This window comes from Drosophila gunungcola, unplaced genomic scaffold (genome assembly GCF_025200985.1).
Source record: "Drosophila gunungcola strain Sukarami unplaced genomic scaffold, Dgunungcola_SK_2 000028F, whole genome shotgun sequence".
In the NCBI taxonomy this organism is placed as follows: domain Eukaryota; kingdom Metazoa; phylum Arthropoda; class Insecta; order Diptera; family Drosophilidae; genus Drosophila; species Drosophila gunungcola.
Window position 1 is genome coordinate 392 of NW_026453206.1, and position 72,089 is coordinate 72,480.

A 72,089-nucleotide genomic window follows, 5' to 3' on the forward strand; every position below is an offset into this window, starting at 1 on the left:
TAACTTTAACTTTAACTTTAACTTTAACTTTAACTTTAACTTTAACTTTAACTTTAACTTTAACTTTAACTTTAACTTAACTTTAACTTTAACTTTAACTTTAACTTTAACTTTAACTTTAACTTTAACTTTAACTTTAACTTTAACTTTAACTTTAACTTTAACTTTAACTTTAACTTTAACTTTAACTTAACTTAACTTTAACTTTAACTTTAACTTTAACTTTAACTTTAACTTTAACTTTAACTTAACTTAACTTTACTTTAACTTTAACTTTAACTTAACTTTAACTTTAACTTTAACTTTACTTTAACTTTAACTTTAACTTTAACTTTAACTTTAACTTTAACTTTAACTTTAACTTTAACTTTAACTTTAACTTTAACTTTAACTTTAACTTTAACTTTAACTTTAACTTTACTTTAACTTTAACTTTAACTTTAACTTTAACTTTAACTTTAACTTTAACTTTAACTTTAACTTTAACTTTAACTTTAACTTTAACTTTAACTTTAACTTTAACTTAACTTTAACTTTAACTTTAACTTTAACTTTAACTTAACTTTAACTTTAACTTTACTTTAACTTTAACTTTAACTTTAACTTTAACTTTAACTTTAACTTTAACTTTAACTTTAACTTTAACTTTAACTTTAACTTTAACTTTAACTTTAACTTTAACTTTAACTTTAACTTTAACTTTAACTTTAACTTTAACTTTAACTTTAACTTTAACTTTAACTTTAACTTTAACTTTAACTTAACTTTAACTTTAACTTAACTTTAACTTTAACTTTAACTTTAACTTAACTTTAACTTTAACTTTAACTTTAACTTTAACTTTAACTTAACTTTAACTTTAACTTTAACTTTAACTTAACTTTAACTTTAACTTTAACTTAACTTTAACTTTAACTTTAACTTTAACTTTAACTTTAACTTTAACTTTAACTTTAACTTTAACTTTAACTTTAACTTTAACTTTAACTTTACGTCCATATTCTTAGGGTACTAAGTTTGACAATTGTTGATGCGCCGAAATGAAATAAACGCACACATGCTCCCGTGTATTGGAATACATACATACATACAAAGACCAATTCAAGCGCAGGGCAACCTTCTTCAAAAAGCGCCTCTTTGCGACTGAATGGCTGAACTCGTGCAGTGCAGTGCTGCCAGATTTTGAGAGATAAAATAAGCTAGATTGAAGAAAAAAATAAGCTAGAATGAGCTAAAAATTAAAAAATTAAGCTAAAAATAAGCTAACCATGGAAAACATTAAAATAGTTGATTTTTTAATTTTATTGATATTATATTTATATAGCTATTAGAGCAAAGAAATAATTTCATCGACTTCATCATTCGATTCCATATATTTAGCGGATGAGCTGACTAAAGCGAGGTATTTCGTTGGAATTATGTAGTCATGGCAACATTTGCCATGACGTCGCAGTCCATATCTATAACATAAAAAAAAAATACTTAGTATATTTTAAATAATTTAAAATTTCAAAAACAAACCTTATTCTTAAATTCATTTTGTTGCGCAACTTTGTTTTGACCATATTCATTTGGCTGAATACCCTCTCAACCGCAGCATTCGACCATGGCAGTGAAAGAATGTGCAAAGCAAATAACGCCAGTTGCTCGAAAGCTTTGTTTTGGCCAGCATCCTTATACATCAAAACTTCTGACCAAAACTATATAGTTATTTCCTTTTTTTTCCCAATTAATAAGGTGGATTTTTCCAAATTGGGATACTATTTCATCAATATTTTCATATTTGAAATGTTCCAACAACGAAATTTTTTGTTATAAATTTTTTTAAGCCGAAATTAGCTAAATAAAATTTGAAATAAGCCAGATTTTAAGCATTTCAAGTATTTTTCAAGCTATTTCATTTTAAAATATGCTAAATCTAGCTTGAAATAAGCTAAAATGGCAACAATGGTGCAGTGAGTGCGCGAGCATAAAAATGAGAATAAGAATGAGAGAGCAAAAAACCCGAATGCACACGAAGCGCCGGGGCCTGCTGCTGAGAGCACCGGGGGCCTGTCGATAAAAAGTTTTTGTGTCCAAATTCGTTGAATGAAATGTGTATGGTTAATGGTAGTATTAATTTATCTTTCCCTGGTTGGTGTCTAAGAGCAACGGAGCCATTTAACATACCTGTTTGTAAGTCAAACTATGGATGAAATGAACCTATGCCACAGTCGACGGTCTTGTATGCAGAAGGCGGCCATAATACTTCCAATAGAGATACCAGCTTGAAATTTTTTCTGCAGCTAAATAATTCCATATTGATGCTATATTTATAAAATTGGCACGTATATAAGCTTTATCTTCGCGCCAATTTAAAATACCAAATTAAAGCAGACTCCTAAGGTTATGCAACATTAGTTATTTCCAACATGAATTTACTAAACGCTTAACTTTTAAAAAGCAATTAATAATGCAATACAAAAAAATAAAAATGTTATATATTCGAATTTAATAAAACATCATTAAATAACAAAAGAATTATTAATTTAAACGACAATAACAATAGTTTAATGTAATATAATGTTAATTTAAAAAAAAAACTGTTAATTCAAACACTTAACCATTACTGAAATGATTTTTCTAAAATGGATTTTGTGCTTTTAAATATTTTTACCATGGTCAAATGCATAGCCGTTATTTTCGATGTATGATTGTAGTAAATTAAAATTTCTTTAAATGTTTTAGAGCTTGAACCCTTGCTAGCGCACCAAAATTGCAAAATATAACTGCTTGAAATCTGGCACTGATAAGATGTTCCTTGGCAAATAATAAGTATCATATTAAAAAAATAGAAAATAATAGAAAAAAAAAATATAACAATTATTAATTTCTTTGCATGTAGTGCTATTTAAGTCCAATAGATTTACAGAACACCATGTTTGAAAAGCATTAATGTCCGTTTGTACGTCTGAACAGAGGGAAATAGCGCTATGTTGCAGACATAACTTAACGTCATCCGACCGGCGACTTTGTCAAAACTAGAAGGTGATCGTAAATAAATAAGGTAAGCAGAAGTGGGCAAAGGTGGCTTCCTTGTGGGACGCCTGAAGTAACTTGGGTCATTTTAGAGACATCCAGGCCGATTATCCTTAACATAATCAAAGTTCCCTTGCTTGCTAACAAATTTCCTAGGGAAACAAGTATTTGGGGGGAAAAAAAACAGCTGACTGCCGCTACTGCTCTCAACAAAAGCCTCCTGCTGTTCCTAATATTTGTTCATTATTGGTGCACACATTAGTGTTAAAATCAGTAAAAAAATCAATGGAAACCTAAAATAACAAATTCTACTTATTTTAAAGGCAGTGTGGAACTTTTTTTTTTACGTTTTATAAGTTTTTTGAATCTTCTCTAGAAGAGACTTACAATAAATATTCAAATCTTAACCTATACTGTATTATAATTGTTAATTGGTTAATGGCCCTAAGTTGGGCAGGAGTGGGCGGTCGTTGCGCTGTAAGTGGTTACTGAGCCGCCTGAGCTGCCTGGCTAGTTGGTTTGGATGTATTGATAGTCTAGCTTCGTACTTCGAGACCTTACTATCAATTTCATCTGTGGATATTTGCGTTGCGAATATACCAGGGGCCCCAGTTATTGTTCGCAGTATCTTCGACTGTATTTGTTGGATGATTTCTATGTTGCTACTGCTTGCGTTTTCCCAGAGTTCAGACCCGTACATTCAGGTTGGCTTTAAACAAGAGTTGTAAATAACTACTTTGAGTTCCAGTGGCAGGGGTGAGCGGGAATTGATGAGCCAGTGGAAACTGTTGGCCTTGAGTTTTAGGGAAATCTTCTTCGCTTCAATGTGCTTTCTCCAGGTAAGTCTGTCTAAGTGGATGCCCAGGTATGTGACTTCGTCGGCTTGGGGGATTTGTTTGTTGTTTAGGGCCAGTGGTGGGCAGGTTGCCCGATTGAGTGTAACGTAATATGTTTGCATTTTTGTTCGTTGACTTGTATGCGCCAATCTGCTAGCCATTTATCTACGGCCCCCAGGTGGTTTTTTAAATACGCTGTTGCTGTTTTTGGACATTTTGAACGACTGGTTATAGCTGTGTCATCAGCAAAGGTGGATAGAGTTGTCTGACTGCTTGTGGGAATGTCAGCCGTGTACAAGATCAGTCCGAGCACACTTCCTTGAACTACTCCAGCTTCGATTTTGTGGTTGGCGGAGAAGAAATGTTTGCATCTGACAGCAAATACTCTGTCTTTAAGGTAAGATTCAAGTAATTTGTGGGTGTTTTGTGGTAGGACAGTCTTGACCGTCAATCCAAACGCGGTCGAAGGCTTGAGATACGTCTAGGAATAAGGCACTGCAGTATTCCCTGCATTCAAACGCTGTGCTTATTTCAGCTGTTATGCGATTTACCTGTTCGGTAGTTCCGTGATTTTCCCTGAAGCCAAACTGATGTAGGGGGATCGCTCTGTCATTTTGGAGGTGTGTTCTGAGGTGGCACAAAAGCAGTTTTTCAAATAGCGTTGATAGGGACGGAAGGAGGCTAATGGGCCTGTAGGACGAAGGTTGGGATTTGTCTTTGCCTGGTTTTGGTATCATTGTAATAACAGACTTTTTCCATTGTGTGGGAAAATAGACCCATTTAAGAATTGAGTTGAATATTGTGGTTATGCTTTTGACTGCGCATAGAGGCAATTCAATTATCATTTTAGGCGAAATCAAATCATGGCCAGGGACTCTTTTTGGATTCATCTGTTCTGCAATGGCTTTTATGATTGTGCTTGATTCAAGAATTATTGTGGAGCAAGGCTCCGCTGGTGAGATGTTTGGTAAAGTGAATTGGTTTGTCGGCGGATGAGGTTGGAAGACATTTTTTAAGTAAGAGGCGAATATGTTGGCCTTTTCCTCGTCACTACGGGCCTATCCGCCTGTTGGTGATCTAATTGGAAATCGGGTTCTATTGGTGGTTGAATGTTTGGGTGGAAATTTGTTGCTGAGGGCCAAAGGTGGGCTTTATAGGTACGTTGAGACTGATTCTTTTCAGTTAGTAAAGCTTTAGACAACTTCCGACAAGCTTCTTTAAACCTTTGTTTAGTGGCTGGGGAGCGGTGTGCCTGCCAGTCTCGGCGAAGTCGCCGCTTTTCTTGAAGGAGCGACTGGATCTGTGTAGTTGTACGTGTAGTTTTTGGGGGGGATGAGGCTGAAAGTTCGGGTGTAGAGTGTTTGGCAGCAGAGGACATTACATCCGTTATATGTTTAAGTGAGTCTTCAATATCAGCTTCACAGGAGATTTAAGGTTCGATTTTAAAGTGTGAGCTTATATACTTTTTATACTTTAGCCAATTTGTTTTATTGGATGTCAGAAATTGTGGTCGTTCTACAAACTGTGGATGTTCAGATAGACAGAGTAAAACCGGCGAGTGGTCAGATGACAGTTCCGCCAGGGTTTCAAGATGTATCAGCTAGAGGTGGAGAACTATCGATAGTCGGCGCCATCGATAGTGAGCGATTGTTTTTTTCAAACCATCGATAGTGTCGATAGTACCATCGATAGTCACCGATAATATCGTCCGAAATTAAAAATTTTTTTTTTAAGTTTTTAAGAAAAATGGTTTATTTTAACCAAAAGTTTTGATTCAAAAATAACAGGATGTTAATGTTTTTCTCTTTGAGCCGGGTGCGTCTCTCGGAAACAATTTGCCCTGCCTTGCTAAAAGCTCTTTCCGATTCTACGGATGTTGCGGGAATGCAAAGGTATTTGCAAAAGAGGCCCTTTATGCAGGGAAGATCAGTTTGATTAACCTGGAATAAAAGTAAAATACGTATGTAAATATTGATAACTTATAATTTGTTTTCGAATCATACCTTAATCCATAACAGTGGGTCCACATCGTGACTGACAATTGCCCTCTCCAGATATTGCCTTTTAATAAGTATAGCATCCACTCGTGCGTTTCCGATTTTGCTATCTGATCGTTCACCCAAAAAATCAAAAAATGTGTCCTGGGTACTTGTGTCCGCTGCGATGGTCAGATCCTTTCTGGACTCTTCGATTGACGAATGGGCCAGTTCGTTTTCAAAAAAGGTTGATGCTTGTTCAGCGTTTGAAGCGTCTTGAAAACCATTTTTTTTAAAACGTGGGTCCAATAATGTTGCCATCATACATACATTTCTTTGTTCATAAATTGAGAGTCGTTTCTTTATTGATTCCATTAATATATTTTGGATTGTTTTTCCTTGCATAGTTTCTGGCAAGAATTTTTCGATTTTCCGCAGAAGCCCATATGCCATGGGTATAATCAGAGATATGGTTACATATTTTCCACCAGAAACTTTTTCACTTGCTTGCTGGAAGAAAGACAATATTTTTTCCATATCTTTTAACACAAGTATTTCGTCAGCCGTAAATGGCTGAGGTGCATTTGTGGTTCCTAATAGGACTTTGGCAATGGCATCATTTGTTTTTAAAATTCTCTCAATCATGAAAAAGAAACTGTTCCATCTTGTTGGTACTTCTTGCAGCAAAGTATAAATCGTACCTTCTTGTGCTAATTTAAATTTTTCATTAGCAATCGGGCTTTGTTTGAAAAATCTAACTATTGATTTGCACTTGGTAAATAAATTTTTTATGACTGCGTCATCAACTCTTAATGCATCTTGCACAACTAAGTTGATTGTGTGCGCAAAGCATGGCAGATTTTGAATTTGCAATATTGCACATGCTTTAAGCATGGAGCTGGCATTATCAGTTACAATGCACACGGTCTTATTAAAAATGTTCCAATCAATTAGAATATTTCGCAAAGTATCTGCAATGTTTTGCGAACAGTGATTTGTTACATTAACAGTTTTTTTGTAGCCAAGGATGCTGTTTTTAGTTCATAGTTATGAACAAAATGACTCGTCACCGTCAAAAAACTGTCATTGGCACTCGATGTCCACAAATCACAAGTTATTGATACATCCGTCACTTCTTGAAATATCAATGACAATTTGGCAGAGGTTTCCTTGTACAGATTGGACATAAGCACATCACGCAAGTATGTCTTGCTTGGCAATTTATAACGAGGATCCAATACCTGACTGTATTTGATAAAACCTTCGTTTTCCACAATGTTGTATGGCTGTACATCTTTAGCGACCATTTCTGTCAATGCATTGTCGATGTCGGTCTTTCGCTTAGAATTCGACTCGTACAGGACAGCTCTTTTGAACAAGGAAGCCACAGAGTTCACACTCGATCTGCAACTGCTGCTTGTAGACGCAGTGTCGTTCCTTTTTACAGCTGTTGTGTTAGAGTCCGGTTCCAAGCTGGGATGAAACCTTTTTATATGGTCGCGCAAGTTTGATGTATTGCCGCTTGTTTTATATTCCTTGCCACAGTCAAGGCATTTGGCAAGTTTTTTGTCGTCGGACCTCTTAAAATACTTCCAAACAGTTGATATTTTACTCCTTTTAGAGTTCTTTTGGCTTTCGGGGAGAACATCTTTTTCAGAGTCCGTGCTGGTGCAATCACAGTCCTGTTTGTTTGGACTTGGCGCAGTAGGTGTTGCGGACCTCCGACGTGTACCTTAAATGCAACACATTATCCATCAAAATACTTATGCAAAATACATTAAACATACCTTTTTTTAAAAAGCGTTCCATTTTTAATAGTTTTTTTTATAATTCCCGTCAATTTTAACAATTTTTCAGTTGTTTGTGTGAAGTTGTGTGTGAAATGCGCGTTAAAGTATTTTAGCGATGTGAGACGCCCGCTATCGATGGCACTATCGATAGTGGACGGGCCGCTATCGAAGGTGTCTGCTGCTATCGATAGTGGCTCGATAGCGCCCAACCATCGATAGTGTCGATAGTGCCATCGATAGTTCTCCACCTCTAGTATCAGCCTGGACGGCACTCTCCTAGTTACAGCAAAATCGATAATGTCTGGTTTTTTGTTCGGATCTGCTGGCCAGTATGTGGGAGTACCTGGTGAAACAAAGTCTGGCTTATTACCGGGTTTGATAATAGCGTTGTATAATTGGCGTTCTTTGGGGTTAATAAGACGAGAGCCCCAGTAGTGGTGTTTCGCATTATAGTCACCGGCAGCTATAAAACAGGTACCGAATGAGTTGTAAAAGCCTAAAAATTCGTTCTCTGAAATATTAAATCGTGGGGGACAATACACAGCCATTAGGGTGACTGGACCGCTGGTTATGTTGATTCGTAGGGATGTGGCCTGTATGTGGTTGTAAGCAAACGCCTCCAGAGGGTGATGCCTAATGCGCTGTTTGATAAGGATTCCGGTCCCTCCGTGAGCTTTGCCGTCTGGGTTGTTGCTCGCATAGAAGATGTAGCCAGTGAGATAGAAATGGTTTTTATTGGTTATGTGCGTTTCTGAGAGGAGCATGATATCGATGTCCTGGTTGTTTAAGAACTGTAGAAGTTCAAGTCTATGCTGCGAAGCACCGTTAGCGTTCCAAAAGCATATTCTTAAGGGATCCATTTAAGTTGACTTTTGTTTGATTAGAAGTTTCATAAGGTTGTTCTGGTTTCGCACTAGTTCCTGGAGGGTACCTTGCATTGAAGCATGATGTTCGTGAGTGTAGCTAAAGTAGCTTCGATGCTGTTTTGTATGTGTGGAGTGTAAGTCTGGTTTTGTTGGTTATAAGGTTGAGTTGCTCTTTGAGCGTTTTGCTCTGGAAGCGGAGTATATTTCGGTTTTGGGATAGGCGGGTGGGGCTGTAATGCTTCGGGCTGAGCAGTTCTTGTAGGCGGCAATCCAGGGTATCGAAGTGCAGCCGCAAACGAAACTCCAGGAGTGGCTTGCGAAGGAATGTAAAGATTTGGCTGAGCAACCTGTTGGGCGGAGGATGGTTGTTGGCTGTGGTTTTCACCACAGTTGCTACACGGTTGACTCGATACCCTTTATTACAACTTGAAGTCCTTTGCTACTTTTGAGTTGGTAGGTGTATAATTAATACGCTCACCGTCCAGGAAGTTTGTTACAGAGCGGTAGTTGGCTTCATTGGTGATCTGGAGCTTGGTTTCAGATATATTACCTCTTTTTAAAATAGTAACATAAATGTTGTTTTGCCCAATTTTTTGGGTGGTTGACCGTCATCTTTTTCGAGCTCGCCAACTTTAACTTTAACTTTAACTTTAACTTTAACTTTAACTTTAACTTTAACTTTAACTTTAACTTTAACTTTAACTTAACTTTAACTTTAACTTTAACTTTAACTTTAACTTTAACTTTAACTTACTTTAACTTTAACTTTAACTTTAACTTTAACTTTAACTTTAACTTTAACTTTAACTTTAACTTTAACTTTAACTTTAACTTTAACTTTAACTTTAACTTTAACTTTAACTTTAACTTTAACTTTAACTTTAACTTTAACTTTACTTTAACTTTAACTTTAACTTTAACTTTAACTTTAACTTTAACTTTAACTTTAACTTTAACTTTAACTTTAACTTTAACTTTAACTTTAACTTTAACTTTAACTTTAACTTTAACTTTAACTTTAACTTTAACTTTAACTTTAACTTTAACTTTAACTTTAACTTTAACTTTAACTTTAACTTTAACTTTAACTTTAACTTTAACTTTAACTTAACTTTAACTTTAACTTTAACTTTAACTTAACTTAACTTTAACTTTAACTTTAACTTTAACTTTAACTTTAACTTTAACTTTAACTTTAACTTTAACTTAACTTTAACTTTAACTTTAACTTTAACTTTAACTTTAACTTTAACTTTAACTTTAACTTTAACTTTAACTTTAACTTTAACTTTAACTTTAACTTTAACTTTAACTTTAACTTTAACTTTAACTTTAACTTTAACTTAACTTTAACTTTAACTTTAACTTTAACTTTAACTTTAACTTTAACTTTAACTTAACTTTAACTTTAACTTTAACTTTAACTTTAACTTTAACTTTAACTTTAACTTTAACTTTAACTTTAACTTTAACTTTAACTTTAACTTTAACTTTAACTTTAACTTTAACTTTAACTTTAACTTTAACTTTAACTTTAACTTTAACTTTAACTTTAACTTTAACTTTAACTTTAACTTTAACTTTAACTTTAACTTTAACTTTAACTTTAACTTTAACTTTAACTTTAACTTTAACTTTAACTTTAACTTTAACTTTAACTTTAACTTTAACTTTAACTTTAACTTTAACTTTAACTTTAACTTTAACTTTAACTTTACGTCCATATTCTTAGGGTACTAAATTTGACAATTGTTGATGCGCCGAAATGAAATAAACGCACACATGCTCCCGTGTATTGGAATACATACATACATACAAAGACCAATTCAAGCGCAGGGCAACCTTCTTCAAAAAGCGCCTCTTTGCGACTGAATGGCTGAACTCGTGCAGTGCAGTGCTGCCAGATTTTGAGAGATAAAATAAGCTAGATTGAAGAAAAAAATAAGCTAGAATGAGCTAAAAATTAAAAAAATTAAGCTAAAAATAAGCTAACCATGGAAAACATTAAAATAGTTGATTTTTTAATTTTATTGATATTATATTTATATAGCTATTAGAGCAAAGAAATAATTTCATCGACTTCATCATTCGATTCCATATATTTAGCGGATGAGCTGACTAAAGCGAGGTATTTCGTTGGAAGTATGTAGTCATGGCAACATTTGCCATGACTTCGCAGTCCATATCTATAACATAAAAAAAAATACTTAGTATATTTTAAATAATTTAAAATTTCAAAAACAAACCTTATTCTTAAATTCATTTTGTTGCGCAACTTTGTTTTGACCATGTTCATTTGGCTGAATACCCTCTCAACCGCAGCATTCGACCATGGCAGTGAAAGAATGTGCAAAGCAAATAACGCCAGTTGCTCGAAAGCTTTGTTTTGGCCAGCATCCTTATACATCAAAACTTCTGACCAAAACTATATAGTTATTTCCTTTTTTTCCCAATTAATAAGGTGGATTTTTCCAAATTGGGATACTATTTCATCAATATTTTCATATTTGAAATGTTCCAACAACGAAATTTTTTGTTATAAATTTTTTTAAGCCGAAATTAGCTAAATAAAATTTGAAATAAGCCAGATTTTAAGCATTTCAAGTATTTTTCAAGCTATTTCATTTTAAAATATGCTAAATCTAGCTTGAAATAAGCTAAAATGGCAACAATGGTGCAGTGAGTGCGCGAGCATAAAAATGAGAATAAGAATGAGAGAGCAAAAAACCCGAATGCACACGAAGCGCCGGGGCCTGCTGCTGAGAGCACCGGGGGCCTGTCGATAAAAAGTTTTTGTGTCCAAATTCGTTGAATGAAATGTTGTATGGTTAATGGTAGTATTAATTTATCTTTCCCTGGTTGGTGTCTAAGAGCAACGGAGCCATTTAACATACCTGTTTGTAAGTCAAACTATGGATGAAATGAACCTATGCCACAGTCGACGGTCTTGTATGCAGAAGGCGGCCATAATACTTCCAATAGAGATACCAGCTTGAAATTTTTTCTGCAGCTAAATAATTCCATATTGATGCTATATTTATAAAATTGGCACGTATATATTTATCTTCGCGCCAATTTAAAATACCAAATTAAAGCTGACTCCTAAGGTTATGCAACATTAGTTATTTCCAACATGAATTTACTAAACGCTTAACTTTTAAAAAGCAATTAATAATGCAATACAAAAAAATAAAAATGTTATATATTCGAATTTAATAAAACATCATTAAATAACAAAAGAATTATTAATTTAAACGACAATAACAATAGTTTAATGTAATATAATGTTAATTTAAAAAAAAAACTGTTAATTCAAACACTGATCCATTACTGAAATGATTTTTCTAAAATGGATTTTGTGCTTTTACATATTTTTACCATGGTCAAATGCATAGCCGTTATTTTCGATGTATGATTGTAGTAAATTAAAAATTTCTTTAAATGTTTTAGAGCTTGAACCCTTGCTAGCGCACCAAAATTGCAAAATATAACTGCTTGAAATCTGGCACTGATAAGATGTTCCTTGGCAAATAATAAGTATCATATTAAAAAAATAGAAAATAATAGAAAAAAAAAATATAACAATTATTAATTTCTTTGCATGTAGTGCTATTTAAGTCCAATAGATTTACAGAACACCATGTTTGAAAAGCATTAATGTCCGTTTGTAACGTCTGAACAGAGGGAAATAGCGCTATGTTGCAGACATAACTTAACGTCATCCGACCGGCGACTTTGTCAAAACTAGAAGGTGATCGTAAATAAATAAGGTAACCAGAAGTGGGCAAAGGTGGCTTCCTTGTGGGACGCCTGAAGTAACTTGGGTCATTTTAGAGACATCCAGGCCGATTATCCTTAACATAATCAAAGTTCCCTTGCTTGCTAACAAATTTCCTAGGGAAACAAGTATTTGGGGGGAAAAAAACAGCTGACTGCCGCTACTGCTCTCAACAAAAGCCTTCTGCTGTTCCTAATATTTGTTCATTATTGGTGCACACATTAGTGTTAAAATCAGTAAAAAAAATCAATGGAAACCTAAAATAACAAATTCTACTTATTTTAAAGGCAGTGTGGAACTTTTTTTTTTACGTTTTATAAGTTTTTTGAATCTTCTCTAGAAGAGACTTACAATAAATATTCAAATCTTATCCTATACTGTATTATACTGTATTGGTTAATGGCCCTAAGTTGGGCAGGAGTGGGCGGTCGTTGCGCTGTAACCGAGAGTGGTTACTGAGCCGCCTGAGCTGCCTGGCTAGTTGATTTGGATGTATTGATAGTCTAGCTTCGTACTTCGAGACCTTACTATCAATTTCATCTGTGGATATTTGCGTTGCGAATATACCAGGGGCCCCAGTTATTGTTCGCAGTATCTTCGACTGTATTTGTTGGATGATTTCTATGTTGCTACTGCTTGCGTTTTCCCAGAGTTCAGACCCGTACATTCCGGTTGGCTTTAAACAAGAGTTGTAAATAACTACTTTGAGTTCCAGTGGCAGGGGTGAGCGGGAATTGATGAGCCAGTGGAAACTGTTGGCCTTGAGTTTTAGGGAAATCTTCTTCGCTTCAATGTGCTTTCTCCAGGTAAGTCTGTCTAAGTGGATGCCCAGGTATGTGACTTCGTCGGCTTGGGGGATTTGTTTGTTGTTTAGGGCCAGTGGTGGGCAGGTTGCCCGATTGAGTGTAAACGTAATATGTTTGCATTTTTGTTCGTTGACTTGTATGCGCCAATCTGCTAGCCATTTATCTACGGCCCTCAGGTGGTTTTTTAAATACGCTGTTGCTGTTTTTGGACATTTTGAACGACTGGTTATAGCTGTGTCATCAGCAAAGGTGGATAGAGTTGTCTGACTGCTTGTGGGAATGTCAGCCGTGTAAAGGACATACAAGATCAGTCCGAGCACACTTCCTTGGGGTACTCCAGCTTCGATTTTGTGGTTGGCGGAGAAGAAATGTTTGCATCTGACAGCAAATACTCTGTCTTTAAGGTAAGATTCAAGTAATTTGTGGGTGTTTTGTGGTAGGACAGTCTTGACCGTCAATCCAAACGCGGTCGAAGGCTTGAGATACGTCTAGGAATAAGGCACTGCAGTATTCCCTGCATTCAAACGCTGTGCTTATTTCAGCTGTTATGCGATTGACCTGTTCGGTAGTTCCGTGATTTTCCCTGAAGCCAAACTGATGTAGGGGGATCGCTCTGTCATTTTGGAGGTGTGTTCTGAGGTGGCACAAAAGCAGTTTTTCAAATAGCGTTGATAGGGACGGAAGGAGGCTAATGGGCCTGTAGGACGAAGGTTGGGATTTGTCTTTGCCTGGTTTTGGTATCATTGTAATAACAGACTTTTTCCATTGTGTGGGAAAATAGACCCATTTAAGAATTGAGTTGAATATTGTGGTTATGCTTTTGACTGCGCATAGAGGCAATTCAATTATCATTTTAGGCGAAATCAAATCATGGCCAGGGACTCTTTTTGGATTCATCTGTTCTGCAATGGCTTTTATGATTGTGCTTGATTCAAGAATTATTGTGGAGCAAGGCTCCGCTGGTGAGATGTTTGGTAAAGTGAATTGGTTTGTCGGCGGATGAGGTTGGAAGACATTTTTTAAGTAAGAGGCGAATATGTTGGCCTTTTCCTCGTCACTACGGGCCCATCTGCCTGTTGGTGATCTAATTGGAAATCGGGTTCTATTGGTGGTTGAATGTTTGGGTGGAAATTTGTTGCTGAGGGCCAAAGGTGGGCTATATAGGCACGTTGAGACTGATTCTTTTCAGTTAGTAAAGCTTTAGACAACTTCCGACAAGCTTCTTTAAACCTTTGTTTAGTGGCTGGGGAGCGGTGTGCCTGCCAGTCTCGGCGAAGTCGCCGCTTTTCTTGAAGGAGCGACTGGATCTGTGTAGTTGTACGTGTAGTTTTTGGGGGGGATGAGGCTGAAAGTTCGGGTGTAGAGTGTTTGGTAGCAGAGGACATTACATCCGTTATATGTTTAAGTGAGTCTTCAATATCAGCTTCACAGGAGATTTAAGGTTCGATTTTAAAGTGTGAGCTTATATACTTTTTATACTTTAGCCAATTTGTTTTATTGGATGTCAGAAATTGTGGTCGTTCTACAAACTGTGGATGTTCAGATAGACAGAGTAAAACCGGCGAGTGGTCAGATGACAGTTCCGCCAGGGTTTCAAGATGTATCAGCCTGGACGGCACTCTCCTAGTTACAGCAAAATCGATAATGTCTGGTTTTTTGTTCGGATCTGCTGGCCAGTATGTGGGAGTACCTGGTGAAACAAAGTCTGGCTTATTACCGGGTTTGATAATAGCGTTGTATAATTGGCGTCCTTTGGGGTTAATAAGACGAGAGCCCCAGTAGTGGTGTTTCGCATTATAGTCACCGGCAGCTATAAAACAGGTACCGAATGAGTTGTAAAAGCCTAAAAATTCGTTCTCTGAAATATTAAATCGTGTGGGACAATACACAGCCATTAGGGTGACTGGACCGCTGGTTATGTTGATTCGTAGGGATGTGGCCTGTATGTGGTTGTAAGCAAACGCCTCCAGAGGGTGATGCCTAATGCGCTGTTTGATAAGGATTCCGGTCTCTCCGTGAGCTTTGCCGTCTGGGTTGTTGCTCGCATAGAAGGTGTAGCCAGTGAGATAGAAATGGTTTTTATTGGTTATGTGCGTTTCTGAGAGGAGCATGATATCGATGTCCTGGTTGTTTAAGAACTGTAGAAGTTCAAGTCTATGCTGCGAAGCACCGTTAGCGTTCCAAAAGCATATTCTTAAGGGATCCATTTAAGTTGACTTTTGTTTGATTAGAAGTTTCATAAGGTTGTTCTGGTTTCGCACTAGTTCCTGGAGGGTACCTTGCATTGAAGCATGATGTTCGTGAGTGTAGCTAAAGTAGCTTCGATGCTGTTTTGTATGTGTGGAGTGTAAGTCTGGTTTTGTTGGTTATAAGGTTGAGTTGCTCTTTGAGCGTTTTGCTCTGGAAGCGGAGTATATTTTGGTTTTGGTATAGGCGGGTGGGGCTGTAATGCTTCGGGCTGAGCAGTTCTTGTAGGCGGCAATCCAGGGTATCGAAGTGCAGCCGCAAACGAAACTCCAGGAGTGGCTTGCGAAGGAATGTAAAGATTTGGCTGAGCAACCTGTTGGGCGGAGGAATGGTTGTTGGCTGTGGTTTTCACCACAGTTGCTACACGGTTGACTCGATACCCTTTATTACAACTTGAAGTCCTTTGCTACTTTTGAGTTGGTAGGTGTAATAATTAACACGCTCACCGTCCAGGAAGTTTGTTACAGAGCGGTAGTTGGCTTCATTGGTGATCTGGAGCTTGGTTTCAGATATATTACCTCTTTTTAAAATAGTAACATAAATGTTGTTTTGCCCAATTTTTTGGGTGGTTGACCGTCATCTTTTTCGAGCTCGCCGGGTATGGCGAATTTGTTTCCAGAAGTTGCCTTAGTGGTGTTGTTTGAAGTTTTCGTAAGTTTAGGCAAATTTGCTTTTTTAGGTTTTTTCGGACTAAGTTTTCTTTTTATTTGTACATACCGATCGATCCCAGTCTGTACAAGCGTAGATTGTGAGAGCTCTGCAGCAGAAGCTAGTATTGCTCGCGATGCAAAAATCGGCCACACGTTGGTCGATGTTGAAGTTGTTGAAGTTGTTGTTGTAGACGATACGACAGTTGTTATTGAGGGCATCGTATTAGTATTAGTATCGTATTAGTGAGCGCACAAGCTGATGTAGTCGGTGCGCCTATAGGTGGAAGGGGGAAAGGGCATTGCGAACTCCATGACTAAGTTGGACCAGCGCAGCTTGAGTTGGTAAATGGTGCTGGCGAAAGAGACCGAGCTCTCTCAGTAGCGGGCGGCGACATTGCACTTGTTGTTGTGTTATTTACTGTCTCCGATGAGTCAATTGCTAAGTATGCATTATTTTTTGAAGACGAAGACAGTTGAAGCGAAGACAGTCGATGCGCGTCTTGCTGTTGTTGTTGTTGTATACGACTTTGACTCACTGGCTTGCTGTTGGCACTTTTCAATAACGTACCCGCAGGCATTGTTATTTAGTTTAATTTATTTAAATCTTCGTATTTGTTATTAGATTTGTTAGGGAAGAAAGCCCTTGCTGTCAGCGTCTTTTCGCTATTTATTGGTGTAATTTTATTTTTTAAATAACTTAGTTTTCCCGTTCACTCGGCGGAGCGATTCTGTTGATTCTTCTGATGGAAACTGACCAACAAAAGTGTTGAACATCTCGTGTTAATTAGCTGCTTGGCACCAGTGTTGCTAAAGATGATGAAAAAGGTCTCGCTTTGCACAATTAGTACATTAAATTAAAGGGTAATAAGAACCAAAACAGCGTTATACTAAACTAAGATAATTTAAACTTCTAACCATATAAAAACAAACCGAAACGCGCTTGCTAAAAACAAGTCCCAAGAAAATAATTTCTTTTTTTGTACCATGACAACCTTTACTTTGTTTCTATCAATTTCGTTCAGGTGCGGCGGATTTGCAAAACTCAAGATAGTTAGACTTGAAGAGATTCTGAGGTGCCATCACAAAATTATTTTTAAAAAGTCAAAATATTAACCAAATCTATTTTGCAACAATGTTTTAAAAACATCAAAGAATAAGGTAAAAATATCATTTGCACTTTATTTTATCGCAAAGTATTTTAAAAGAATTAATTTCTGTTCTTGCGAGTCTGAATCCGTCAGCCAAATGCTTGGCGAAAAATTTCCGTGCGTTTTTTGCGGAAGTTAACAAAGAATTAACAGAGGGAACATAGATTCCGTGCGAATCTTTCGGAAGTAAAAATTGGAACAGGTCTGGGAAATTCGAATCCGTCTGAATCTTTCGGAAGTGATATCAGGAACTGGGCTGATAGCTTTTAAAGAGAACTCGTTGTGTCCTACCACTCAGATAACTAAAAATCCATGTTAGAAGATCATTTGAAAACCCTAATAAGTCTAATAGCCTAATTCCATTGCTTTTTTTTAAATGTGCCTGATTCCATTGGCGCATTAACATTTAGCTAATGCTACTCCGAGATGTGAGTGGCACGAGCAGCTGATCTGGGTTTGTTTACTTTTGCATTTTGGCAAATCCAAAAGAAATTAATCAAAATTAATGAACATGAGTGAGTTTACTAAACTCTGTAATGCTCAGCAGGACATCTATAATGCGACCGAGGCATTTGCCAACAAGAAATTAATCAAAATTAATGAACATGAGTGAGTTTACTAAACTCTGTAATGCTCAACAGGACATCTATAATGCGACCGAGGCATTTGCCAACAAGGAAGAGAAGCTGATGTTATGACGGGTTTGAAATGGAGACCACCACAGTTTCCAAAAAGGGCTAGGATCCCCGGAGATGTGGGAGTTATTTTATGCCAGAGATCCAGCAGTAATGCATTGTGGTACTGCGACCAGAATTTGCAGTGTGCGCTTTAGTTTTCAGTCATTTTTATACAAAATAGATTTTATATTCAAAAGACATCAAAAATTGCATATAGAAAACAGCTGTTGTAGTGGTGGCACGAACAAAATATCGTTCAATATCGGTATTTTCCGGTATTTTTTCTAAAAATGTTCGGGGCGAATGGTTTTTAATCGCATTTAAAAATCGCATTTATTTTAAATGCGGCATTTAGCCTTATGGGATTCCCTGTGTAAATAAATGCGCATTAGGCTAAATGCGTTTTAATGCGCCAATGGAATCAGGCTATAACTTCTGTACAAGGAGAAAGTGATTTACAGAATCAAACGCTTTAATTAAATCAGTGTAAGCAACGTCAGTCTGAAGGTTATTTCTGAAGCCATTTATATCGAAACACGTAAGTTTTAAGTGGTTTGATGTCGTAGGCCTGCGTTTATAAATCCGTGTTGGCACGGGGATATAACCGAAAAAAGTTAGAATAAGCGGACAACTCGGACAACCTTATATTTGCTTGTATTTGCTTGTATTTGATTTATTTCCCTTTTTATGAAGGATAAACTAAAGGTGGAGTCGGAGGTCTTATGGATAGGGTAAACCATTTATGGAGTGGTCTGCACTGGGTCTCTGCGCAGTACCTAAGAACACAACCGGGAACCCGGTGAGTAGACCTTAACCATTTGCAGATCAACGAGAATGGAGTTTTACTTAAATTAGATTAATTTATACTTGGACAGATTGATGTGTACTAAACGAAAGTGAATATGTCGTTTGGAAAAACTGCGAAAAAATATCGGCAATTGCCTATTCAGTGATTGCCTTGGAATTTTCAAACGATGGAGATGCTGGGTAGGAGCCGGATTTACGCTTAGTGCTAAAAAATTATTAAAACTATTTTGAATCTAATGCAAACTGGATCCGACAACGAATTAAGTAGCCATTATATTACTGGGCGTTTAGCGGGGTAAAATTCGACCGAGCACTTAAGTATCTGGTTTATTGGAGTTAGACGGATAGTGTAACGGAACACTCTGTTTAAAGAGGAGTTCAATCTATTAATGTCCTCAGCCATGTTAGTGCATGAATAAAGTTCAAAGCAGTCAAAGTGAGATAAACAAGTATTTAAGCGACCAATGCTTGTCTTACAAACGCAGTGCATTCAGTCTTCTCAAAATGTTCCTTTAGCGCTGATCCTGCATCAATAGTCATGTTTTAATTCGATGTCGTTCATTTTATTAAAAGTTAGTAACTCAGATCGATAAGGTTCGAGTCAACAGCAATTAAGACTTCAAGCCTATAAAGTGTGTACTTATGTACCTGGAAACACCTCGGAGCTGAGAATCGCCGGTTTTAACCAGGTTTCTGTGAACACAATAATAAATGAAAAACTATCAGAGTACAATTTAGTCAGCTTACTAAGTAAGCCTCTTGTATTTTAATAGGAAAGAAGAATTGAATAGGCCAGTTTTTTTTAATAGAAGAGGAAGACGATGGCGCTGGGGATGGCTCTTAAACGGTATTGCCCATTTCCCTTGAACTGTTTTTTTTTTCTCATTCACAAATATGCCTTCAGGCCAGAAATTCGCTGAGTTCAGGGTTTCAAAATGCGCACAAAGAATACCATTCTTAAACGATGATACATTCCTAGCATAAGAAAATTTTAACTGTTCGATTTTTGGATCATCCACTTTGACTTTGTTGGGGATATAAGCCGTAATATCAAGTCGTGAAATAAATATAGTGACATATCCATAATCCCATATAACTCTTATGCACATGTCCACACACCTACACACACATACACCCTTAGTACCCAAATCAGCCGATATCTAATTGCAAATGTACCCAAGCCTTAGACTAAACATCCAAAACGAATCAGCCGATATCTAATTGCAAATGTACCCAAGCCTTAGACTAAACATCCAGAACGAATCAAATTACGTTATCAGTTCGTTCCCACACTTTCGGATCCCAATGGAAAATTACCATGCGAGCAAAATCCCAAGATTCTAGACTAAACAATCGGATTGAGTGGCTGGTGCATTATCAATCAACAATCCAAAGGGCAATTAGAAAACTCACTCAATTAACGCCAAGTCCACTCTTAGAAAGCTCTAAAGCTCAAAACCGAGGTATGATCGTCAAAGAAGTTTAAATTAAGAAGCGAGTTCAGTTTGAGACCTAAAACAATTAGGACGTGTTCTTCCAAATAATAATAATTGTACAAGTTGATAAATAAAATTAAATAAAGTTTTTTTTTTATGTAAAACTTATAGTACGAATATTTAATTATATGTATTTTAATTGCACCGTATAAACACATGTAACCGTTTTTGGTACCACACTTGTGACAGTTTTTGGTAATGCAGTACTATTCTTTGCATTACCAGTGTCAACATGGGGTGTTGGGGCCACTATTTTATTTTGTTCAGACAAAGCGGATGTCCAAAGCGGCACTAAATCGCGACCCGCACATTTGGGTACCGAATTTATTTAAGCCCCTTATTTAAGTACCATTGTAGCGGCATTGTAGATTACCATCTGTGGTGCGGGCTGCGACTCGCGGGGAGGGGGTTCCACGGCGTTATCCGAAGGCTGCCCACCGACGGCAACATTTTTGCGGTTAGGGGAATGGGCTCCCATATCATAGGGCTAAAGAGCTGCGATTCGAGGGCCGAAAGTAGATTACTTCCGCAACCCAGCTTTTTGTGTTGCTATTGGATGGTTTTTGATGGCACTACAAACCATTTTCGCATCACTGTGCAAATATAGCGGACAAAAATCTTAAGCTCAAGAACTTTGAGAGAGAAAGGGACAAGAAACGCAACACCGATTAACGCCGATATTAGCACCACTAAACCAGAGGGACAGAGATAGTAACATGTCAAGAGCGAAGCAACGTTTAGATTTTGCCGTTCCAAACAACTCTTCAGAGAAAATTTCAAAGAGGTAGAAAAGAGTATAAAACTTTAACATTAATGCGCCAGTCACAAGAAAATCAGGCTTAATTACATTAGTTATATAAATATATCTTAATAATATCATGATTTAAATCTTACTGTTTTAAAAATAAAAATTTAAAAGTTTCTTCATTTTGAAAGTGCTGTAATTTTTTATGTGTTATGTTTTCAGTTTGTTTTCGAATTGTAATGTGCCCTTAACGGTTTTAAGTTTCTTTGGTAGATGGTTCTGAAGTTTAACAGCATAAGTGAAGAATTGTCTGTCTGAGCTTACAAGTCTTGTACGAATACTAACAATATTGTTGGCTCGTTGCGAGGAATATAGCTGGAAAAAACATCGGCGATGTACCGATACATCGATGTTTTTCGAAAATCGGGAAACACCGGGGTTCCAAACCTTCGATGTTCGATGTTTCCTCTTTACCCATCACACAATTTAAACTCCACAAAAACCAAACTCCAGACTAAGGTGGGTCGAGATGTCTGTGATGACATACTTCAAGGGGTCAATACAAGATTGGTCCCCTATGAAAATCGTACGGTAACAAGAATGACCACGATTTTAGACCCTCGCTTTAAAAAGGAGGATTTTGGAATCCATTTAATTCCTCCCAAGGAGTTAAATCATTAGAGGATGAACTGTCGCGCATCAATGCTCAATCAAAAGCTTCCACATCAAGCCCGCCAACATTAGAATCCACAGCAGAGTCTAACACACTATTCAGTTTTTTACAAACAAACAATATTCAAAAAATCCAAACCGGTCGCGTGGATTCCATATTAGCTTTGAGACAATATCTAAATGGTACTAATTTGGAGCCTGCACAAAACCCTTTGGATTATTGGAAGGTAAAAAAAGATAAAAATTTAGATGGTAACCAACTTAAAATCCCATTTCTTCTTTTAACAGATATCAAATGACAACGCTTTCAAAACATGCGTTTTTAAATACTTCTGCGTTCCGGCCACCTCTACTGAAAGCGAGAGGATGTTCAGTAAGGCCGGGCTTATTATCAGCGAAAAGCGAAGCTCGCTTAAGGCTAAAAACGTCAATATGTTATTATTAAAATACATTTTTTCAAAAACACCTTAAAATAATTCGATGTATCGATACATCGATGTTTTTTTTCTGAAAAACATCGAAACATCGATGTAGGGAAACATCGATTATTTTCCAGCTCTAGCGAGGAAGAAAATCTGATAAGGTCAAACGTTACTCTTATTTTTTGCTGGCCTATATTCAAAACAACTAACATTACCTACTGAACTCTCGGTGATCAGATATAAATTAAAACTACATTCAGGTACATTAGCACACATCACATCTTTTATTGCCGACTCCCAGGCTTTTTTCTCCTTTCAAACTTGTCTAGTTGTTATTGCACCAGTAAGCTTACGGCTAAAAAATTATCTTTTTTGTCATATATCAGCTTATTTACACGCGCTCTCTTAGTCTAAAACAGTTCGTATACATAAACAGTTGTATACCGTCTCCACTGTGCTTACGCTTTGTCTCTTTTAGCTATAGCTCTCTTGATATCGATGTTGAACCATGAATTAAATTAAATTCCAGAATTATATAGTCAATACTTTCAAAGTCTCTGTATTAAAAGGTTTGCTCGGTGTGGTCAATTTGAACGTAGTAAGTCAAGAAGATAGGGTTATGTTTTGAAAAATTCGGCACAGCGATTTGTTCATACAGTAGAACTTTCTCAATATCATGTACACAGAAAACAAAAATACTTTACACAAAAACAGTATCAATATATTTAACATTTTTTTGATATTAAAATGTTAAATCGATCATATTGTAATTTTCATATTTTGATGTCATAACTTTATTATTGCATAGTCGGTTTTAAAAAAAATGTGATATTATTGTGTATCGCAGAAGCGAAACTGTTTTTTTTTTTAACAATTTTGTTAACAATTGCTAAAAGTATGTACATTTGTTTCTGAAATAACTTAAAATATATATGATGCTATACATTTATTTATATATACAAATTTTTTCACATGAAAATTAATTATGCAAAATGTTGTGTTTGAATCGTACATATGTATGTAAATGCGGTTTCTGCTGATATTAAAGCTTCTGGTTTAACTTCTGGAAAGAAAATATAAAGTAAAATGGAATTAGGTCCTGTTTTTTCGTCTTGATGATTAACTAAAAGTCGATTTTAAAATTGAAACCTTACACATTTATAGTGAGTGTCTATGTTGGCCCGCAAAAATAATGCATATATTTCCAAATCATGTATGTCTGGGATAGACACACGTACACATACAGTCACATTTTTGCCGGACAGCATAAACACTCACACACACAACACAAAAGAATTATGAAATTTTAAATGCTACAATAATAGCTTGTTTAACTTGTTAGTTACAATCATAACATATCTTCCACTTATCACTTATTTATACAGTTTAAAAATTCCTACTCACCTTCTCTTGCGCTCCACTGGTAAAACACACTACCGATGTCTTCTCACATAAATGTCAAATCACCGAAAAACAAGCAATACGAAAGCCATGAAAGCGGGACAACACGTGTAACTGTCCTTCTCCCTCTAACTTATTTGATTTTTGTCGCCAACTTGCAGGATTCATTCTTTTTCGACTTGAGAGAACTTTCAAAAAGGGAGAAAAGAAAAAAATACCATTTTCAACCTCAAATTTACGTTTTTCAATAAAATAAAAATCTCTTGTAAATATCAAAGTAAACAGTCGTTATCAAATTGAACTTTAAGATTATTTTTTTGTGTGTACAAAAACAACATCTAGCTAAGTGTTCACCGTACTGGTGTAGTGGGTTGACACTACAAATTTTACAATTTGTACGCCTAGAGATTCCATATCGTCACTTAAATTTAATTCGTCCAGAATAATATTAATATAATAATAACGTCGTGTACTCAGTCAGCTTTTTGGGCTATACATACAACTGATTAATATCCTTGAATTACTAGTTCTAACATAAATTAGTTTAAGAAAAATATAAGATATAATCAGATGATTGCCTACTACAGTGCATGTAATTTTTGAATTTAAATATAATGCCACCCCGGAACTTTCATATAATATACTATTTGAGGTCGAAAGAACCATGTTTCCGAGACGCATATAATGTCAACATTTAAATTAATAAAAAAATACCTTAACTCATCCATTTTGTTACACAAACTTATGTGACATATTGTTAAACCATTATTTTGTTTGCTTAAAATTCGAACCATCGCATAACTAGTCAAGTTGGACATAACGGATATTAAAGTTTATAACTACCAAAAACAACAAAATTATAGGCACATTATTTACACAGATAAACTCTTAAAAGGGAAGAGATAATAAATAAATCATAAAAATGTCTCGAATCCTCGGCGCCGGAATAAGTTTTGTAGCAAAGCATTGTTTAGTTTGTTGAAAAGCGAACTTAATTTTTCCTCGGTGATAAAGGATTTAATAAGCTCAGCGCTTTTAGCGCTTTATTTTAAGCTTTTCAGTTCAGTTTCAACAGATTTATATTTGTGCACTGGTAAAAAGAACCTAGTAAATTTAAATATTTTGTAATCAATTTAAATATTTTTCGCTTTGATTTTCATCCATTGCCGTTTATATTTACTTTAAATATGCACCATATTAATTTTATTTTCGTATTTAATATAAATATTTACAGAGTAATTTTTAATATTTAATTTAAATTTGGTCCATATTTAATTTAAACATAATTCATAGTTAAATTAAACACGATGCGTATTTGTTTTGAATATTAAAACATTTAATTTAACTAGAAACATTTAATTTAACTAGAAATCGTATTTGAAATAATTATGAAATATGTTTGTTTTCAATATTAAAATATTTAATTTGGGTAGAAACCGTATTTAAATTAAAATGAAATAAATTTAATTTAATACGGTGCATCTTTGTTTTAAATATTAAAATATTTAATTTGATTTATAATCGTATTTAATGGTAATATAAAACATCTTTATATTTAATATTCCAAATTTAAATACAGTGGAATTCATATTCAAATTTAATTTAAATTTAATTTAAATATGAATTGCACTGAATTTAAATATTTTAATATTTAATTTATATATGAATTATATAAAATGTTATTTAGCGTCTTAAATATAAATATTTATTATATTTAAATCAAATGCAGGGCATATTCATTTAAATTATTTAAATGTGTTTTTTAACATAAGAATAAAATAAAGCAGTTAATTTTTTTTTCTAAATCATTTTATTTTAGCACAATTTAATAACAGTACGGCTTATAAAGTTTATCAAAGAACATAGTTTTTAACACTCACTTCATACATGTTTTTAAAGAATTTGCTTTGTGGCTTTTTACAAACATAAACGGTTGAACTGTTTTTAAATTCAAATAGTTTTTACCGACAAGTTCAGCAATCCTTTGGCTATAGTCGGCGATGGAGTTCATTCGGATGACTAAACTTTCCTGGGAGTCCTGCTTTTTGATGCTTTTGAAGAGTACCATGAATTGGACTGTAAAGTTGATGAAAAAGAAATAGGAGAAAGACAAAAATAAGAATATTAATTAAAAAATAAAACAAAATATTTCATAATGTAATTTACCAATAGTTTCTGTATTCTTGAAATTTATAAACGGCTTCTTGCTGTTAACGTGGTGGATATTATACGCATAGTACTGCTGTATTTTCTGCTTAAACTCTTCTCATTTTGAAGCTAATGCGCCTTTCCTTTCCAGGGAACATTAAATTAAAATAGATTCGTATCTGAAAATAGATTTGTTTTTGTAAGCTTGGGGTTTTCTAAGATAACGGTATCACTAGGGGTAGTTTTATTCTATTTTATTGTTATTACTATTGATTTGATTTTTAAAAATAATACAAAATAATAAAATTGCTTAAACTATTATTATTTCGTAATATTTAAAAAAATCAAATAAAGTATTCGCAATTTGAAAACTTTTTTATTCTTTTATACATACAAAAATTTAAACATTATGCTACTAGCGGTCCATAAATGTTTATAAATTATAAAAGCACACTTCGGCAAGCCGAAGTTCATATACCCTTGCAGCTATTGCAAAAACTAAATATTCTTGAAAACACTAAAGTTTTGATTTACTTGCGTATATGTTTAAAAACATTGAAGCTATGATGATTTGCAGCTCAATAATTAAATAGTTATTTTATATATTTTCATTGTTTTTATGGGAGCTATATGATATAGTCGTCCGATTTTGATGAAATTTAAACCGTAGTTCTAAAACATTTAACCATTACTATATGTCGAAGAACTACAAAATAAATTAAACACAGCAAAGTTATAATTTTTTTAAATTTATTTTTCCGATTGTTCATATGGGAGCTATATGATAAATTACAAAATAGAAAAGATACATTAAAAAAAAAAACAAGAAAGGAAGCAAACTTCGGTAAGCCGAAGTTCATATACCCTTGCAGCTATATCAAAAACTAAATACTCTTGAAAACGTTAAAATTATGATTTACTTGCGTGTATTTTTAAAAACATTGAAGCTATGATGATTTGCAGCTTAATTATTCGATAGTTCCTATGGCAGCTATACGATTGTTCCTGTGGGAGCTATATGCTAAAGTCGTCCGATTTTGATGTAATTTAAACCTTAATTCTAAAATATTTAACCATTACTATATCTCGAAGAACTAAAAAAAAAATTAAAAAACACCAAAGTTATAATTTTTATACCCTTGCAGAGGGTATTATAATTTCAGTCAGAAGTTTGCAACGCAGTGAAGGAGACATCTCCGACCCTATAAAGTATATATATTCTTGATCAGCATCACTAGGAGAGTCGATCTAGCCATGTCCGTCTGTCCGTCAATAGGAGCTCCTATGGGAGCTATATGCTACAGTCGGCCGATCCGGCTCGTTCCGACTTATATACTACCTGCAATAGAAAGACAACTTTTGGGAAAGTTTCATTCAGATAGATTTAAAACTGAGAGACTAGTTTGCGTAGAAACGGACGGACAGACAGACATACGGACGGACAGACGAACAATGGGACAGACGGACTGACGGTCTCCGTCCATGCGTAGCAAACTTCCGACTGAAATTAGAATACCCTCTGCAAGGGTATAAAAACGGCACTTACCAAATACTTTTATGAGCTTTGCTGCTGTAATCAAATTTTGTTCTCGGCGTGGTTGTGGGTGGGTGCAAAATTTGTATTTCTTCCGGCAAGGATGAGTGTGATAACCTAATTGAAGTAAAGATGTTTAGCAAGATCGCGCAAAAAAAGATGATCATCAAAGAAAACTTAATGAATGGTACTGATAAAAAAATTAAATTTAAATATGTGATTATTAAATTAAACTTAAATATATATTTTTAAAAACAAACATTAATTTAAATAGGTACATGTTAAGTCATGCAATTAAAAATGCATTGTATTTAATATTATGATTTAATATTTAATTTAAATACTTTGTAACGACCCTGTTTTGGGAGGCGGTATAGCTCGCCTTGGCCAGGGTTCGAGACAGAAACGTATTTCCTCTTTTGATCGGTTTACCTTCCTTTCCCCAAAGAATAACACAAATCGAACGCTACAGAGTATGGTTATGTTTTAATAGTGCGATTGATTAAGACTACGTTTTCTAACTATAATTATATCGGGCGTGATACTGCTTGATAAGTGGCCGAATGTGAAGCGATCACGACCGTGCCTGGGTGTGTATTCCAAAACCACACCGGGCGTCGGTGATTTTCACCAGGTCGTAGAGCCGAATTCAAACCGAACTCTTACGACACACCACTACCAAGACTATCTACCAGAACACTTACCCGGGTATTCCTCCTAGTTGATGTTTCCTCGAGAATCGTCGGAACGCAAGTGACTTGTCCGGGGCTGAGTCTCCGCTTATATAAGCCCTGCTTAGTGTGACCAGATCGGACGATTATGATAATCCCGCTTTGGGTAATCGGGTTTATAGGCGATGATTATCGGCAATCGATAACTTCGTCGAATAAGTGTGACCGGGTGCTGTTGTCTTTGGGCGCGCGTTTGAATAGTAAAGGCCAGTATTTGGAATGTTTTTTTAAGCTTTAATGTGAAAGTTGAATTTTACATATTTGTGACGGTGGGTCGTCACACTCCCCCCCACGCTGACTTTGCCACTTCGTTTTCTACTACAGGTTTCAGTTCGTTGATGTATGCTCTGTGTGTCTTTCCTGTCGTCGTATGTCTTATTGTCGCTATAACTGTTGAAACGTAACCCGTCACTGTGAATGGGCCCTCGTATTTCGGTGCTAACTTTGCTGCAAACCCAATAGCTGCCTTTGACAATGGGTGTTGTCGTTCCCATACGAGATCTCCTACTTTGGGTCTCCAGTCTCTTTTCCTTGGTCTTGTGCTGCTTTTCCCATGTTCCGATGTGCTAGTTTGCTCGTTTCTATCATGCGTTGCAACCTTGCCTCTATCGTTTCCTTTACCATTCCGGATCCAGGTGTGGTTTCGTTATACAGGCTCCCAGGAAGTCGTATTTCCCGTCCGTATAGTATGTACGACGGACTGTATCCTGTTGATTCTGACCTGCTGCTATTGATGGCCCTTGCTATTTCGGGTAGTTAGTCGTCCCACCGTGTGTGTTCGGTTCCGGAAAATTGAGCTATCATAGTCTTTATTGTCCTATTTGCTCTCTCGGCTGGGTTCTCTTACGGGGTGTATGGCTCTGTTAACTGGTGGGCGATTCCCCATTTCTGTAACTGTAAAACTTTTAATATAATTTCTGTTGTTGCTTTTCTGACTACTGCTTGCTCCACCCACTTGGAGAACTTGTCGAACATAACTAGAAGCATGTTATTGCCGTGACTAGACCTCGGTAGTGGACCAACGAAGTCTATGCAGAGTGTTTCCCAGGGTGCTTTTGCTATTTCTGTTAGCATTTTCCCTGCTGCCTGCTGTTGTGAGGTCTTGTACCGTTGGCATGTTTCACAGCGACGTACGTACTGTTTTATGTCTCTGTGCATCCGATGCCATTACCCGATGCTTCGTTTTTCTTACCTCTAGGTGGCCTGCTGTAGCTTTGCTATGGTTTTCTCGTAGCACTCGTTCCCTTTGGTCCTTTGCCACGCATAGCTTCCACGGTTGTGTATCCTCGTCTGCGGCCCATGACGGTAGATGTCTGTATAGTTTTCCTTCTATTAATGCGTAATCTGGCTATGTTTCTGGTTCTTTTTCTATTGCAAGAAGTTTCTGTTTTATCCACTCGTCCTCCTCTATTTCGTCTCCGTGTATTTCTTCCTCGAGCATTCGGGATAATGCGTCTGCACCGACGTTAAGCTTGCCTTTGCGATAGCGTACCTCGAATGAGTATGACTGCATTACCAATGCCCATCTGGCAATCCGTCCTGAAGGGCTCTCGATCGAGTTTAGCCATTTAAGTGCTTGGTGGTCAGTGATAACGACGAAGTGGTACCCTTCCAGGTACATCCTCATTTTCTGGATGCCCCAGTGTATTGCCAGGCACTCTTTTTCGGTAGCCGAGTAGTTTTGTTCAGTTTTTTTAAGCTTCCGGCTGGCATATGAAATATCGTGTTCTCCGTTTTCGTACTCTTGGGTCAGTACTGCTCCTAGTCCGTAATTACTGACGTCCGTCTGAAGTATAAAGGTTTTTCCAAAGTCCGGACAAGCCAGGACCGGTGCTTCGGTTAGGGCTTATTTTAGGTTTTTGGTCGCCTCTTCTGTCTCCTCGGTCCATTTGAACTTTGTCCCCTTCTTGACCAGGTTGTACAGCGGTTGCGCTAGTTCAGTGAAGTTCGGGACGAATCTTCTGTACCAGGAGGCCACCCCTAGGAAGCTGTGTACTTGCTTCGTCGTCTGTGGGCTTGGCATGTTGAGGATCGCGGCTATCTTTTCTGGATCGGTGTGTATACCTCTTGCGCTGATTACGTGTCCTAGGTATTTCAGTTCTTCCTTAAAGAAGTGTCATTTCTCTGTGTTGAACTTTAGATTTGCCTTGCGGAGTCGCCTCATTACCTCCTGTAGCTTCTCCAGGTGTTCCTGTTTCATGCGTCCGATTACCACTATGCGAACGCGAATGGTTCCATCTCCGGTCCAATGACTGAGTCTAGAGCTCTTTGGAACGTCGCCGGTGCTGTGTGTGTGTGTGTGTGTGGCATTACTTTCCACTGAAACAGACCGCGTCCTGGTACCGTAAAGGCAGTGTACTGTTTACTGTCTTCGTTCATCGGTATCTGCCAGTAGCCACTTTTCAGATCCAGTGTTCTTATGTATTTTGCCTCGCGGAGTTGGTTGAGAATGTGATCCATTCGTGGTACTGGGTATGCGTCTCGCTCAGAGTGCTCGTTTAGTTGCCTATAGTCTATGCAAAGCCTCCATTCCTTGTTTTGCTCATCCACGATTACCGCTGGCGAACTGTAGGCGGAGTGCGAGGATTCTATGAGGTTCTGTGCTATGAGTTCGTCGTTTGTTTGTTTATTATTAATTGCATTGCTGGGTTTCGAGGGTAGTACCTTTGTTTGATTGGGCGGTCGTGCTTCATGAAGATTTTGTGGCTTGCAATGTGACTTACTCCTTTGACTTGGCTTATCATCTCTAACTCCCTTTTGTGGGTCTCTTGGATCTGTGAGTCTGTTAAGTCCCCTGTTTCTAGTGATTCGATGCCGTGTCTCTTGTGTTTCTTGCTTCTGCGTTGGTTCCTCTTTTTCTTTTTAATTTTTTGCTGTGATGCCTCCGCATTCTAGTGTAGCATTGCATTGCTCTAAGAAATCTATTCCCAAGAGTATGTCTCCGATCACCTCGTCGAGGACTAGTAGTGTTGTCTGTTGTTGTTCAATTACTTGTTTTCTTTTTCCATGTCTGGCTATTCTGTTGGCTAGTTCTTGTCCAATAAAACTCCGTGTGGCTCCTGTGTCAATTGCACCGCGAATTCTTGTGCTGCCTATGTTGACTTGTGCTAGTTGGCGTCGACCGTAAGTAACTTCCTGGTGGTTGGTGTCCCAAGTGAGTTTCTGGTGTTTGTTGCGTTGTCTACTGTGCTGTGTGCTCATGTGGTTGTAGTGCCTCGAATTCCTCGGCTTCTCGGAGGTATTCCGCTAGGGTTTGGCATTCTCCACGTTTAGCATATCGCTTGACCTCCACTCGACTGTTTCGGTACACCCACTCCAGTTTTTTTTCTTCTGTGAGCGTAGTGAATCGCATGATTTTCCTGAGTTCTAGCGCATTTACCTTCGCTGGCTCGTTCTCGCCCTGGTGTCAATGTGTAATGCTTTTCATGACGGCATCGGGTTTGGGTGGGTGTGCCACCAATCCAAGGCACAGCCTCTGAGGAGTATTATTATTGCTTCTGCTGCATGATCTAGATCTATGCCGTATGCCTCTACTACCTTATCTGTTCTACTAATGAACTCTTCCGGGTTTTCAGTTCCGTCGTATTCTTCTCCCCAACTTCGTATTACTCCCATCGTGGCCACTTTATTTCCTTCTGTCCTTGTGGGCTCAGGTCCTGGTTTTCCTTCGACAAACTCCTTCGGGTTTGGCAGTTGCAGGTATTTATGGTTTTCCTCGATGTGTTCCACTGTGTCGGTTGTCCCACTAATGCCTTTCGGTTGGTTTCCTGTTCCGTTAGGTGCTGCTGATGGGCTTCTTGCGTGTTTCTGAGCCAGTTCTAAAAGCCGTTTGATGGTTTCCTCGCCGTGGTTGCCGTTCTTTATAAAATCTGACATTTGTCTTCGCATGTCTTGGCACCGTGTTTCTGGTTTGACCGCGAATAGATAGGCTTCCAGTTGGGCTTTATTGGCATTGCTTATCCAGCCTCGAGTTAACTTGTCTGCCATTGTATTATTTTGTGTTGTGTTGAGGAAGAGGGTAAACGATCTTTGGTGTTTCTATTTGAGGATACTGTCTTTTTGTGTTCAATTTGCTCGGGAGGCGGTATAGCTCGCCGTGGCCAGGGTTCGAGACAGAAATATATTTTGTCTTTTGATCGGATTACCTCCCTTTCCTCAAAGAGTAACACAAATCGAACGCTACAGAGTATGGTTTTATTTTAATAGTACGATTGATAAAGACTACGTTTTCTAACTATAATTATATCGAGAGTAATATTGCTTGATAAGTGGCGTCGGCGCTGCTGAAGGGCCGAATATGGTACTGCTTGTTGATATCGACGCTGCGGAAAGGCCGAGTATATCGCAGCTCGTTGAGTGCACTGCTTGGTATCGACGCTGCGCGGTGGCTGGGTGCACTGCTTGGTGTCGACGCTTCGGAAGGGCCGATTGTGAACTGCTTGACGTCGTCGTGTCTCGTCGTTCGAGTGCGTCGGGTTCGTAGTGTTCTGGGTCGTTTTACAGGAACGAACTTCTTGGATTTTCTAGTTGGATGTGGGATTGTAGGGCATCGTTAGTTTCAAATGCCGGACATCGTTAGTTTCGACCTGCCGTTTATTCCGTATCGTTTCCGGGTCGGATGCCGGAAACTTGACTTCTGGTAGGAACTCACTGAGATGGACCGAAATTACGCAAACCGTGCCGGACTCAGCGATCACGACCGTACCTGGGTGTGTATTCCAAAACCACACCGGGCGCCGGTGATCCTCACCAGGTCGTAGAGCCGAATTCAAACCGAACTCTTACGGACCACCACCACTAGCAAGACTATCTCCCAGAACACTTACCCGGGTATTCCTCCTAGTTGAAGTTTCCTCGAGAATCGTCGGAACGCAAGTGACTTGTCCGGGGCTGAGTCTCCGCTTATATAAGCCCTGCTTAGTGTGACCAGATCGGACGATGATGATAATCCCGCTTTATGCAATCGGGTTTATTGGGCGATGGTTATCGGCAATCGATAACTTCGTCGAATAAGAGTGAACGGGTGCTGTTGGCTTTATGCGCGCGTTTGAATAATAAAAGGCCAGTATTTGGAATGTGTAGACGGGCTTGTTCGAGCTCTCTTATAAAATAAAAAGAAAAAAAATCCCGAAAAGTAGGCAGTATAGCCTAGGTCTTATAATCAGAATGCTAGCTTGTACCAAGTGCAGCCCATCATGATCAGGTGGCGCCCTCTTACGCGGGAACCCGAACTCTGTCGTACTGGCAACGCAACAAATACAATCAGCTGTGTAGAAGACAGTGGTCTGTGGTCAATATCAAATTTGATAGAGCTATATTTCCGTTTTGGGGTAACCTGCTAAACTCACGGCTTTAGCTTATTCTTTTCGATTTCCAACGCCAACGATACAAGTTGTCTGAAATAAATTTTCGCCAACAAGAAGACAGACCTCGTGGTTGGGTTACTTGGTTCGAAAAAAAACTGTGAGTAACCATCATCCAAAAGAAAAAAAAAGCAACGAAAGCTTAATAGTGCTTTTATTTAATTTTTTAATCTATTCGTATAACGCAACACGCTTTCAACGACGACCATATAACTAAATAAACATGTACAAGAAGTCGCCGCTGCCAAAGATCTTTCGCCGCCGAAGGTAATCGACTGTAAGTTACCTTTATCCTACCTTGTTTCATTATTTCCACGCAAAAACCGCATAAAATGTTTTGTTTTGAATATACATATTTGAGCGTTTACGCTGCATTGCTGACCGTTGCTAGCAAGTTCTAAAGCTCTGTTTTAATAAACGAGGGCAGATACAAAAGTTTCCTTAAGATTTACACGTGCAGTCACTTATAAATTTAAAACCTTAAATCTGTACAGTGATCATATACTATTAACCTACATAATCTTTTTATATAAATTTATATATATATATAGCAATTATTATTTGTATATATTAATCCCGTTCTCTTTCAGCAACTTTGCACTTTTCGACAAGAAAAAGTAAAATGAAAAGAATTTTTGTGAAGCACTAATTTTTAAAAAATATTTTTTTTGGTTATACACCAGAATAAAGAAAAAAATAAATAAATAAATAAGTGAAATCGACATGATAGAGAGCTTTGGTTAGAAATAAAATCTACCTATATTTAAAAATTCTTGATAGTATTGTTTAATAATTTAAAAAAAAACACAAGTATGAAATTATATATGAATACCCTATATTTTTCTAAAGTTGAAATAACATAAAAATAAACAAATTTAATAGAAAATAAGATTGTATGAAACAACAACAAAACTATCTCATCCCATATGAAGGGGAAGCTTTTAATTATAACTTGTAATAAAAGACATGAATTTTAACTAAGTTTCTCCTTATCCGGGGATCATGGAAGTCGAGTGTCGTTTAAAAACGTAATTGGTAGTCACTCCAAGGGATCCTGAAGAGGAGATGTTGGACCATTAGGATCATGGTAGGGTGGGCACTTCGCCTTCTTGGCGTAGTAGAAGGAGTGATGTTTTGGCAAGTGTATCTCTCACGTTTTGTTTTGTTTTCGTATTCTTTTATTTCTTCAGCCCTTTTCTTTTTATTTTTTCTTCTCTAGCTTCCCCAATGTACGAAAATGAATAGTACGCGAATTTTAATTTATTTCTACTAGCATACGAGCCTTATAACGTGGCGATTTTCTTTTCTTCGTTAACCCACCCCATGCCGACCAGACATATGAAAAGCCGAGGATGTCGCGTACTCCGCAAACACGTTAATTTTTCCACCAGCTCTTTCTTAATATATCGTTATATGCTACAAATGTTCTTTTATGCTTTAATGTGACGGTAGGTCGTCACAACTTTTATATTCAACACTACAATATATATATATATATATTTATTATTAATATTCCTTTCTTTTATCAGTGTATTTGTTTTTTATTTTATTCTCAATACAGTCACATATGCATGCATGTGCAAAATGCGTTTACCACTTTTTTTTGTTAATTTTTTTGGCGGTAATTAAAACGGTAAACTCACGCTGCACTTGCATGCATACAAACATGTATACACAGCGTGCGTATATATGTACATAACATTTTATTTTTAGATCGGTATTTACCAAATAGTTATGCTTCCGGAGTTAAAAATTAATCTTGGCGCGTTCTTAATCTTGAGGGTTTATCATGTTAAACTAGATCGCGGTAAAATACACAGTTAGATGTGTGAATAAGAAGATATTTGTTTTTAAATATTCTCACACACTTACATACAAATACATGCATGTATGTGCAGAGTCCGTTTACCGTTTCTAAATCTAACGGCAATTAAGCGGTAAACGAACGCTTGGGTATGTATGCACATAAGAATAGCCTAAAACAAATTTATTGCAGAATTAGTCACCCAATAACGTTTAAGAATCGCGATCCAGATTAATTATTTTGGCATTTCACTATCTTTGATTTGTGTTTCTGATGAGAGACGCGCGCGGCTTTAGCATCAGCGATAAAACTTTAATTTTCACAACTACACGACACATCCGACCTCTTCAACTGCGACTTAGAAATGATGGCATGCGCCGTGCAATGCTGAATACGAAGAGAAGTGATCTGGGCATACATATGTACATATGTGTGTGTGAATCCGTTTCAAGGAAACAGCGAATAAAGGAGAAAAAAGGCCGCCAAAAATGCGCTTTTAGAATTTGTTATACACATATAATTATGACTTGTGTTCCATTTATTTAACATTATTTTTATTTAGCTACGAACTTAATAAACATTAAATTTAATATTATCTTTGATTATGATTACGTCTGAGATTTAAGAGTTTAATGTTTAATTAATGGAACAAAAAACAATAAATTAAAATATAATTTTTGTATTTATTTTTAAATATAAAATGCGAGCCTTAAATGGCCTCGATTACAATTTTAAATTAAATAGGAATAATAAATAAAGTAACAAAAATAAAATTTAAATTTAAGTTGTTATGTATAACTCATTAATATTACATTTAAATACCGAGCAATTTTAATATAATACTTTAAACATAGATATTAATACAAAAAATATTACAAATTGCCCAAAATTTAAACTCAATATTTACCACATTGATTTAAATATTTTAATATTAAATTATGGAATTTAACATGTTTTGTATTAAATTTCAATATATTTATATTTACTTTAAATATGAAATACGCATTTTACAATTCAATATGCGCATATTTATTTTTACTATTCCATTTTTTTACCAGTGTAGCTGCATAAACAGTGCTTTTAAATAAAATTGGCTTTACGATGTGTGAGTTAAATTCGACTATAAATTAATTTTCGGGGAGCGAAAGAAAAACCCGACTTGTTTACTTTTTCGAGATGGACTTAAGTTACTAATAATGTAACGGGTAGCCACACTGCTTATTATTTCAGGCGAGATGTTGGAAGTGAAACGCAAGCGCACGCGGAATAGTTGTCCGGCTTGCGGCTCGTCGGCTAAGGCTGTAGTGGTCTTGCTTGCGCACACGTTTGCCTATCAATAATGCTACGTTAATAATCGCGTGCAACGACAATAAACCGGAAAAGATAGAGACACACATATAACTATTGCTGCAAAAAAAAGAAAATTACCCTAACGCTGCTAAACTCCCCTTCTCGCCTCCCTAGATGTTGTGGAGGTCCAGTCGAGCCCACCCTTCCTTCGGTCGCTCCATCCAACTGCTCAATAGCCTGAGCGACCCCTTTTCTTAAGCGCTACCCTACATCTGCATGTCGCCAGCTGCGGCCAAATTCATTTTTTTTTTTTAACATTATAAACGTTTATTAATAGCTAAAAACATTCTTAACGCTAGACATGATAAAAGATTTACTTAGGGACATGTATAAATACGACATATAACTTAGTGATACATATATTAGAGTATATAAATATTAAATATGAGAGATGCGAAATTTAACTTATAATAATTTTATCCTTTTTCTTAATGAAATCAAAATTTGGGCCAATGGGAAGGGGAATTTAATCCGCGTAAAATAGAAATTAATTTAAAAGCGAATAAAAAAAGGTACGGCTGCAGAACAATTATCTCGTGCGATTGAGTTGGAATCAAAATTGAGTCTTTTTTTCTTCTCCTACATTTGAGCGCTTTGGATTTCACGTATTTTTCTTTCTGCTCCTTCTCTATCGATGTTTGACGTTAAAATATTATAATTTCCATTTTTTTCTTTTATTCTACTTTTTGGACACGATTATATATATATTTTTCTGCATGATACAGAATTCAAATTGGATTTTTCCACTCACCAATATTTAACACAATCCATCGACGAAAGCGCTTTCCTCGGGATGTGATGAGCTAAAGGGGTTAAGAAATTAAGCACACAATAAAAAGAACAAAAAAAATCAATTTAGTTGCCACACCACACTGCACTTTTTCCCACAATTTGGGGTTTTCTCGGTTGACATTCGCCCCGCCATTGCCACATTTAACAACTAACAAAAAAACTTAATTGACTACTAAATTAACCTAAACAAAAATCATCACTTAATTTCTGGATTTCACTTTTCCGGGCTAGATCATAGCTTCTCCCTCTTGGGACGTTTCCGCGGCCAAACTTTCCGAGTATTATTTTGGCTTTATTTGGCCCAAATTTGCCAATTCAATGTTTATCTGCCTCTGCTTAGAGCATGTCGCGCGCCGACGTCATACGCGAATTGGAGGGGAAGCGATACTAAAGCTGCGCTCGATCGAACTTATTTCATTGGTAATTTTAATCCAATCTGCTTTGTGCAATTTCGGTGTGGGTGTGCGAGCGGCCGCAAGAGATAAAGTTAGGGCCGTATGCCCGCTTAGCACAACTTTAAAACCACTCAATGCCCGTAATTGCCACCTTTAACTCAGTTGCGCTGGGTTCGATGTGCGCTTCGGTTTGATGTGCGCTCCGGTTTGATGTGCGCTCGATATGCTGGTTGCGCCTGCGCCGACTGCCGGTTTTCTTAGCCTTCCCTCGCTTCTTGGCCTTGGTATTCTCGCCCTTAGCTCGCCTGATTTAATAAAATACACTGAGGAACTGCTTGGATTTTCCCCTTTACTCTTTAAAAAAAACTCACCCCAGACCACTGCACATACGTCCGGGAATCCAAAATTTTCCCTTGGCTTTAGAATTTCTACACTCGCGATTATTTTTTCCTTAGACGAGTTGCACCTTTTAAACTTTAGACTTCTGCAGCCAAAATGGGAAAGACCGATCCCCACGCCGGAAAGTTGGCGGTAACCTACATCGCAATCTATGGTGGATCACAAGGAAAGTTGACACATGCCACTGTTGCTCTCCGCCCGACTATTCACCCCTGCCAGAACCTTCTACGGCCGAGCTCTAGATGGCGCTAATAATACCTAAAATTCCATTCCTAGATGGAGCCATGAACGAATATTTTTCTTCCCTTTTTAGAGCAAGCGCTACAGAAATTACCCCCCCATTAAAAGCAGACTTGGGGTTTGACACTCCAAGGATGATAAATCCCGCGCTTGCGAGCCTACTGCTTAATATCCTTCGCATGGAACCTACCCACATATCGTCCTTGTAGATCCTCCAGATCGTAACAAACTTGACCCACCTTCTTCCTTGCTTTTACAAAAGCTGGGCCCAGCTTTGCATTGTATTCAGCTGCGAAATTGCTTTGCTTAAAGTTTCTTCGGTAGACTTCTTGACCTTCGCTAAAAGATACCTCTCTTGACCTTAAATTATATCTCTTTTCATTCTTCTCGAACTGGTTTCGCATCACCGTTAACGCTTTGCTGCGCACAAGTTCTAGAGAATCCTCTTTGGAAAATGCCAATGTTCTATCCTCCAGCAAGCTTAGAGCTCTTAATAACTTGTATGTAGCACCGGACGAGATGAAGTGCTGCCCAAAAACCATGTAGAATGGGGTCGTACCTAAACTAGAGTGAACAGCTGACCTAAGTGCACAATAAATACTGCTCAATTGTTCGTCCCAATCCTTTTGGTCACTTCGCACATACGACCGTATGGCAGAGATCACCGAACGATTAACCCGCTCTGACGCATTAGCTTGCGCTGAATGAAAAGCGGTAAAAGTATGAGATACTTTGTACTCCCTCAGGAACTTCTGGAAAGCTTCTGACTTGAATTGAGATCCATTATCGGATATTATGATCTCTGGAACTCCGAATGTGTGAAAGAGCTCCTGCTGCATGTACTTAATTATTACATCCGCTGTGAGCTTCTTAACAGCCTTCAGAAATACGAATTTGCTGTAATGGTCCAGCACGATAAATATCCCAATATTTCCACTCCTCTATCGGGGATACGGGCCTAAAAAATCTATATAAAGTTTTCGAAAAGGTCTTGCCGACTCTGGAGCCACTCCCATGGGCGGTCTCAATGCACAATTCGGCGGCTTAGTCATCTTGCAGATATCACACGCTTGAATGTACTCCTTCACATCCTTCACTAGTCTTGGCCAATAATAATACCTTCTTAACCTCTCCAAAGTTTTGTGAACTCCTCCATGCGAAGCTAAGGGATCGTCGTGAGCATTTTTGAGAACTTCGCCCACCAAGCCCTTAGGGATCCATAACTTCCAGCAGAAACTGTCATGCATCGGCTCCCCAGATGTATGCTCCGTTTTACGATATACAAAACCATCGGCTTCTTTTAGATCAGGAAGCCTGCTAGAGTCGGCTTTAATATTTTCGATTAACTCAATGTATTCGGGATCCTTAAACTGTGCAGACCCTAATTCAACGAGCAAACCATGGCTGGCGTCTATGGCAGCCATTTCCTCCTCATTAACCCGAGATAAAGCATCCGGGACTACATTTAGCTTACCGCTGCGATGCTCGATCTTAAAATTAAAACTTTGCAGTTTCAATGCCCACCTAGCAAGCCTAGAATGCAGATCCGTCTGCGACATTAACCATTTAAGCGACGCGTGGTCAGTTATTATGGTAAATTCGTGACCCTCAACATAGGCTCTAAATCGCTTTACACATATAATGGCAGCTAGACACTCTTTTTCGCTTACCGTGTATGACTTTTGGGCTCTATTTAACTTCTTTGAAACGAAAGCTATTGGACACTCCTCGCCACTAGAAGATTTTTGTACTAACACGCCACCTACACCGGTATTACTAGCATCACAGTGTATATAAAAAGGCTGACTAAAATCTGGGCTGCGTAGCACTGGCGCAGAGCAAAGCATCTCTTTTAATTTTTCAAATGCTCGCTCGCCTTCTGGCGTCATTGCAAATTTTTGTCTGGGCTTTAAGAGATCCGTTAGAGGTGCTGCTACAGATGCGAAATTACTGATAAATTTTCGGTACTAGCCGACCATACCGAGAAACCTTCTCATGGCTTTTAATGATCTTGGCAAAGGAAAATTTGTCATAGCTGATATTTTATCCGGATCAGTTCTCACTACTCCTTCTCCCACTATGTGGCCCAAATATTTGACACTTCTCCTACAAAATTTGCTCTTTTCTACATTCAGTGTTAATCCAGCGGAGCGAATGCGACTCGCCACAGAACTTAACACTTTTAGATGACTATCAAAACTATCGGATACAATAAGCAAATCGTCGAGATATACAAAAACTTCATTCCTCAGCTCAGCTGGTATGACTCTATCCATCAACCTAGTGATTGTCTGCGAGGCATTCGAAAGCCCGAAAGGCATTACTTTATATTGATATAATGGCTTACCAGGAATTGTAAACGCCGTTTTGTCGCGCGACTGAGGATCTAAAGGGATCTGCCAATAGGCATCTTTAAGATCCAGGCTGGAAATGAAATTGGCTTTGGGAAGACGACTAAGAATCCCATCAATCTGGGGCAAAGGATACGCATCTTTCTTCGTTACAGCATTTACCTTTCGGCTATCCAGACACAGACACACTTTTCCTGGCTTCTGAACTAAAACAACTGGCGAAGACCAGGGACTTTCTGATTCTTCAATAACCCCAAGCTTGAGCATGCGATCGACTTCTGCGTAAAGCAACTTTTCTACCGCTGGCGAAACCGGAAAATGTCTTTGTTTTACGGGTTTTGCTTCTCCCACATCAATCGAATGAGAAAGAAGACTAGTTCTTCCCCAACCCGAGATAGAAAAGGACGGAAATTGATTTATACTTGCTTGCAAATTTGCTTTCTGAGCCTTCGACAAGAAGTGAGCATCACTAGTCAACTCCTCTATGCTCATATTGGAGGGCAAAAGGTCAAATGCGGACCAAAAGTCAATTCCCAAATACAAATCCTGGCTCAGTGAAGGGATAATATACAATTCTATTTCTCTTATTTTTTCTTCATGCTGAATTGTTGTTTTGAAACGCCCTACCACTTCCTGTTTTTGCCCATCAGCTGTTTTTGCTGTAGTTGCTACTCTCCTGTGTGCTCCTGTATCTAAAAGACAGAGTACTACTCTATCTAACAGGCGAACTTCCGCGTACGGACGCCTATCTGGGTTCTTGTATCTTATGGCGTTTATGTTTTTCGCCGCCCGCCAAAAATCTCTCATTCTTCTTGCGTTTCGAGAGTCTGATCTTGCCAAGACAGTTTTTAAAGCTGGTAACGTATTTCTTTCTAAAAGTTGTGGCCAGAAAGTTGGTGAATCTTTATGACAATTATTTAAATCGGACTTTTCATATGTATTTGGTGGGCTTAAAGAAACTATTGGCTGACATCTTGATTGACTGGCTTTCGAGGAACACACGGCTGTTGTCGGGGTCGTGTGTTCTGCTTGCCGTTTTTTTGGCATTTAATACACGATGGTTTGTAGGTATTTGGGGTGCCACAGCCATAACAGAAAATCTTCCTTTTCTCTTCACAATCGTGATAGCGATGCCCCTCTGTCCTACAATTCCAGCATATCAAGGCAATTGCGTCTACTTCTGCCCCCAAATCTACATCCGAAAACTCCGAAGCATCATCCGAAAGACACTCTGGTATCAATTCAGATACCTGTTTGCGATATGGAACTGCCTTCTGATACCCATAGCTACGCCTCACGTCTTCCAAGAAACTTTCCCTACGTCGGCAGATATCTCGTAGCCTTTGAACAGAATCTATGCTAACGTTTAAGAGTTTGTGTCTGATTTCCGGTCTTAAGTTCCAACGAAGCGTTTCTATTAAATCTTTTTCTGGCATGGGTACTTCCAAGCAGTCAGTAATCTGCACGATCGCATCATAGAAGGAGTCAAAATTCTCCCTCTCTTTTGCTTTCTATCTCTAATAGCTTCTCTTAAGTCGACGTCTGTTCGCGTATCCCGAAACTGTTTACGCAAGGCCTCGGTGAGCAAATCCCATCTGGTACTATCTGAAGTTTTATGGAAACGCCAATAAAATTCGCGGGCCTTTCCATCAAACAAAACACTAGCATTGCTGCAAACTAGATCGAACCTCGACTTGAGCGTTTGGTGTGTTAATGCCTCAACTCGATATAGGAATTTATCCACACTCAAACCATCTTGTCCCCCATTAAATCTCAATTTCCAGCTACTGATTATTTGTCCGACTTTATCGGGACGGATGGCCAAATCGGAATTTGAAAAAGCTGAAAGTGGCCTGGCCTCTATCTCGATTTCTCCGATTTCTGAAGGAACTCTGGAGTTAGGAAGAGATCCTACCGGTCTAGGCAACGCTTGCAACTCTGTTGCTATATTGGCCTGAATTATGCGGGCCATCTGCTCGGACAGCTGCGACAATAAGTCATGTTGCAGGCTTTTTAAATGTTGGGACACAATATTGCCGATCGCCTCCGCATCGGCGGTACTAGTGGCCGGTCTCCCAGCCGCGCTTCCAGGGACTTTGGGCTTTGCGCCTTCTCCCTTGGGCCTACAAAGTGGGCAATTTCCCTTGGCTTTAGCTTGGTTTTCCAAGCACTCCTTGTGGAACTCGTGTCCACATTTTGCACGTCCTACATGGTCTGCCGTCAAGGTTTTGTCGCAGAGCGCGCATTTGGATGACCCAGAAGCCTCGGTGTCCATGACTCCTCAATACACCTTTATTTTCCCAAAACAATATAAATCTGCCAAAACCAATACCAGCAGCCAATACCAATACAAATATAGCTTGCTGTGAACCGCTCCAAACACTAATTAAACGTGAACAAAAACTTAAAACAATGGAAGACAACCTCAAACACCTAAAATTAAAATTTAAAATTACAAATTTATATTTCTAAAGATACTTTTTATCCAAGTTCCAATCCTAAAGTTTGCTGTCGAAGTTATTGTATGATATCAACAGGTTTGATCGAACTGTCCGTTCAAACTTCTAACTTGAAAATTAAAATGTTTGCTTATTTATGAATTTGAATAAATATAAATAATGATAATTAAATATAATAAATATATTAATTGAATTCTATTATAACAAAAATTGTTTAAAATATGAAAATGTAATAGGCACAATCAACGCAAACCAAATCAAAAATCAATATCAAAATACTGGCCAGCAAGCATAGCTAAATGCTTAATTGCAAACAAAAGGTTTCAAGCAGCGCAAAAGAGAATTGAAAAAAAAATTGAGTGTGCTGCTTATCGCTTATTAGCGACAACAACAACGACACGTGTTTGCCGTGGTCAGCTGCTATGCGAAAACTCTCACCGTCTGATCTCCAGCCAACAAACACTTGCACTCACTACTCTAATGTTGGGCATATGCCTTTACCTGTTATTCGTTGCCTGATAGTATCTTCTAAAAGATTTTGCCCCAGTAAATCCTATGCGAAATGCTAAAAGCCTATGTCCAACTAGTGATTTGTTGTGCGCCTCTGCCATGCTAATCATCCGTGGTCAAGTACCTCGCTTCTAAAAGCAATTGTACTCGCTAGTCCTATGCGACTGATCTGCACTAGCTCGGGCTGCACTGTGTAGAGTATACACAAGTCGACTTGTTTTAACTCAGCAGCTGTCTGTAGTGGCCGGCTTGACAATTTTTAACGATTGTCTTTGCTATCCGTTTTCCTGTACTTCCGAGCAAACCTGAGTTAAATCAAACCTATTTCTTTAATAAGCACCAGTAGCTAACAAATTTGTCATAGCCCACTCCTTGATTATTAAAATTTATGCAGCTAAATTACATGTGTGTGTGAGTCACATATAAATGCATATGTGGCCAACACGTTTGGGCGCCAAATTAATTAACATTATTATCAGAATTTAATAAGTTTAAATGTAACGGGTATCCACATTGCTTATTATTTCAGGCGAGATGTTGGAAGTGAAACGCAAGCGCACGCGGAATAGTTGTCCGGCTTGCGGCTCGTCGGCTAAGGCTGTGGTGGTCTTGCTTGCGCACACGTTTGCCTATCAATAATGCTACGTTAATAATCGCGTGCAACGACAATAAACCGGAAAAGATAGAGACACACTTATAACTATTGCTGCAAAAAAAAGAAAATTACCCTAACGCTGCTGAACTCCCCTTCTCGCCTCCCTAGATGTTGTGGAGGTCCAGTCGAGCCCACCCTTCCTTCGGTCGCTCCATCCAACTGCTCAATAGCCTGAGCGACCCCTTTTCTTAAGCGCTACCCTACATCTGCATGTCGCCAGCTGCGGCCAAATTCATTTTTTTTTTAAACATTATAAACGTTTATTAATAGCTAAAAACATTCTTAACGCCAGACATGATAAAAGATTTACTTAGGGACATGTATAAATACGACATATAACTTAGTGATACATATATTAGAGTATATAAATATTAAATATGAGAGATGCGAAATTTAACTTATAATAATTTTATCCTTTTTCTTAATGAAATCAAAATTTGGGCCAATGGGAAGGGGAATTTAATCCGCGTAAAATAGAAATTAATTTAAAAGCGAATAAAAAAAGGTACGGCTGCAGAACAATTATCTCGTGCGATTGAGTTGGAATCAAAATTGAGTCTTTTTTTCTTCTCCTACATTTGAGCGCTTTGGATTTCACGTATTTTTCTTTCTGCTCCTTCTCTATCGATGTTTGACGTTAAAATATTATAATTTCCATTTTTTTCTTTTATTCTACTTTTTGGACACGATTATATATATATTTTTCTGCATGATACAGAATTCAAATTGGATTTTTCCACTCACCAAAGCGCTTTCCTCGGGATGTGATGAGCTAAAGGGGTTAAGAAATTAAGCACACAATAAAAAGAACAAAAAAAATCAATTTAGTTGCCACACCACACTGCACTTTTTCCCACAATTGGGGTTTTCTCGGTTGACATTCGCCCCGCCATTGCCACATTTAACAACTAACAAAAAAACTTAATTGACTACTAAATTAACCTAAACAAAAATCATCACTTAATTTCTGGATTTCACTTTTCCGGGCTAGATCATAGCTTCTCCCTCTTGGGACGTTTCCGCGGCCAAACTTTCCGAGTATTATTTTGGCTTTATTTGGCCCAAATTTGCCAATTCAATGTTTATCTGCCTCTGCTTAGAGCATGTCGCGCGCCGACGTCATACGCGAATTGGAGGGGAAGCGATACTAAAGCTGCGCTCGATCGAACTTATTTCATTGGTAATTTTTAATCTAATCTGCTTTGTGCAATTTAGGTGTGGGTGTGCGAGCGGCCGCAAGAGATAAAGTTAGGGCCGCATGCCCGCTTAGCACAACTTTTAAACCACTCAGTGCCCGTAATTGCCACCTTTAACTCGGTTGCGCTGGGTTCGATGTGCGCTTCGGTTTGATGTGCGCTTGATATGCTGGTTGCGCCTGCGCCGACTGCCGGTTTTCTTAGCCTTCCCTCGCTTCTTGGCCTTGGTATTCTCGCCCTTCGCTCGCCTGATTTAATAAAATTCACTGAGGAACTGCTTGGATTTTCCCCTTTACTCTTTAAAAAAAACTCACCCCAGACCACTGCACATACGTCCGGGAAACCAAAATTTTCCCTTGGCTTTAGAATTTCTACACTCGCGATTATTTTTTCCTTAGACGAGTTGCACCTTTTAAACTTTCTTGAATGATCTAGAATATGATGGTCCAATAGATATTTTAAAGACAACCAAGGCCGTGTAAGCACTGCAAACAAATTGAAAAAAACTATTCCCACAGATCTGCAACAAGCCGACATATTGAAAAGGCCATTGCCATCAGCTAGATTTTTTGCCTGAAGCAGAACGAATGATTCTTAATGAGTATTTTTAATTAAAAACAATACAATTTGTTTTCAAATAGCCTAAGTAAATGAAATACTTCAATATGTTTATTATTCTTGATTTGAATTTATGATAACTTTAATTTGTATAGATATTTTCCCAACTATTTGCAGCAAATGCTGGATCTATTTAGATATAATCAAAATAATACATATATATATACAAAAGCCACACTGAGACACTTTCATACATTCCTATGTTTGTATGTGTAAATAAAGTAGCAACATATTTGGTTGACAAGAGAGATCTCGAAAAGCAACGGGACCTACTTATGCGTCCTGTTTACACTTTCGTTCTTTGCTTGTGCGTCGTGTTAGCTTCACTTCCTTCCTGACTACGAGTGCGTGCGCTTAGAAAACTAATCAACTTGTCTTCTCATTTATTTAATTGCTGGTTGGGACTATACTTTATTGTATTGTTCTTAAATTATAAAATCCATAATGATTTTATAAATCGGGTCCAATAATATCATCAACTTGGCCTGGCCTATTAAAGTCCGGGTCAGCTAATGAATAATTTTGCCATTTCGATTTATCTATTATTTCTCTAATAGGAAGAGCTTTCATTAATGGTGGTAATGTTATCCACGGAGACCAATTGCTTTTTTGAGCAAGGGGAAGTTTTAGTAGTTGTGCTGATTGTTCAGATATGATAGTGTTTGGGATTAGATATGATAGTACTTTGGGATCTACTGAAAATCGGCGCTCTTGAATTCGGAAAATCGCCATTTGCAGATTTTACTTTAATTCTTGCTATTGCAAGCAACGCCAGAGCTGAATTTAAACAAGTGTTGGATATTTCTCTCTTTTGATTAAAAAATGTTCAAGGTATCTTGTGTATAGTTGCACCTTTTTAGCGATAGTCTTTTTGATAGGATTTTCTTCCTGTACAGAGTAAGTGGAACAGAGCCGCAGAGTCTCATATATTTTGATTTATAGTTTTATAGTTAACAATGAACTGAACATAATTAGACTAACATAGCAGTATGTGAAATGGCTTCATTGCTCTTAAATACCTACCTGAGGCAGATATATTAATGGAACTAAGCAACGCCGGACAGTCTATTCTGCCCCCGAGCAGATCAAGGATAAAGATAAGCACGGATACTTTTCTGCGATCAAGATGTAAAGAAAGATGTAGAAGACAAAATTTAGCAGAATAGGAATGAGCAGAATCTTGGAAGTTAACAGAATGAGGGGTAAAACGTAAAAAAAGCTTCTGAACACGCTCCACACGGCGAATATGTATAGCCCCAGTCGGTTTTCAGACGAACGAGGCATATTCAAGTTTAGACCTAAAAAATGATGAAAATAAACTGAGCTTCGTTATCGGTCGAAAAACTGCACAGCTTTGCGCTGCTGTCGTAACAAAAAAGCATTTTATAAAGTTTAGCTGCAGTAAATTATGAGGCACAAATTACATAATGTGTTTAAATAATTTTGAAAATGATGATTCTCCAAAACTGAGTTAAATATTTTCAGATCATCAGCAAATAACAAAAATTCGGAATTCCGAATGCAGTGGCTAAATAAATAAATGGCCTAGAGCACTTCCTTAAGAAAGGCCAGACTTTGCTACCCTACACCCTGTCCTTTAAATAGGATCTGATTCAGTTTAGGATTCAAGAGTGAAACCTATCTTCATAAGTTTAGCCAATAGAGCTTTGTGACAGACTTTATCAAACGCTTTGGAAAAATCTTTGTAAACAGTATCAACTTGGTCATGATTTGAAAAAGCACTTTTACAAAAGCTATTAAACATAACTAAATTTGTCGTAGTCGACCGTCCTGGCATAAAACCATGCTGGTTATTGCCAATGGTGTCTCCAGCAAGAAACACCAGATGCCTAGCCACAATTCTTTCAAACATTTTGGAAACGTTGCCGCGCTTTGCTATTGGCCTATAACAAGTTTCCATCCTTGTATGAACACCACACTAGAGAGAGATTTATTAAATTAATTGTAACGACCTGACTTCCTAAATATCTCGCTCGCTACGTAAACGGGCGGCTAGCTCAGAGAGGTTGTGGGATCGTTCCACCAAATTTATATTGGGTGATTGCTTTTGACCAAAGATGATGGAAGGGTTGTCTTGAGATCGTAAAGGTTTTTATTCGACTCCTCAGATATGGCCTAGCGGCTCTTCCGCTACTGCTGCTCCTCGTCGTTGTCCTCTGCGGCGTCGCTCCTCGTCTCTGTCTTCTGCGGCGTGGCTCCTCGTCGTCATGGTTGACTCGGGACGGCCCTTCCGAGACTCTGGATGTTATGCGAACCTCACTGTCGGGACCGGCAAGCTGTTTCGCGTCGGCTGCTGCTGTGGCTGTTGCTGCTCTTGCTGCTGCGGTGGCTCCGCCCACAGTTCGGCCTCCTCTGCCGCTGCGTTGTTCAGCCTCTGTTGCCACTCGACAGCTGCTGCCCTCGCCGCCTTCCGCCGAGCCTTCCACTGCCGGACCGTGGCCGCCCGCGCCTCCGTACAGCGGGCCCACTCCTTGGGTTTGCCTGACGGTTGCACCTGACCTAGGCCGGTCTCCGTTTCGTCCTCCTCTTCGGCCGCATCCTCGACCGCGTCCTCCGGCTCTCTCTCGTCCGACTAGTTTGGGCCTATGTCCTTCACCTCGGACGGCAACTCCACGTCCGAGATCTCGCCCGGCGTCTCCTCGTTAGCCTCGCTGACCGGTGACGGAGATCGCGACACCAGGGGGGACGCCAGTAGCTGGAGAACGGAACCGGAATCCCGACTCCACTTCGCTCCTGGCTGTTCCTTGGCGCGCTCCTCCCTCACCTCGCGCTCCACCTGCTCGTTGCTGCTGAAGTATGTGGTCATCTCGACGATCTTTTTGAAAAGACCGTCGCTGACGAAACCTCGGTTTTTGCGCATCCTCGGTTCCGTTATTCGCGGCGGCATGTACCGGTAACGGGACTAGCTCTTTGTGTATACGCACTCCTACGTGCGCTAGCCGGTAACGGTTTCTACGTCGTCTACCTCGGTTTTCGGTTCCGTTACTCGCGGCGGCGTTTACCGCAAACGGAACTCGCTCTCCGTGTATCCGCCTCCCACGTATCGTCCTCCCCCTTTCTTCGGTTAGGTAACAGTGCTCCTCCGATACGACGGACCTGTTGTGACTGCCCCTCCTTGCTTTGCTGTTTTAACTGCCTTATGTGTGATTTTATTTCTTTGGCCGTGTTTTCACGCCGCAGGCTGCAAATTACTTGGGAGTCGACCTTAACTATTCTGAACGGACTTTCGTATCTGGGGGCCAGTTTGGCCGCAAATCCTTCTGCTGCCTTGGATAGATGGCGCTCCTTGGCCCAGACCGTATCTCCGATCTGCGGTCTCCAAGGACGCCTCCGGAGATTGTAGTGGCGCGCCTGAACCTGCGCCGCCTTCTCCATGTTCCGTTTACCAGCTCGAAGATATTGTTTAGTTTTTTCTCGTTTTCCGACGGTGTCTGAGTTTCCCTTCCTGTGCCGGTGGTTTCTTCATCAAATAACGTGCTCGGCAACCTGGGCTCTCTACCCTGCGTGACGAAGGCCGGGGAATACCCTGTGGACTCTGCCACACTAGTGTTCACGGCAAGCTGCAATTCTGGGCGATTCTCCAACGAACTGGGCGACAATTGTTTTCGCCGTTTTATTGGCCCTCTCGGTAGGATTTTCTTTTGACGTGTACGGGGCTGTGAACTGGTGCCGCACTCCCAACTCTGCCAAGAAACGCTTGAACGCCCTGCTTTTGAATTGGACCCCGTTATCGCTGATCAAAACCTTTAACACTACGTACCTTGTTATGATCCTTTCGCGGATTCCCTTTTCCAGCGTCTCGGTGGTAGCCCTACGCATCGGCACTAATTCCGTCCACATTGAGAACCGATCTACGAGCACTAGTAGCATCGAGTTCCCGTACTTCGACCGAGAAAGCGTCCCAACAAAATCGGGGCATACTGTGGTCCAGGGCTCCTCTGGGATCTGTGTGAGCATTTTTCCGGCCGCCTGAAGCTGTCTGGGCTTGTACTTGGGGCAGCTGTCACAGTTCCGCACATACTTCCTGATGTCGCGGTGCATGCCCGGCCAATGGTACCTCGCTGCCACCTTCGCGATTGCTTCCGGCTGGGCCCTCGATGCTATTCATCCGCTTTAGGGCCATGTGATCTTATATCACTTTGAAGTGGTATCCCTCCAGGTATGGCTTTAATTTCCTTATAGCCCACATATTTGCTTAAAATTACTTTGCAGCGGCCGATAAATTTTTCTCAAACCGTTCAAGGTCCGGCTGGAATAGGAGATCACCCGCTCGCCCTGGTCGGAATTTTGAGTGAGAATGGCAACCAGCCCATAATCGCTGGCATCGGTCTGCAGCACAAACGGTTTTGTGAAATCCGGGCTTGCCAAATTTGGGTCGGCGGCCAATCTCGCCTTGACAGCTTCAAAGGTCTGTTGGTGGTTGTCGGCCCATTCCCATTTGACAATCTTTCGGAGAAGGGCGTTTAGCGGATGCACTAGCGTGGCAAAATCTGGGACAAACCGCCTGTAACACGACGCCACTCCAAAATAGTGCCGCAGGTCCTTGACATTTGTTCATCCCGATGCATTGGTCTGTAATGCGATGCCCTAAGTGTTGAAGTTCCTTCCTTAAGAATTTACACTTATCAGCATTTACTTTCAGGTTCGCCGCTCGCAGTCTTGTAAATACTTCCTTTAGGTTACGCATGTGCTCTTCTAGCGTCCGTCCGATGACGATTATATCAGCCTGATACGCGAAGGCGTGCAGCATCATTTCGGGTATTATTACCTCGTCCAACGCCCGCTGGAATGCACTGTAAATGCGGTGTACTGCCTGCTGGCTGCCTCCAACGGTATCTGCCAGTACCCGTTCTTTAAGTTGAGGCTGCTAATGTATTTATCTTCACGAAGTTGGTCCAAGATATAGTTGGTCATCGGCATTGAATATGCATCCTTCATGGACTTTGCGTTAATCTACCTGAAATCCACACACAGCCTCCATTTCCCAGTCTTCTTCCTCACCATGACTATTGGTGAGCTGTACGGGCTCCTTGACGGCTCGATGCAGTCCTTTTTAACTAGCTCGTCTACTTTGGCGTTGATCTCGCCCTGCATTTTTGGATTTTTCGGATAGTACCGCTGTTTGACCGGCTGATCGTCCTTCATGGTGTTCCTGTGTATTGTCACGCTTGACGCGCCTTGCAGATTTTCCAGGCTCTCCAACTGGTTCACATCCTTCTCCGAAAATGCCTTCGGGGATTCCTCGACTGCTACCGACATTTTTTCCTCCAGCCAGCCTCCGATTTTGGTAAGTCGTTTAATCCTGGTAGGATCAGCAGCTCCATTGACACTGTTCTTGTGTCAAGTCCGATTTGAATCTCTAGATGCGATTTTATGTCTCTGCATCTACCGTCCGCCATCCGTAATTGCCTCTTTGTGAGTTCAACCTTTCCTGCCGCCTGCAGCCTGTTCGCCAGCTCTTTGCTGATAAAGATCGCTGTGGCGCCTTTGTGTCACCTTTGAGCGCTGTGGCGGACAGTTGCATTTCTTCCGCCTTCAGGTCGCCCATGATTTTCGAGAGGCAGCACCTTATGATCCCTGACCGCCCCTCGTAGGCTGGGATTGTTGCGCGTTTCCCGAACAGCACTCCACCGTTCGGACACCTATTTTACCGCATCGCCAGCAGAACGTGAGTCGCCGATTCCGGCACTCCTTCGTCCAATGGTCACCGAATTTTTCCTACGCTGCCTGACCTGACCGCTAGCTTCTTCATGTAGCCTCGAGGCCTTGGAAACTGTATATAAAGTCTCCCCAGTTGTCCCACTGCCGGTTGTTGGATATGAACCACTTAAGGGCTCTGCCCTGCAGCAGCTCCGGCATTGCTAGTGGGATCTGGTTTATATCCAGACCACCTATCACGGCTGACCACTCCACTGTCGTTGCCGTCATACCGAAAATTCCACTCTCGGACTTGCTTGGCAAACTTGGCGTAGTCCTGCGGATGTGGCCGTACGCTTTCTCTCCTCTCTCGGCTACCTTCTCGCTGTCGGCAAGGTGTATCGCCTAGCAGGTAGAACTAGGTTCGACCTCTTCGCCCAGCCATCTTTATCACAGACACCACCCAAGGACTCTCTGAGCTCGATTTAACCACGACCTAGCACCCGTTGGATCTCAGCGTTGTAGTCTCAGCCTTGTAGACTAATAGTCGTTCGATGTCTGGACTTTGCGATCTTGATCCTAGCTCTCGGCACTTGATCAACTTGCTACTGGTCTCGCGTACACGCACTCGCTTGGATTCTCGCACTATTATTTCGGGGTGAGCTGCTCTTGCCCCGCTTTTTATAGCCTGTAATGGTCCCGTTATTCCTCTCCTTCAGCTCGCGTGATCGAGTCCAAGGTCCACTGCCGCACCGTTAGTTCACGGTGCGTCCTCTATGTTCAGGTCCGAAGTCCGCCAATTCTCCGTTCGACCTTGTTGTTCTTGCCGTGTGAGGGTCCAATGTTTAGCGTGGTACCGTTAATTCACGGTGTCTCCGCTTTGCCCGGGTCCAAGGTCCGTCGATCACAGTTTGACCTCGTTGCCCTTGACTCCTCCGGCATTCTCGTCTCCTTTGCTGTTGCTATGCAGCTCTTCTGCCTCGGGATTTGTGGGGAGTTTTAAGACTCCTCACAACGTCTATAGTTTTTTAAAATGAAAGGAGAAAGGCCGTCGCAATCAATTTGTTCCGAGTCATTAAATCTCATAGCAGCTGTATGACATTCAGAATCAGTGAGTTCTAAATTCCCTATGTTAAGCACTTCCAGGAAGGTAATGGCTTTAAGTTGGAGGAAAAAACTTTGCGAATAAATTAGACGCCCCAAGTCAAAGGAAGCTGGTTCATTTCCAAGCCACATATGGGAAGGAATGTGCGATGTTGTTCTTTTAGAATTTACAAAATGCCAAAATGAATTAGGGTTAGTAATCAGTTTTCTTTCCACATTTGCAATGTATTGTAATTGTATAAAAATTTATTCAAGAATTCGAATTTGCTCTTATTTTGCTTGTACCGATCAAAGTCTACACAATCTTCGCTTTCAGCATCACGCTTATAAAACTTACTTCTAAGATTTTTGTATTTCTTAAGTCCGCGCGTGTACCAGGGAAGGGTATAAGAACTAGGAGCTCTATTTTAAGCAAACCTATTGATAAAAGTAGATACAGAAGAAAAAAAGTGTTCATAACAAATATCCACACTAGCATGCGAGAGGATCTCAATCTCCCAGTTAACGTTAGAAATATTCCGAATTTAATTAGGTATGTTACATGGTGAAAAAATACTACAGGTCGACTTAATTAAAAGTTTTTGATGGTGAGCATCGCACTCCGATAGAGGGTTACTACAACAACTTAAATTAACGCTTAAATCTGGGTTAACTTTTGTTAAAAAAGTTTTTGGGTCTAAAAGTTTGTTTCATATTTAATCTGGACTAATCTCATGCTAAAAAGATCATCAATAAATATAAATTCATGAGGCAGTTGTAAATTACTGGGAACCATCGCCGAGTCAGCTGTATCATGAGCCCACACAAGCCAAGAAAGGTCGAACTCGCCCAGAACGCAGATATACTGATTATCTTCAAGATCCTAATAAATATAGGTAATAATGTCCATATGGGCCTTGTATAGCTTAAAGCTACTGCTTGGGGGTATATATGATACCACCAGGAAAATCGTCTCCGATGGCCCAGAGAGTGCCACGCGAATTTAATCGAAAAGAGAGTTCTCATTAACGAGACGAATAGGAGCGCGACGTAGATTGCGCTGGACAGCTATAAGAACGCCGTTACCTCTAGAGCATTGAGTTTTAACAAGCTCCCGGTCCTTGCGGAATACTTAGTAAGGATTCGGACCGAAAAATTCATTGTCCTAGAAATTGATAAATTGAGCCCGGTTTCGACTAATGTAAAGACATCATATTCACACTAAGATTTTTTTTTTTTTTTACGTTTTATTTGTTTATTGAATCTTCTCTAGAAGAGACTTACAATAAGTATTCAAATCTTAACCTGTACTGTATTATAATTGTTAATTGGTTAATGGCCCTAAGTTGGGCAGGAGTGGGCGGTCGTTGCGCTGTAACCGAGAGTGGTTACTGAGCCGCCTGAGCTGCCTTGCTAGTTGGTTTGGATGTATTGATAGTCTAGCTTCGTACTTCGAGACTTTACTATCAATTTCTTCTTTAACGGGTTTTATATCCAGGTCCCTGTGGATATTTGCGTTGCGAATATACCAGGGGGCCCCAGTTATTGTTCGCAGTATCTTCGACTGTATTCGTTGGATGAAAGCTACTGCTTGCGTTTCCCCAGAGTTCAGATCGTACATCCAAGTTGGCTTTAAACAAGAGTTGTAAATAACTACTTTGAGTTCCAGTGGCAGGCGTGAGCGGGAATTGATGAGCCAGAGGAAACTGTTCGCCTTGAGTTTTAGGGAAATCTTCTTCGCGTCAATGTGCTTTCTCCAGGTAAGCCGCCTGTCTAAGTGGATGCCCAGGTATGTGACTTCGTCGACTTGGGGGATTTGTTTGTTGTTTAGGGCCAGTGGTGGGCAGGTTGCCCGATTGAGTGTAAACGTAATGTGTTTGCATTTTTGTTCGTTGACTTTTATGCGCCAATCTGATAGCCATTTTTCTACGGCCCCCAGGTGTCTTTTTAAATACGCTGTTGCTGTTTTTGGAGATTTTGAAAGACTGGTTACAGCTGTGTCATCAGCAAAGGTGGATAGAGTTGTCTGACTGCTTGTGGGAATGTCAGCCGTGTATAGGACATACAAGATTGGTCCGAGCACACTTCCTTGGGGTACTCCAGCTTCGATTTTGTGGTTGGCGGAGAAGAAGTGTTTGCATCTGACAGTAAATACTCTGTCTTTAAGGAAAGATTCAAGTAATTTTTGGGTGTTTTGTGGTAGGACAGTCTTGATTTTGTGAACCAGACCGTCAATCCAAACGCGGTCGAAGGCTTGAGATACGTCTAGGAATAAGGCACTGCAGTATTCCCTGCATTTCGAAGCCGAACTGATGTAGGGGGATCGCTCTGTCATTTTGGAGGTGTGTTCTGAGGTGGCACAGAAGCAGTTTTTCAAATAGTTTTGATAGGCACGGAAAGAGGCTAATGGGCCTGTAGGACGAAGGTTGGTATTTGTCTTTGCCTGGTTTTGGTATCATTGTAATAAAAATAAAAATGGGAAAATAGCCCCATTTAAGAATTGAGTTGAATATGGTGGTTATGCTTTTGACTGCGCATAGGGGCAATTCAATTATCATTTTAGGCGAAATTAAATCATGGCCAGCGGCTTTTTTTTGATTCATCTGTTTTGCAATGTTTTTTTATGATTGTGCTTGTTTCAAAAATTATTGAGGAGGAAGGCTCCGCTGGTGAGATGTTTGGTAAAGTGAATTGGTTTGTCGGCGGATGAGGTTGGAAGACATTTTTTAAGTAAGAGGCGAATATGTTGGCCTTTTCCTCGTCACTACGGGCCCATCCGCCTGTTGGTGATCAAATTGGAAAATCGGGATTTATTGGTGGTTGAATGTTTGGGTGCGCTCCCCAGAGTGGAAATTTGCTGGTGGGCGAAAGTTGCGCTATAAAGGCACGTTGAGGCGAAGTCGCCGCTTTTCTTGAAGGAGTGACTGGATCTGTGAAGTTGTACCTGTAGTTTTTTGGGGGGGATGAGGCTGAAAGTTCAGGTGTAGAGTGTTTGGCAGCAGAGGACATTATATAAGTGAGTCTTAAATATCAGCTTCACAGGAGATTATAGGTTCGATTTTAAAGTGTGAGCTTATATATTTTTTATACTTTAGCCAGTTTGTTTTATTGGATTCAGAAATTGTGGTCGTTCTACAAACTGTGGATGTTCAGATAGACAGAGTAAAACCGGCGAGTGGTCAGATGACAGTTTCAACATGTATCAGCCTGGACGGCACTCTCCTAGTTACAGCAAAATCGATAATGTCTGGTTTTTTGTTCGGATCTGCTGGCCAGTATGTGGGAGTACCTGGTGAAACAAATTCTAGCTTATTACCGGGTTTGATAATAGCGTTGTATAATTGGCGTCCTTTGGGGTTAATAAGACGAGAGCCCCAGTAGTGGTGCCGGCAGTCACCGGCAGCTATAAAACAGTTACCCAATGAGTTGTAAAAGCCTTAAAATTCGTTCTCTGAAAAATTAAATCGTGGGGGACAATACACAGCCGATAGGGTGACTGGACCGCTGGTTATGTTGATTCGTAGGGATGTGGCCTGTATGTGGTTGTAAGCAAACGCCTCCAGAGGGTGATGCCTAATGCGCTGTTTGATAAGGATTCCGGTTCTCCGTGAGCTTTGCCGTCTGGTTGCTCGCATAGAAGATGAATCCAGTGAGATAGAAATGGTTTTTATTGGTTAAGTGCGTTTCTGAGAGGAGCATGATATCGATGTCCTGCGTGTTTAAGAACTGTAGAAGTTCAAGTCTGTGCTGCGAAGCACCGTTAGCGTTCCAAAAGCATATTCTTAAGGGATCCATTTAAGTTGACTTTTGGTTGATTAGAAGTTTCATAAGGTTGTTCTGGTTTCGCACTAGTTCCTGGAGGGTACCTTGCATTGAAAGCATGATGTTCGTGAGTGTAGCTAAAGTAGCTTCGATGCTGTTTTGTATTTGTGGAGTGTAAGTCTGGTTTTGTTGGTTATAAGAACGGCATTCGGCTATAATGCAGTGTTGAATCTACCCATATGCAAGTATTTAATGCTTGGTAATACTAGTAACTGATCAGAATTATATTTAAAGAAGCATCGCATGCCTCAAGAAATTTGAAACTTTAGTCTTGAAACAATTGCTCAAGAGTTTTAACCTTTGCATCAAGTTCGTCAACTTTAGAATGCGAGTCATTTGCACAACACTGCCATCACACTGCCATACAAATAAGGATTTACTAAGAGTTTGATCACAACAGGCCCTAGGTCAACACAAGCTGTGTGAAATTCGCGGCGGCACGAAGAGGAGCAGCGGGCAGCATCCAAACAACTAAGCTTTAGTCTTGAAACAAGTGCTCAAGAGTTTTAACCTTTGCATCAAGTTCGTCAACTTTAGAATGCGAGTCATTTGCCACCACACAGCCATCACACTGCCATAGTATATAAGAATTTACTAAGAGTTTGATCACATCAGCCCCTAGGTCAACACAAGCTGTGTGAAATTCGCGGCGGCACGAAGAGGAGCAGCGGGCAGCATCCTAACAACTGAGCTGCACGACTGTAACTTCGGTTTTGCCAAACGCATTCAACGCTAGGTGACGAATGATAACGTCTCGCTCCTTTTAATTTTGCATGATCGTATCCTCTTGCTTTTGTTGCTAGTCCGTACTGTTACCTTCACCTGCCTTTGACAAATGTGCTCCTTCGCCCAGACAATGTCATCTACTGCTGGATTCAATTACAGCCTTCGCAAGTCATAATGGCTGGCTTGGTCCTGAGAACCTCTCTCAGTGTTCCGAAGCACAACTTCAAAGATTTCCTTGAACTTGTTCACTTTATCTTCTGGCGTTTCCTGTTTTCCTGTGCCGATGGTCTCCCTGTTGTAAAGTGCGCTGGGCAGCCAAGGCATTCGACCCTACGTGAGGAAGCACGGGGAGTGCCGTGTTGATTCTGACGTACTCTAGTTCACCACAACATCTCGTCCGGCAGCTTCTCGTCCCAATTCCTCTGTTTCTGTCCTGCAAAATGCGCTTTCATAGTATTTTCGGTTCGGTTTAGTCTTTCTGTCGGATTTTTCTACTGTGTATATGGCGCTGAACATTGTTGTTAAATGCCCATCTCACTGAGGAATTTTAAATTTTTTTTAAATTATTACCACTTTTGGGGCTCCGAACCTAGCAACCTTTTTGAAGCGTTTCTGCCGTTGCTGAACGTAGTGGCACAAAATCGGTCCACTTTGAAAATCAATCTATAAACACTAACAGCATCTGGTAACCATGCTTCGGATTTGGCAATGGTCCTGGTGTCTGTGCATACTGTTGCGCATGGTTCTTTGGGTATCTGCGTCAGCATTTTCTCATCTGCCAGCATTTGGTTAGGCTTGTATTTTAGGCATATCTCGCATTTCTGCACGTCTGCTCGGGCGTCCCCATGCATTCCTGGCCAGTAATAGCGGGCCGCCAGCCTCTCAATTGTTTTCCGACTTCCCACATGTCCAGCAGCTGGGGAGTTGTGATTTTGCTTTAGGACGGTTTCCCTCAGCTCACGTGGGACACAGAGCTTCCATGCTGCCACATCTTCGCTTCCTGCCTTGAGCGGAAACTTCTGTGGTTGTGTCTGGATTTTCCCACATATATCTCTGATCCAGGGAATTGCCGAGGTATCCAGTGTCGAAGCCGCTCCATTTGTAGAGCAAGGAAATGAAGATTAGGTTGGGTATCTGGGTACCAGTTTCTAGCCTTGTGGCTTAGCAACAATAAATAAGAAGATCAGCTATAGCTGGTGTAGAAGTTTATTTCAAGCTTCTGCTTGCTTTACGTGCTAAGTACCACTAAAACTAGGTTACAAAAATAAGTATACTTAAACTATGCAAAGAGAGAGAGAGAGAGAGAGAGAGAGAGAGAGAGAGAGAGAGAGAGAGAGAGAGAGAGATAAAGAAATGAGCATAAGCTACCAAGTGTAGTCGGCCAGCCGACTTAGCATACGTGATAGTGCTGCTCTCGCATTGGGAGCGAGCGACAGTATATCACAGCAATTCACCTGCTAGCTCAGCGCGAGGGTAACTTGTTTACTATTTCTCCCTTAAGTTTGACCGTCCCGGGCAATGCCAACCATTATCGGCCATCTGGATCTCCGTTGCAGTTCGTTGCCTCCTTATTCATGGGTAAAGGAGGTTTGAGCCTTTGAAGACCAGGAGCCACTGCAACAGCCACAACTGATTCTTAGATGACTCGTCAACTTTCGTCAGTATTTATATTCGACGCCTTGGAGGACCTTTTATTTCATTCGTGGGCATCCTTGCTGCGTAGACGTAATGCCGAGTCATGCGCAATGATATTGTTAATGGAGTGACAACAGATCCTCAAACTTATGCAGACACTTCACGAAGACATAAATATCTCGGTGCTGATAGCTATTGCCGATCGTTTAAAGATATTGAAAGGCAGATCGCTCACACATCTTCTCGGCCCTTCATTGGTTTTGTGTCTTGCCAGTTTTTCTTCTATCAGGATCGCTCTCTCTTCACCATTGTAATCGATGTGATATTATTGGGATACATGTAGGATTCGGTCAAACTCCAGCATACAGTCGACGAGTGGAAACGTTTTGCGATATAGCTAAGTATGCAATTAGTGGTTCGCCAGTCTCTTACGGCCAGAGTTCCGTTGACGCATTCAGCTACAGTGTCGCCTATTTGTTGCAGCACGGCGCTCTTATGTGCCACCAGCAGATTTGCACCCTTTAACGGACAGAGTTAAATGTTCTGTAAATTATAACTTTAAATCGCTTTGGCTAAAAATAAGCATTTTATTCTGTGAGAGTTAGCATTAGAAACCGCATTCAATTCTTGGCCAACAGCGTTTCACGTAAGAGTCATTTGCACCGAGTATGCCATTCCTCCTTTTCCCTTAAATTCTTTCATAATTCATTCAGTGTTTCTGTGTTCAAGTTTACTAATTTATCCTAACTTTCAATAGATATGCGATTATCTTAAATTGTCCTTGTGGACCACCCTCCCCTTTATAAGAACAGACGTTCCCAGGTCTGCCTGAACTTTCTCTTCAGAAAATAAAGGTGTTAGCTTGTTGCCTAATCTCTTGTTGTTTTTTAGAAACGCCTTTTCCCCTACCTCGAATATCCTGTTTTGTCGGGAAGGGTTATTTCTTTCTAGTTGAGCTTGCTGAGCGTTTATTAACCTGTTCTTGATGTTTTCTTTAAACTCTTCACTCGAAGCGTAAATTGCGTCTATAGGCTTTATTCCAGTAACCGAATGAATAGTCCTATTATATTCTACAGTCGCTTGCATAATACTCTCAATTGTATCTTCAAACTTCTTTTCCAACTTTAGGCACCTTGCGATCTCTAGTAAAGTGCTGTGGAGGCGTTCCACTTGCCCATTTGACGAACTATGCAGTGGAGGTGCGTTGACAACGTCGATACCAAACTGATTTTTTAAGAGCGACCTAATAGTTTCAGAGTTAAACGCTGCTTCATTGTCACAGTAGATTACTTTGGTTTTGGGAAAGACGTTTACAAGCTGAACAATAGGGATCTTAATATCCGTTATTGACCGAGATACTATTGGCTGAGTAATAGCAAATTTAGAAAACTTATCGATGCATGTCAAAAATAGCTTTTTATCAGTAGAAAAGACATCGATGTGGAGAATCTCACCAGCATAAGATTGTATTGTGGTTACACCTAGCTCCTGTTTTTTAGGATGTCTGTCGTATTTGGCTCTATTGCAGACATTACAGCTTAGCCATTTTTGGGAAATAGTAATCGCCGAGAATTTGCTTAACATTTTCTTGTGCCGCTCTATGAGCGCGACTGTGTTCGGCTATAACTATCTCTTTTTGTTCGGTCCTGTCAGTTATATCGGTCACCATTGACTTACAGTACCAAAATTTTGTTCCCGGAAAGGTTTGTAAGAGCTCATGCTGTAAATAAGCCAAAATGTGCAGATTGCAACGAATCGCGTTTACGAGGTTTGGCTGAACCACCTTTTTTGCATCTTGAAGTGCTTCATCACCGTGAGTTAAATATGTGTTGTCTCTTCGCGAAAGAGTACAAACGTGCGCTTCAAAGAAAACTTCGCTTCCTCCGGAATTATTTGGTTTCTGAAGCAATTGAACGGCTTATCTGTAGTCTCGATGGTAGCGATGGTCTGAGACACTTCGCTATGTACAGTAGCGGCATCAGATTGAACCTCATTTTGTAAAGCATTCAGGTTTTGCCGAGACAAGGCATCAGCTACGAAATTTTCCTTTCCTGGCTTATAGAAAACTTTGGCATTATGCTCATCAATAAAAGCTTTCCATCGCTTAATTTTTGCGTTCGTGTTTCTATCTGAGACCGCAAAGGTAAGCGGTTGATGGTTGGTGAAAATGTTTATATTCTTGGTGCCGTACAAAAATTTCTGCTATTTCCCCAACGCCCACACGATTGCCAAAAGTTCTCTTTCATTAGTAGCGTAGTGTGACTCGCTTTGTTTAAGAGTTCGGGAAATCATAGTGATCGGCCTACCTCCTTGGGATAAAACAGCACCAATGCCATTTGCAGAAGCGTCAGTGGTAAGGTCAAAAGTCCGTTTAAAATCGGGGTACATAAGAACTACATCCTCAAATGCTAAAATGTTTCTCAAGCGCTCGAATGCGTCACGGTGTATTTCATTAAATTCAATTTTGACGTTTTTCGAGACATGTTTGCTAACCGAACCGTTTTCGCCTTTAAGCAAGTCTGTCACTGGTCTTGCGATTGATGCGAAATCCTTGACGAATCTTCTATAATAGCTAGCGAGGCCAAGAAAAGATCTAAGGCTAAAGAGATTTTTTGGTTTGGGGAACTCTTGTATGCACCTAACCTTTTCGGGGTCTGATTTAGTGCCTGTACTAGTTACTATAAAGCCAAAATATTCGACGCTTTCTTTAAAAAATTTTGTCTTCTCGCGTGATACTCGCATGTTAGCGTCACACAGGCATTTTAATACCGTGTCTATGTGCTTAACGTGATCGAGCTCATCCTCAGAGAAAATGATAACGTCATCCACATAGACGTAGCAGATTTTTCCTATCTGGTCCCTTAAAACGTCATCTATTGCTCTCTGAAAGATGCTTCCCGCATTCTTTAAGCCGAAGGGTAGACGACAATACTCATACTTCCCGCCGTTAACTGAAAAGGATGTCTTCTCACGGTGCCTGTTCCGCAAGGTAAATTTGATGGTACTCTGACCTTAAGTCTAGGGTGGTGAAAAACTTGGCCTTTCCCAGATTAGCAAGAATCATGGGGATACTTGGCATTGGGTAGCGATCAGCAATGGTTCGCTCATTTAATTTGCGAAAATCAATTACCAGCCGCTTATTCCTGTTGCCACTGGCATCAGTTCCTTTTTTGTCTACAACCCATACAGGGCTGTTATATGGGGATCTTGATGGCCTAATGATGCCATCTTTCAGCAATTGCTTAATTTCGTTATTCACGAAGTGCCCTACTCCCATAGGGTAAGGGTATAATTTTGAATAAATTGGCTGGCTGTCTTCTGTGCGAATCGTAGCTACTATCGATGTGTTAAAAGTTAGTGCCTCATTGGGGCTCGAAAAAACTTTGATTCTGTTAAGAATTACGCTTCTGAACTCCTTACGCACGGTGTCTGGCACAACTATGTCATCGACATGGGTAAAATTGACATTGTCGCAGCTCTGATACTGTAACTATTCTGCTACATCCCCATATACTATTAAATCTTGCTTCAAATCCAGCGTTGCCCCCACCTGTGTTAACAGATGAAGGCCTATTATCCCATCAAACGCTGTTAACGAATTTAATAAAAAAAAAGGAGTTTTAACTCCAAAAATATGCATCTGACACTTTTGCCGGATGGCGTTAGAACCGTGTATTGAACTAACGGTAAATGGAGAGTCGACTTGAACTATACCTTTAAGGCCACTTATAGGCTTAATATAGTTTTTTGCCGCTCCAGTGTCAATCAGTATTCTTAATTTCCTCCCAGCCAGTTGCCTCTCGACAAAAGGCAACCGGGAGCGTGCACTAAAAAGTTAAGTGAGTCACGTTCACTATCCGACTCAAGGTCGTCAACAATAGCTGCAGCTGCCGCTGAAGCCACCTCCCCGTACTTCTGGGTGTCCTGCTCTTGGGCTTGTTGATTGATATTATTCAATCTCAAACGCCTTTGACCAGTCATACGCTCGGAGGAGTTTCGTCTCTTGTAGGTTTGTACAGTATTATACTGAGGTTTCCCGAAATCAGTGCGCTGCCTAAATTTGGAGGACAAGTCTATGTCCATTGGCTCTGGGCTTTGAACTTGGGTAACCACAACATTTTTTTCTGGTTCATCGCTGCCTTGCTGCTGTTTCTTGACAAAATGAGGGTTTCTTTCATGGCCATGACCCCGTTCGTCCCAGAAGTTTTTGCCATGCCTAGCCTGTGAACGACTTTTTTCAATCCCTTGAGCCTTTTCCTCTATAGCTTTGGCGTACGAAGCCGAAAATACGCTACGCTCAATACTGGCTTCTGCTTCTCTAGCCCATGCCAAAGCGGTTGGCAAGTCTTTTGGGTGAGCTGGAAATACTACCGATTCTAAAGACTTTTTTAATCCTGATATAAACGCGTGCAGCGCATCGACTCTGACCTCTTGGTTGAGCAATGCTGCTGCCTGAGGCTCGTGAAACATAACGATTTTATTGGTTACGAGAGTCAACTTCCTTTCAACCTCATCATAGTACTGCATTAGGCTCGAATCGCCTTGCCTTACCATGTCTAATCCCTGCCGCAGAAGACGCAAGGAAGTCTTATCTGCATACGTGCAGTCCAATCTGGCTATAATAGCATCGAAATTGAGCACGGTGTTGTGTGACACCAACAATGCTCTAGCCGGACCCTTAATTTTATTCCTAATAATCGTGACTGCCTGATAATGTGCACAGCTACCACTAAAAGGTGCGAAGAGTTCGTATGCGTCTGTGGCTGATTGCCTCCACGCCACATACTCATCTTGCACGCCACTAAAGTCTGGGATAGATTTGATAATGTCAAGCGGGATGTCGCACCTCACCGCTGGGTCTACTGAAATCCGTTGGTACGTTTCAACGTGTGGCGCCTCCACACGTAATTCATTCAATTGCCTTTGCATTTCATTTAAACGCGCCTGAAAGATTGCCTCTTGATCGGCTAAGGCATTGGCCAAAAGCGCTTTCACCTCGTTAGCGTTCATGTTGGCTTTTTTTTCCCAATATTTATTAACTTCCAATTCAACACTATCGTCACTTTCGTACTCGCTTCTAACCTCTCTATACGAATTAACCCAGCTCATGAAAATCACTGTTTCTTTAACATAAAAAAAGAGAACGAAGCAAGTTAAAGATAAGGGGAAAGAGCGGCGAATTGCAAGAGCTTTTCGAACTGCCTCGAAGACACTTAACTGTACGTTTCCACGCTGCTGCTTTAAACAAAAAAAAAATGTGATCCACGCATGCGTACGACGATTTGTGCTTTTATGTGACCTTTATTGAAAATTTGAGCGATTAAAAGTTTTGTTTCAGAACAAATCACTTACAATTTCTTCTCTAGGTGTGGGTAATAAGTGTTGGGCGCCAGTAAAGCTTCTACATATAAGGTGCTGCCAGGGGACCTTTTCGTCACAGCTTCTGTCCGACTCTAGTCAGGGTATGGACCAACTTGCCAGCTCCTGCAAGGGAATCGCCGGGGTATCCACTGTCGAAGCCGCTCCAGTTGTGGAGCAAGGAAATGAAGATTAGGTTGGGTATCTGGGTACCAGTTACTAGCCTTGTGGCTTAGCAACAATAAATAAGAAGATCAGCTATAGCTGGTGTAGAAGTTTATTTCAAGCTTCTGCTTGCTTTACGTGCCAAGTACCACTAAAACTAGGTTACAAAAATAAGTATACTTAAACTAAGAGAGAGAGAGAGAGAGAGAGAGAGAGAGTGAGATAAAGAAATGAGCATAAGCTACCAAGTGTAGTCGGCCAGCCGACTTAGCATACGTGATACTGCTGCTCTCGCATTGGGAGCGAGCGACAGTATATCACAGCAACTCACCTGCTAGCTCAGCGCGAGGGTAACTTGTTTACTTGTATCCTCCGGAGTTTCTTTTGCTCGTCTTAGAGTTTTTGGCTGTCTCGATGCCTACTTAAATAGTTGAGTAGTTTCACATTTGGACAAGTCTGGCAGGAAACGTCTGTACCAAGAAACTACGCCTAGATATTGACGAAGATTCCGGATGTTTAAAGGTGCCTCCAATTTTGCTATGGCTGCTACCTTTTCTAGATTTATTCTGAGGTTCGCCTGTTTTTCGCGTCGAAAGACGATTGTTTGTAGGGTTATTGAGTTTTTATTATTTATATATGTGGTTGCCATTAGAACATAATCTAGTGACAGTAGGACGCTAAACCAACACTTGAATTGGTTTAACTCGGGTAAAATCATGCATATGAGGGCCAAAGACACAGCGATGCTCACTCGTAGAATGAAGAGTAATTGAATACACAAGGATTACTTGAGTACTGACTTTATTAGGGTTGAGGTCGGGTTTATATACACGATTTCAGAGTCAAGGGGGCCACCATTGCACAGAAGTGGAATAGAGTTGTTAGTTAAAAATACATTGCAATGCTTAGGTTCTAAGATATACAAAGTCAACATATTTGTCTCCCACACAGGGAATTTATAGGCTAGAGTTAGTAAAAATAGATTCCGGGCTATGAAGGTAAAGCAGGCAGAGCTAGCGCTGCCTGTATGCGTCGACTGAAGTGGTCTGCTAAAATACTCCCGGCCGTTGAACAGGTGTTCAACATCATCCAATATTGATCTCAAAGGCGTCGGATACGGGCGTCTGGTGATGTCTTCTTGGGGTGTTGATTAACATTGGCTTCGCTGGCAGGATGATGTCCTTTGACGATGACGAGGCTGGTTGAGGCGACTTCTTTTGGAAACGTTCCATACATAAAACAAGTGATAATATTAGGGCGATATAGGCACTTATGTGGTGATGTTGTTATTCTTGGAATAAGTTCCTTGCTGAGCTCATTTAATTCATTATAACTTAGCTTTAATGAATTATTTGCTTTCGAAACTTTAGCAAGCGGTGTTAAAGATTCATTTAGACTACAAAATCGAGCATACGATAATTTCAATGTTCCAGTAGAGGTTACCTGATGGCCAATAACACTCAGAACATGATTTCTTAAAGTGCACTTCGGATCCAAGGATAAAAGTCCAATATTATCAATTGTAATGGTTGATAATTGATCATAACATACTGCTGATAACTCCATCGGTGATTTAATTGAAAATATCCATTGATTTTTTGTTCTCAATCTTTGCCATGAGAATGATCTCAATGAACCCTTTGTTTGGCACAATGACGAGGATTTGTTGTTAAACAATTGAAACTCACAATGATTGTCAATGGAGAACATGGATTGCTTATCTGAGCAAATATACTCTTCGCCATTAAGTATGTTACAAAGTTCAAATTCACTTGACGACATAGTAATGAATTGATCTCGATGTTGATTCACAGCCATAATTGGATATTCAATATCAAGGGAAATCATTTTATTGTTGATGATTACCGGTATTGGAACCAAGTTATATATTTCAAATAACTGTGTTGATACTAACGGCAGTGTTAATTTAAAGATTACATAATCCTTTACCACCTTTGCTTCTGCCTTCATCAACTTATAAAGTTGAAGTACATCGTCGTTGAAGAGAGGGAGCATTTTTCATTGAGGCATGTGAATTTTGAGTTTATCCAAATGTTGTCGAAGTTGCTTGGGAGAAACGAGAAGTGGACTTATTTCATTGTGATGCACATTTGTCAGAACATGTGAAATTTCTGTCTGAACTCTCTGAAGACTTGCTGCCAATATGGATAATTGATTCGTCAACGCAATATACCATTGAAAGGCCTTAAGAGAATCTAGACGAGCATTAGCTATATCCTCCATTTGCTGAGTCATTATTTTTATCCTTTTATCGGTAGCAGCTTCATCTCGTTTCATAATGTTTATTGTAGAATCAATTATCGAAGTTTGATTCTTAACTAATTCTAAAATGTAATCTTCATTCGATTTCACCTTTTGAATAGTTGATGACATCTTCTTGGCATATTCTGTGTCTAATACGCCAAATAAACTGTTGGCAATGTTTCCAACAATATCCAAGGGAGAACGACGCGTTCTTGACATGTGGAGTAAATCATTTTCAGTTTTTATTTCTTCATAAACGTGTTGAAAATGATGGTATACAGCAGCACATGCTTGGACTGGTTGTATATGTGAACACATTTGCCCAACCTTAATTGTCCCCATGTAAAATGTCTTTACATCTTCGAGGTACGGTTTTAAATCATAATAAGCTATGATTGTCCAGTCTGCAGTTGCTAGTCGAGTAGATCCAATTTTTTCGTAATAAATTCCTGGCCTTAAATCAAACCTGGTTATATTAATCGGACCTGCAGCAGCTAATGGTAATAGCAGCAGTAAGATTAATAACGGCATCGATAGCATTGGTAGGGATGGGCTCTTCCGCCTCTTTGGTTCTTGATCTTCTTCTTCTTCTTCTGCATCTTCTCCATTTATTTCCTTTCGTTTTTCTCCTGGATCTTCTTGACGGAATAGTGGAGCAAGCTTATGAATCGCTCATTTAAATACTCCTGTTGCAGTTTTTCATCTGCAACTCGCACATATCCATCTTGACCTGGATAAATTTTAACTATTCGTCCAATAGGCCATTGCGGCATAGGCACATTGTCTTCCTTGACAATAACCATTATGCCTTCTCTTACATTTTTATGGGCCTGTTTCCATTTTGATTGTTGTTGTAGGCCTGTTAATTATTCTCTGGACCACTGTGTCCAGAATGTGTGCTTAAGTCGCTGCACAAGCTCCCATTGTTCAGGTAGCGATTTTATTTGAAGTGGTTCTGGGTCTGGCTGAGCAACTAGTGCTTCTCCAATCAGTACAGTACCTGGTGTTAGGACTGTAAGGTCATTAGGATCATCTGATTTTGGAGTAAGAGGCCGAGAATTTAAAACTGCCTCAACATTTGTGATAACAGTGCTCAACTGCTCAAAGGTGAGGTTGGCAGTTGACACATTTTTTAATAATAGTGTTTTTGCTGATTTTACTGCAGTTTCCCATAATCCACCAAAGTGAGGGGATCTCGGTGGAATAAATTTAAAATGGACACCCTTCGTATTGCACAGCTGGACTATAGAGTTCTTAGCCTGCTGTGAGTGGATTGTTTCTTTTAATTCTTTTAATTGGTTGCTGGCGCCAACGAAATTTGTCGCAGTATAGGGTGTGACACTTTCCTCTACGACTTATAAATCGTTGTAGTGCTCCAAGGAATGCAGCAGTTGTTAAATCTCCCACAAGTTCCAGATGGACAGCCTTTGTCGAGAAACATACAAATACTGCTATGTATGCCTTATCAGGTCGCTTGCCACGGACCTTGTGGTGTATCCAGAAGGGTCCGCAATAATCGACTCCGGTATTTAAAAACGGTCGATTTTGTGAAACTCTATGCTCAGGTAGTTTTCCCAATTTCTGAGAAAGCAACTTCGGACGAAACCTGGTACAAGGCACGCATTTCATGATAACGTTTCTAACCATAGGAGTGATTTTGATAATGTGATACTGTTGTCGTACAATACCCTTTAAAGTATTTTGACCCCAATGCATATTTTTTACGTGAAGTTTATGTATCAGCATTTTGACGATCTCGTCATTATATGGTAGTAAGTAGGGATTCATTGCATCCCGAGAAATTGGGGCATTTTCCACCCTTGTTCCTACTCTTATGATAGAGTTTTCGTCCAAATGAAGATGAAGAGAAGCGACCTTGCTGCTGTTGGGTAATGGTCGTTCGGGATGACGTCGAAGGTGATTAAATTCATTTGTGAAGTCAGTCTGTTGTATACACCGTATAATTATCCGCCTAGCTTGTTCCAATTCGTCAAACTCCAATAGCTCGGTTTGTTTTCTATTTTTACGATAACAAAATCGTAACATGTATGCAATTATACGTTGTAAGCGATTAAACGAGTTTCCATGTTTAATTCGATATATATCTTCTCCTAGTGTACATGTTGCCAATGTAACAAATTTAATTTTCCGTTCCAAAGAAATAGTGTTATCCTTTGGAGATTTAAATAGAGCTGGCCATTTCTCTTCAGAAACTGTGGTCCGTATAACCACAATGTATGTCCGCTTAATTGAGATGCGGGTATCCCTTTAGATAATACATTTGCGGCGTTGAGATTTGATGACACATGTCTCCATTGATTCAGGCAGGTTGTATCTTGAATTTTCGACAACCTATTTGCTACGAATTCGATGCCTTCGCATTTATCCAACATAACACGATTGTCGAATCTGTCCAGTAATGACATTTTATGGATTCTGATTGTAAATTTAGATCCCTTTTCATCGTTTCAGCAAGCTCTGCGCCTAACACAGCTGCACATAACTCTAGTCGCGGTAGGGTTTTCTTTTCAAGAGGTGCTACTTTTGATTTAGCGCATAATAGGCGCACAGTCGTTTGTCTGTTCCTATATATGGCTCTTTTTTTATAAACAACAGCACCAAACGCTTTTTCAGAAGCATCCACAAAAATGTGTAGTTCTTGCTTATGAGGTGTGTCGTGGAATAGTCATTTTGTTTAAGCAGAGCAAGTTCTGTCTGAAGGCCTCCCACCTTTCCTTTAGGGAAACTGAAATCTCTGTGTCCCAATCTAGTTTAAGGACTGAAAGATTTTGTAGAAAGATTTTTGCTCTGATTATGACTGGAGCAGAAAGACCAAGTGGATCAAAAATTTGACCCAACTCAGAGGCTACCACTCTTTTTGTAATTGTTTGAGTGTTATGTTCTTGAGCCTTGCCACACAAGTTGTCGTCCTTAGGGCTCCAAATGATTCCCAACGTCTTAACACTAGTATGTTCCAGTGCAGTGCCAAGATTTATGTTGCTAGCAATATCTTCAGGTAAAACAGCCTTTAGTAGCTGGTGTGAATTAGAGCACCATTTTCTAAGCTTAAATCCACAAGGCAGCAAGATTTTGTTCAACTCTCTTGAATCCTTTTAGCATCTATAATTGTGTCTGCTCCGGTTAGGCAGTCATCAACATAAAAATCGTTCTTTAGTGCATTTGATCCCAATGGCCATTTTTCCAAATGTTAATGGGCCAAATGCTCCAAGCATTTTGTGGCACGAAATGGAGCTGAAGTTGAGCCATAAATCACAGTTTTCAGCCGGTAATATTTTATTTCATCAGACGGATTGTAGCGCCAAACAATCATTTGATTGAATTGGTCTTTTGGATTCATCCAAACTTGCCGATACATTTTTTCTATATCAGCCGTAAAAACATATTTGTAAATTCTGAATCTCAATAGAATAGAAATAAGATCACTTTGAACAACTGGTACTGGATAAAGCACATCATTCAATGATTTTCCTGTAGATGTTTTACAGGAAGCATCAAAAACTACTCTTAATTTTGTAGTAGTACTTTCCGGCTTAAGAACACAGTGGTGAGGAATAAAGTAATGTTCCTTTGGTATTTGATTAGGCAATACTTGTTTCATATGACCTAGTTTTTCGTATTCGGCCATAAATTCGTTATACAAAATTATAATATCTGGGCTGGTTCTTTGTTCCAACGAAAGGAAACGCCTTGTCGCAATATCGCAAGACTTCCCCAGGGCTGAGGGATCTTCAGAATAAGGTAATCTGACTATTAACCTTCCGTCTTGTGCATGTAGAAGATTTTCCAAAATATGTTTCTCGCAATGTCTTTCCTCTGGTCTCCTGTATTTCCTTATTGGTTCCATGTTGTCCAATTTCCAGAATTTTTCCAACGACGATTTTGCTTCCTCGGCTGAAGAAACTACCATGCAATTCTGTGGCATTTTTGAGCACATGTTGATTTTTCCAGCAATGATCCAACCAAATTCGGTGTTCTGGAGAATCGGATGGCCTGGATACGACTTGATTTGCTCTGGCCTTATGATAGAGAAGTGATGTTCCGCGCAAAGCAGTAAATCAATTTTTCCTGGTCTTGCGAAATGAGGATCAGCAAGCGGAATATTGTTTGAGATTTTTAAATCACTTATTTTTACTTGTTCAGTGGGCTGATCTGCCACAATATGAGGAAGAACAAACGCTTCGACTCTTGCTTCAAAATCACTATGTTTTGATTTAATTAGTACACTAACACGTCCTTTACTTATTCGCGGACGAACTCCCTCAATGTAAAGTTGTTGTTGGATGTAGTTGCAACGATAACCGCTTAACGAGTCTTTCAGATATTAAATTTATTTGTGATCCGGAATCGAGAAGTGCGCGAAAATCTCTTTCTTGATTGTTTACTCCTTGCACTAACAGTGTGTATTTTTTCTCACAACTGTTTTTAGTAGCAGCAGACGCTGCTGTTTTTGGTTCGGTACTGGAATTTCCGTTATCTAAATGTAGCGATGTGTTGTGTTTTTTGTGGCATTTTATGCATGTATATTTACATGAATTCGCTGTCGCTGAAGCACTTGTTTTGTGTTTTTCCTTATGCATTTTGCCGCCAATAGCTTCAAGTGCGAGAAAACGTTGTTCCAAAAACGCAAGGAACTCTTTTATTGATTGAATTTCCCTGGTATCTAACATTGTTTGCTCATACAGTGTGTGCGTGAGTCGATCTAGTTTTCTTGTCATATGAAACAGAAGGACTGGATCCCAGGTTTCTGTTCTGATTCCAATATTTTTTAAGGCTTGCAATGATTCATTGATGTTGTCATGCTAATTTTTTATTGATTGAATATCATTTGTCACATAAGGGTGATCAAATAATTTTTCAAATATCGCAGTAGAAAGGACTCGCTTATTATTGAAACGTTCTTTAAGCATGGTCCAGGCGGTGTCAAAATTAACTTCTGTTAATTCTAAATGCCTAACTAACCTTTCTGCTTCTCCAGAGAGATTAGCTTTAAGATACCACATTTTTTGTATCTTTGGGATAGCAGATTCATGAACCATTTTATTAAAAATGTCATGAAATTGTTGCCATTTTAGATAGCTTCCATCAAATTTTGGAATGGAAACTTTTCGCAACTGTATTGAAGAGATTGTAGCCACCGATGAATTGGTAGCTACTGAAACTGCTTCAGTTGATGGCTGACAAAATTGTAACACTGCTTCTTCAGCGGAGATATATCGCTCCATACTATAACCTAATTCTTCAGGTTCGATGCACAATTTGTGAATTTCAAAATGAAGACTTTCAATTTGTTTCCATAAATTATCAATTACTGATTTATAGGTAAATTTGTTTTCTGGAGCTATATGCTTCATAGTTCTTGACATAGATTCCAGAACCGCCGCTTGGTGTCTTATTAATTTTTGTATTTGTTCCACAACTTCTGACGATGTTTCAGTTTCCATCCATTGAAGAATTTTAGTATTGAATTATTCGATAG

General features: G+C 39.5%; 1 protein-coding gene and 1 long non-coding RNA gene across 6 annotated transcripts; both read right to left on the minus strand.

Moving 5' to 3' along the window:
* Positions 1-5,575: 5,575 nt before the first annotated feature.
* On the minus strand, positions 5,576-7,848 carry LOC128263940 (zinc finger BED domain-containing protein 4-like). 4 transcript variants are annotated; one of them, XR_008268598.1, is made up of 4 exons: positions 7,618-7,804; positions 6,161-7,562; positions 5,858-6,105; positions 5,576-5,794 (listed from the first exon to the last, which is right to left on the minus strand). XR_008268598.1 is itself a non-coding variant. In XM_052999213.1 (3 exons), the coding sequence occupies exons 1-2, from the start codon at positions 7,637-7,639 to the stop codon at positions 6,829-6,831; spliced, it is 756 nt and encodes a 251-aa protein (XP_052855173.1). In that variant the 5' UTR covers positions 7,640-7,848; the 3' UTR covers positions 5,576-5,794; positions 5,858-6,828. The 4 variants fall into 4 exon arrangements, 2 of the variants coding, with proteins under 2 accessions (XP_052855173.1, XP_052855172.1); XR_008268597.1 differs by having other exon boundaries at positions 5,858-6,340; positions 7,618-7,777; XM_052999213.1 differs by having other exon boundaries at positions 5,858-7,562; positions 7,618-7,848.
* Positions 7,849-25,178: 17,330 nt separating this feature from the next.
* LOC128263939 (uncharacterized) lies at positions 25,179-27,819 on the minus strand. 2 transcript variants are annotated; one of them, XR_008268595.1, is made up of 4 exons: positions 27,722-27,819; positions 27,030-27,134; positions 25,502-25,662; positions 25,179-25,411 (listed from the first exon to the last, which is right to left on the minus strand). It is a non-coding gene; the product is annotated as an uncharacterized LOC128263939 (long non-coding RNA). The 2 variants fall into 2 exon arrangements; XR_008268596.1 differs by having other exon boundaries at positions 25,502-25,687.
* Positions 27,820-72,089: the final 44,270 nt, after the last annotated feature.

Coding starts and splice junctions, on each gene's coding strand:
- LOC128263940 (XM_052999212.1), bottom strand. CDS start 6,724: ATGCTTAAAGCATGTGCAATATTGCAAATTCAAAATCTGCCATGCTTT. Junction 5,795..5,857: donor ACCCACTGTTATGGATTAAG/GTATGATTCGAA, acceptor CTTTTATTCCAG/GTTAATCAAACTGATCTTCC.